Source organism: Vigna angularis, chromosome 1 (assembly GCF_016808095.1).
Source record: "Vigna angularis cultivar LongXiaoDou No.4 chromosome 1, ASM1680809v1, whole genome shotgun sequence".
NCBI classification, from domain to species: domain Eukaryota; kingdom Viridiplantae; phylum Streptophyta; class Magnoliopsida; order Fabales; family Fabaceae; genus Vigna; species Vigna angularis.
Genome location: NC_068970.1, coordinates 15,141,878 through 15,213,966, shown reverse-complemented (window position 1 = coordinate 15,213,966; position 72,089 = coordinate 15,141,878). Strand labels below are relative to the sequence as shown.

At 28.8% G+C, this 72,089-nt stretch overlaps 4 protein-coding genes across 7 annotated transcripts; all 4 read left to right on the top strand.

The window, feature by feature from the left end:
• Positions 1-14,933: 14,933 nt before the first annotated feature.
• LOC108336083 (probable trehalose-phosphate phosphatase F) lies at positions 14,934-20,872 on the top strand. 3 transcript variants are annotated; one of them, XM_017572405.2, is made up of 15 exons: positions 14,934-15,011; positions 15,099-15,162; positions 16,204-16,272; positions 17,719-17,794; positions 17,928-18,456; positions 18,743-18,883; positions 19,044-19,115; positions 19,211-19,336; positions 19,447-19,503; positions 19,588-19,689; positions 19,787-19,864; positions 20,027-20,096; positions 20,165-20,235; positions 20,331-20,423; positions 20,512-20,872. In XM_017572405.2, the coding sequence occupies exons 5-15, from the start codon at positions 18,157-18,159 to the stop codon at positions 20,575-20,577; spliced, it is 1,176 nt and encodes a 391-aa protein (XP_017427894.1). In that variant the 5' UTR covers positions 14,934-15,011; positions 15,099-15,162; positions 16,204-16,272; positions 17,719-17,794; positions 17,928-18,156; the 3' UTR covers positions 20,578-20,872. The 3 variants fall into 3 exon arrangements, with proteins under 3 accessions (XP_017427894.1, XP_017427909.1, XP_017427901.1); XM_017572412.2 differs by having other exon boundaries at positions 14,963-15,011; positions 15,110-15,162; XM_017572420.2 differs by lacking the exon at positions 16,204-16,272.
• A 6,763-nt stretch (positions 20,873-27,635) lies between these two features.
• LOC108329154 (uncharacterized) lies at positions 27,636-32,202 on the top strand. 2 transcript variants are annotated; one of them, XM_052875629.1, is made up of 13 exons: positions 27,636-27,951; positions 28,083-28,161; positions 28,254-28,329; positions 28,426-28,509; positions 28,619-28,723; positions 29,178-29,258; positions 29,350-29,414; positions 30,529-30,598; positions 30,683-30,760; positions 31,060-31,157; positions 31,260-31,395; positions 31,627-31,739; positions 31,904-32,041. In XM_052875629.1, the coding sequence occupies exons 1-12, from the start codon at positions 27,768-27,770 to the stop codon at positions 31,708-31,710; spliced, it is 1,140 nt and encodes a 379-aa protein (XP_052731589.1). In that variant the 5' UTR covers positions 27,636-27,767; the 3' UTR covers positions 31,711-31,739; positions 31,904-32,041. The 2 variants fall into 2 exon arrangements, with proteins under 2 accessions (XP_052731589.1, XP_052731587.1); XM_052875627.1 differs by lacking the exon at positions 31,627-31,739 and having other exon boundaries at positions 27,641-27,951; positions 31,904-32,202.
• Positions 32,203-44,864: 12,662 nt separating this feature from the next.
• On the top strand, positions 44,865-49,009 carry LOC108322525 (acid beta-fructofuranosidase). Its single transcript, XM_017554652.2, has 7 exons — positions 44,865-45,457; positions 46,063-46,071; positions 46,629-47,485; positions 47,740-47,901; positions 48,009-48,244; positions 48,342-48,429; positions 48,541-49,009. Exons 1-7 carry the CDS (start codon positions 45,070-45,072, stop codon positions 48,748-48,750), a joined length of 1,950 nt encoding a protein of 649 aa, XP_017410141.1. The 5' UTR covers positions 44,865-45,069; the 3' UTR covers positions 48,751-49,009.
• Positions 49,010-63,314: 14,305 nt separating this feature from the next.
• Positions 63,315-67,674, top strand: LOC108320689 (monocopper oxidase-like protein SKU5). The gene is made up of 9 exons (XM_017552208.2): positions 63,315-63,750; positions 63,988-64,097; positions 64,186-64,456; positions 64,588-64,726; positions 65,301-65,667; positions 65,948-66,313; positions 66,393-66,471; positions 66,981-67,180; positions 67,284-67,674. The coding sequence occupies exons 1-9, from the start codon at positions 63,610-63,612 to the stop codon at positions 67,384-67,386; spliced, it is 1,776 nt and encodes a 591-aa protein (XP_017407697.1). The 5' UTR covers positions 63,315-63,609; the 3' UTR covers positions 67,387-67,674.
• Positions 67,675-72,089: the final 4,415 nt, after the last annotated feature.

Genomic DNA, 72,089 nt, shown 5'->3' with positions numbered 1-72,089 from the left:
ATCTGCTACCCGCGGTTTGCGGGTAGTAAATATCCGCGGGTATCAACTATCCGTCGCGAATTTTATCTGCGGATATCTGCAGGCACGGATTTTTTTGTCATCCCTAATCTAAATGAATGAAAACGAGGTTATTTAGATTATGAAAAAGAAAGTATAAAATTAAGAGAAACATTTTTATAATAATTAATAATAAAAGTAAGTATCTATATTATTCTAAGAATATGTTATTATTAAATAAGATTAAATTGACTGCAAATTTTGAAAATCGAATAAAAGATATAAATATACCACATAAATATATGATATTAAAGAAATGTTCCAATATTTTGATTTTAGTACTGCAAAAAATACACCATTTGCATATCTTTTTCTGCTAGTATGAGTAAAGCAAAAAGGTTATACTACTTTGATAAATAACTTGTTTAATTATATTATTGATACACATTCTCTATAAATTTTTTAATAGTTAATTTTTATTAAAAAAAACTTTTAACAATGTTTAAGTTATATTTGATAGAATTATATATAAATTAGTTAATGGAGTCGAGGTGGCTTAGGTGATGTACAAAGTTGACTGGGACTGGCGAGGAAGAAGAAAGACGTCAGGGTTTTCACGATACCAAGGAGGTGAAATGTGAGATATTGGAGTCGTGAAAGTTTTTAAGTGATTAAGAGATTTTTGAAAGAGAAACAGACGTAAGAGAGGAAAAATAATTTTTACTTTTTATATTTAATAACTAATTTTCCAGATCTGTATGTAAAATCACTAAGTAAAATTTATTTTTACGTGGATTATAACATACGGATCTAGTCTTTTTTGCAAATTTTTCAGTCCTAACGTACCTAATTTATATATGAATTTTAAATACAAAAATAGGTAAAAATTTGTATGTTAAATGTGTGACTCACTTTTATAAATCCATATATAAATATTAATACTAATACGTAATTCACATTTTTCTGATAGGTAGTTAATCTAGGACAGCCTTTTCCTTTCTACACCTCCATAATTTATTTATGCACCTTTATTCACTTACAAATTATAAACGTACTCTCTATTTTTCATTTGATTTTTGAAATGCATGTTTTAAAATTCCACAATAAAAAAATTATATTTTGGATTCTACAATTTAAAACATAAAAATTATATTTCAAAATATATTATATGGAATATAAAATTTATATTTTGAATTACATTTAGAAATACAAAATAAAAAATGTATTTTTGAGTTATACATTTCATAATATAAAATATAAAATATTTTTCGAATTACACAATTTAAAATATTTTTTTATTTTACATCCTGAAATATACAATCTAAAATATTATTTTGAAAAAAAAAATAAAGAATGAGATGATGCACCAGTGAAGAAAGAAGAAGGTGATGAGTAGGGTGGCAATGGAGGTAGAGGATGGAGGAGGTGCTGGTGGAGATGGAGGAAGAAGGAAATGCCAAAAGAGATGGAGAAAGAAGATGGTCGATGGAGATAGAGGAAGAAGGAGATGGAGGAAAGATCGTCCGGAGCTGGAGGAAGAAAAACAAGTGGGCTTATACTGATTGGGCTGCCTACGGATCTTCTTATATAACCAACTATTTAGAATGATATGCAAATAACATTTAGAATGATATGAAAACATCACACATTTTATATTAATGAATATATCATAATAGGTAGAAATTACAAATTTTATATTAATGAATATATCATGTTTTCCCAGGAAAGTTGTGTTATAGTGTTAGCTAATCACAAATCTCAAATCAATATGTAAGTCAAACTCTGATATATTTTATTCAAAAATTAGTCATTTATAAAATATGGAACATTATGTATTACGTTTTAGTTTACTTGACTATATAGAACAGTTTTACAAGAGATAAGAGTAGTTTTTTAGATCGATCCTGTATCAAATTTTCCATTCCTTCCTTTTTAAAACAATTAAAAAATTAATGTTATTGGTGATTAAAAAGTGCACTTTTTTTTTATAAAAAGTAGATATTAAAATTATATTTAAATATATTATTTTAGACTTATCAAAATTCATGACTTATTTTAACAGAATAATTATTAGCAATATATTACTCTGAGTAGATTGAGGTACCATATTTATGAATAGAAAACCAATACTCCAAAAACAAGATTTGTAAAGACAAAGTCCAAGATCTGAAAACCCATTCCTTTCTGTCTCTTAATAGAATATAGGAAAATAAAGAAAGAAGAAAAGGTGGGGAAAAAAGGTTGATCTACTTCTAATGGAACAAAAATAATATATAAGTTTTGATGAAAACATAAAATTAGTAGCAAAACAGTTTCTGGCATCAATCAATAATCAATAATTGGCATGATTATCTTTTCCATATACACAATGCCTTGTCCAAGGACATCTTATCATAAGCTTAAATAGTACATATATATGGACTGATTGTTTTCAGTTTTCTTTTTATAATTATTCTCTACATTTAAACATAGTTTCCATCTTTCAGTTTTTATAAATTACATTTAATACTTTTATTTTGTGCGACTTAAACAATAAAAACTATAAGATATTGAAAGTAATATGAATATAAAAATAAAAGAAATTAAATAAAATTTATATAAACTAAAATGTTTAAATTTTTAAATATACAAAGAAAATAGATATATAAATTATATTACAAGAAATAAAAGAATAAGTAATTTTCCTTTCGACTGCGCGACATTCAGTTGAATCCGATAACTAACAGTTCATAAAAATATTGCAATATGTGGAAGTTTTTAATTTATGTTTATAATGATATACAAAATAGCTTTTCAATTTTATATACATAATTTAGATTTATATTTATTTTTAATTATATTTTAATATTATTATATTTGGAATCAAATAATAATCTTAAGGTTTAATTACTTTTTTCCTCTTCATTTTAGTTAAAAGTTGTAAGTAGATTTTTATTTTTTCTTTTTTATTAAGTCTACTTTTTTTTTTAAAAATAATATTTAATTAAGGTTTTTTCATTTCTATTAATACTTTACAAATAGCTTTAGTCCTTAGTTTATGAGTTGATCTTAATCTCCTTTAAAATCAAATTTTATTTTCTAGTCACATAAGAGCTTTTTTAAAAGTCTCACCCCAAATATGTTGAGACAAATTAGGATGAAGTTGATCTTAAAATTAAATTAGTTCATTTTAATATAATTTTAATTATTAATTTTATTTGCTTTACAACTGTTAAGCAATTTTTAATGATATTTTATTAATTTTATTTTTATTTTTTACTCCTCGTAATGTTGAATACTGAAGATAATTTTGAAAAAAACGAGTTCAAATAATTTTTTATAAGTCCAAATATTATTTATATTTGGATACAATTGTAAAACTGCATCTTCTTTTAATTTTTTCGTGTTTTTTGAAAGTTTTTATGAATTTATTTCGATAAAATATTTAAAAAATATTATATATAAATAAGTTTTTAACATATTTTTAATTTTGACATCTAAATATAATAAGTGAATTTTAGTTTAAAAATAAATGGTTTTTTTTTCAAAAGAATCATCTATAAAAAAATCAAATAAGTTATTGTTTTTTTATAAAATAATGTTAATATAATATAAACATCTTCGTATATTAAATTTGAATAAAAATACACACACTTTTATAAAATTAAGAGAAAAAAGAAACTAGATGTTAATACACTTGCATAATTTGATTTAAGAAAGTATGACTAGTGAATATGATTAAGTTACAACATCATATCAATATATTAACTTAATCACAAAAATTTTTGAATTTTTTTAGAATAAAATAATCAACATATTAAAAGAATACCCATGGACTAACCCTAGCCCATAAAGATTTTTGAATATTCGATCGTGTGAACTTTTTTAATAAAAGATTTTTTTAAATTTTGTGAATTTTTTTAATAAAAGATTTTTTTGGCCCCAACCCATATGGGTTAGGGTCAAGTCCTATGAAATAGACTAATTTGATAAGTTTGATTAAAAACAGGTCACATGTCACTTAATTGTTTGGGTTGTCTAAGTGCTAAGTCTTGTGATATGACATATGACACAATAAGTATAACGTGATAGAGTAATATCATGTGGTAGAAGAGTGTCACGTGTCAATGTTGATTGTCTTATATCAATTAAGTCCTTATATGTATTTTTTTTATTTAAATCAGTCTAATATTTTTATTAAAATGGAACAATATTGTTCATTTTTAAATTAAGATCAAATTTATAATTTGTGCAAATTTACAAATATTTTTATTAAAATTGAATTTTTAACATATTAAACTAAAATTAATTAAAGCAATTATTAAATTACTCTATTGTTATTATAAATATAATCATAATAATTAAAATTTAATTTGTAGATATTAATTATTTAAATTTTTTTATGTTTTTATTTTTTAATTATATAATATAAATTGAATTTTTAAATTATTTTCATTTTTAATTTTAATGTTTTTAAGAAAGATAAAACTTTATTTTATATTTTACTTTATTTTGAGTAAAAATACTTTGTTATTTATCGTATAAACATTATTATATTTATTATTTAAGTTTCATGTAAGTATTTAAAATCATTATATTATTAATTCATATTTTTTATAAGAATAAAACTAATTAATTTAAATAGAATTTATTAATTCTTTAAAGTTAGCTTAAAATTAATTCCCAAAAAATTTAATAAAAAATTTAATTCTAATATAAATATTAGCATCACATTTATACAAATATAATTTTTAATTTTACTTTGGGAGAGATGACATTGTTTCATATAAAAAAATGGGATTGAATTGAAAAGACAGGTAACACAAAGGTTGGTTAAGAATTTGGTTTTCTCAAATTCGTGAGCAGAGGCCTCAGCCTAGACATGTAACCATGAACGAAGCAGAGCTTGAGCTGTTGATGTGGGAGGAGTTCCCAAGTCGAAAGCTGCGTAAATATCAACCTCAAAAGAAAGTGCTCTCATATTATGAGATGAATATTGACCCACCAACCTGACCTCTTCAAGGAATGAGGAAAATGCTTCTTAACATACAAGAAAGCATTCTAACCGCCTGCTTTTCAATGGATGCTACTCTCGTATGTTTATCTACTCACTTCATGCTATCGAAGTACATGTCGGTCTAACCAGGTGGAGTACAATCTGCTGAAGGACCTAATAGTCAGAATTGTTATTGACTATAAGATGAATTTAAGAGCAGTGAGAAATCATCTGAAATCATCATCCAAGACTGACAGGATTGTCCTTCGAGCCTGATCAACAAGCGCTGAGACAAACTGCAGACACAATGTCAGGATGCTTTTCTATCTTTAAGGCGATGACGAGGGTTAAGAATTCTTATCAGCATCATAAACTGATAGGGAAGATAGAAGACTCTCAAGATCTGAATCAGTTAGGATCCATGCAATGACTTATAAATATAGGATCAGGACTAACAGTTAGGTACATTCTATTCATTCTCCACTACATTCTACTCAATACTCAATTATAATAGCTCTTCGCTAAACACTGAATATTCAATTATGAGCAGAAGCTCTTCCAACACACGCCTAACTTTAGCGTCGGAGTGCCTTTTGCAGGTACTCTCCCCCTCGGCTCGGACTTGAAGAACTTGGAGCAGGAGATTCAGAGGTCAGAAGAAGCAAAGTGAAGGTAAAAATGTGTGTTTCTCGACCCTACACAAATCCCCAGCAAAACATTATATATATATATATATATATATATATATATATGAACTTATTTGAATACAAACAATGACACTACTTACACTCACATATGGCACAATCTTGATAGTCTCACAGGTCATACCACATGACATATGACACGTGAACAACAAAATTTTTTGCAAAAAAAACATAAAAAAAATCACAAATGAACATGTAACATGCCTTTAACTTGTAAGGTAATAATGGAAAAGATCGAATTGAATCAATTTTACAAAAATTTAAGACTTGATAAAAAATAAAAGTGGGACTCTACTTGTAACTTTTAAAAAAGAAATAAGGACAAAATGATTAATTATGTCTAATATTAAGTATATATTTAAAAAGAAATAGAAGTAAAGATACTTGTGTTTCGACTACTCCTTAACATTGTACTTTTTATTTTACTTTTATAAATTTGTGTTATAGCCAAAAGATAGTAAGACTGATAAGCAAAATATTCAATGGTAATATATCATTTTTCTATTTCTTATAATCACTTTATACTTATCATTCTCTAACCTCTTGGTTTTCTTTCGATTTGTATTGTCCTCAAAATCCCATAGTTACTACAATATCATGTCTTTAATGTCTCCTCTTTATTATTCCATCATTAACCTTTTATCAATACAAAACCTCTTATGCATAGTCGTGGCGATAATTATTGACCAAATTGGTATTTGTCCTACCTAACATACAAATCGAAATTGGGCTTATTGACCCAATTTGTATGGGTCTTATCACACAACCCTCTTAGCCTGAGCATCACATATCGCAAGGCTAAAAATTCTATAGACAAAAATCAATTATAATCCTAATCAACATTGGACTCATTGCTCAATCGATATAGGACCTACCACCACAATTTATAATATATATTTTTCTCTTTAATGTTATATTTATTTAAATTATAAATTACAATGCCAGATATAGAAAATAATAATATAAATATTAATAAATTTATTAAATCTATAAATTACCATAAATACTTAATTTAATTCATTAAAATAAAATATACACATGGTGCATATATTATTGTAGTTTATAGTAAAACATGAGCCTTTGTTTTGCTGAATACAACAACATTTTAAAAAGTAGTTTCCATTTATTCGCAAAATGTAGCGTTCAGCAATTCGAAGATTACGCTCAGCGGTACTTATGCTGACGTGACAAGTTGTGCCTTATTTCTTTTAGTTTCTTGAGGGAAGTTCATTTATGGTTGTTGGAGACACGATTTTTCATCTTTAGAGAATTATGTGGTCTGTTAGGGCTTGTAAGAACCATCCTTTCTTCTTTTTTATATCTCTATCTTCTTCTATCTTTTATTTTGTAAGCTTGGGTTCTTCATGACAATGGAGAACTACACCCTTTTTTTTTTAGATAGATGTAACCACTAAACTCTCATATTTTTGCAAATACTTTGATTATATATATGTCTCTTCCATTAAATGTTAATATTCTTGTTTATATACTTAATGCTCACTTTGATGTGACCATTCATAGCTTGATGCTTAGCTTATTAGGTATTGGAAAATATCTTTTGAAACCTAGACTTGGAACAAGATACTAATGGAACTTGTATCTAGAAATGGAGTTTGGCTCATTGGTTGTCATAAACCCTAGTTTATAAAGCGGGTTTGTTTATCAGGGGTTGACTCTTAATAAGGAAACCTAGGCACATTCTGGATTAGAGTTTGAGTAGACTTGTGATTTGACATTAGTATATTAGTGGAGAAAATGTGAGTTTTTATATGCAAAAGAGTGAAGTCGATGCAATCTAATTCCAACAATATCAATCCATACTATTTCCAACATTTTTCAATTCCTAAGTGTCTTTAACTTTCAAAGTTTATCTTTAATTTACTTTGTTGCATATAATATGAAATTATGGTATTATTCCTTAGTCTAGATTAATTATTAATTGTATGATTATTTAGTATTTTGCAAGTCTCTTAGAAAACGATATCCAGTTTTACCAGTTACTATTTGAATGATTTGGTACGTTTGTTAAAGAATTAACAATTACACTTTGTTAATATTCATCATCATAACAAGAAAGAGTTTAAAATAAAGTAAATAAACCCCAATGTTGACAAATCATAAAATAAAACAAGTATCATATAGATTTTATGGTGGACCTTTATCACACATTATTGAAAGTAAAAGTTAAATAAATAAATATTGTCTCATAACTACCATAAGAAAGAAAAATTATAATATTGTGTCTGATGTTATTTACAAGTACAATCATATTTCATAGATATCGTCATTGGTGCTTTCACTCAAAATATGTTATCACTAATTATATATATGTCTTAACAAAAGGAACTTTTATTAGTGATCACAAATACTTATAAATTCATATGGAAGATAAGCAAAATAAATGATATAGAGTTGTCGAACACTATCAATATATTGCTTAAACTTTTTTATGCCTAAGCTACATAAGAAGATTGTTTGTTGTTCCTTAGCAAACTGGAAGAGTGTATTATCTTTGTCTTCATTGAAAGATGTTATCTCTTTGTCTAGTGAGAAAAGCCTTGTCATCTTTTAAATCACCTTATTTGTAAAACCCTTTTTATTTATAAGTGACTGTATTCCAAAAAAAATAACTCAAGTTTTAGTCCGGACTAGTTGTTGTCCCAAGAAATAATCTAGATTGTTAATCAAGAGTGTCTAAATGTTGAAATAATACTCAAAATGTCTAGTAAAAAATAGTTGAGTTTCAAACAATACTCTATTGTAGTTTCACAATATTAGTCTGTTTAGTAAAACTTGGTAAAATAATAAAAACTAATAATACTGTGCTTTTACAAAAATAACTACTATAACCATAAATGTTTCTTTTTCTTCTTAAATTGAGTTACATTGCATATTATTAAATCTGGTCTAAGAAAATAATGGAAACTTTTAAAATTTAAGTTCTTAAAAATATTTTAAAAGATAATATGTAAAGTTAAAAGGCTATATATCCAACTTATTTAAAACTACAAAAAAAAAAAATCAATACACAATGTAATTAATAATCCGTACTTATTTTGTTTTTTTTATAAATGCACTTTTATACAAAAAAAAATGGATTAAATAATAAGAAATCTTTTAATTTTATTATCGTTAAATTGTTTCTTTTGTTTCTAAAATAATTGTTTCTTTTAATACCAAAATGTAATAATCCTATTTTTCTAAACATTCTCATAGTAATTACAAATAATATTATAACTTCTTAGTAACATCAATAATTATAATTAAATGGAATTTCATTTACCATTCTTAATCTAAAAAATATTGTATCTCAAAACATGATCAACATAATTTCTAAGTACTTAAAAATATGAACAAATAGTTTAATACAGTCTTTCAAAAAGGCTAAAACATATCATATAACATGTTCTTATACTCTTTCTCTCAGAACTTGTAGTAGTTTCAATGTTATTATCGCGCTCAACTCTCATCTCTGCTCCCGTATTTAAAATACAATCATCACATAAAATAAATAAAATAAAAACACAAAAATTGTAAGGGAAACCTAATCATCACAAAGATAAACTCTAATTAAAAGATAATAAAAATTTCATAAAAATTGACAAAATAAATTCTTATAAAAATAAAATCAATTAACTAAATCAAAGCATAAAACTAAAGAATAATATCTAGGCTTAGCCTTTCGGAAAACTAGCGTATTGAATGGACTTGTGAGACTTTGGACTTGTCATACTTACCCTCCTTTCCTCCTTTTCTACAACAACAACACAAATGAAACATTGTATTTCTTATCTAATGTTGACATGGTTAACTTCACTAGCTCCTTGAGTATAATCCTCTTTCATATCATATTGTTTGCCTTGTGAAGCTTCATTAGACTCTCATAACCTAATTATCATCCTCTATGTGAGTTAGATAATGGTAAAGTCAGGATAGTCTCACACTAAGTCCATTTCAATACACTTGGACTCAATCTGATTATCATTTTTTCTTGAAAATAACTAATTTGACAATCCTAATAATAAAATCGCATACACATGCATTGTTCAATATATGGTAATATAACCATAATTATAATATGTAGCTTACAAGGAAAACTATTTAGAAAAATTTAAATCATTTATAGTATAGAAAAATGTCACAAAGTTATCACCCATCAATAACACAATAGACAAATTGTTTTTATACAATTTGAAAAATTCTCATATCCTAAAGTTTCCACTTCTAATCCACATATTATAACAATCACATACTACATTCTTAAAATGAAAACACCATGACACATTCAATATTACATAAAATCAATGCATTCTCCCATTTCTACTCTTTACACATTACAAGGATTAATAGTTTGACCAGATCCCCAATTAATTCATCAATCATTTAGATTCTGAAAATCTCAATATATTACAACATCAAAGACATATAATCCTTCAAATAAGCAATAACTTTACCATACCATCATCAAAGTCTCACCCATTCATCACTTTTCTTATATGCCAACTCTTCTATAATCCATTCATACTATTTTATATTAACAACATTTTCATTCTCAACTAATTTCTCCATTTCAACAATTTCCAAATATCACATATTTATATTTCCATAATTCTAATCAAATATATCTACTCAAATTTTCATAACCTTCTCAGTTTATAAACTCACACTTATCACATAGCTTCTTAACTTTAAGCAAACATGCAATCATAACACTAATACAAAAAATAAAATAAAATTAAACACTGAGACCTTAAATTTGTCAAAGAAATTAGCTTTGTGAGTTCGCCAAAACAAGCTAGCCTTTATACAACTTTTCTTTTATTTGTTCTTTTTATACAAGAGGGTCCAAAGATTAGAGTGTGATTCTAAGATTGGAATTAGATATAATATCATTTAGAAGGTAAAAAATAGAATATAATTGAAAGAAGGTACATACAAGGTGAAAAACGGATTGATTCAAAGAGTAGAAATAGAACTTAACGAAAAAAACTTATTAATTCTTGGAACTTCAATTTTTACATGATATTATTTGATTTTTGAAATAAATGAAAATGGAAGATCAGAGTGGAATAAAGAGATGGACGATGTTAAGAAAGGGAATGTTGAAGGAAAAAAAGATGAACACAATGCCCTTTGTTTTCTTTCTTTCTCTCTTTGATTTCTTATTATATTCATTTATTAATTATTTATTTGGGAACTTGGTATAGTTAAGAAAGGAGAAAAGGGTATTTGGTTGGAAACGGAGCTTACATTAATAAATGTAATAACTTTATAGTGTAATAAAATATTTATAGGATTCTTTATTTTATTATTTTTATTAATATATTACATATATATATATATATATATATATATATATATATATATATATATATAAGATTAGATAAAGAATGTGTCTGAGTAATAAAAAATAATTAATATTGTCTTAAATTTTAAAATAATAATTAAAGAAATAATAATCTTGTAAGTATACCAAATAGTTACAAGTAATACAGTGAATAAGTAAAGTATACTTCTTTCAAGAAAATTTGAGTCATGTTATTCTTTCAAGATTATTTATCAAAATCAATTACTGATAATAACATTTGATTTCAACTTTGGAAAATAGCATGAAATTAACAATGTAAAAATTTAAGATTTGTAAAATTGAAATAAAGATCACTGAAATTAGTCTTTGACATTATAGTAACATCCTGAACAAAATACATTTTCTATTCAAGCATTCACATAGCGTATCTTGATTTAATTCCTTAAATCAAGCTCTAAAATTATATATTAAATTATTAATTCCTTAATTAATTTAACATATAACTTTGCATTAATTTCAGATGTTGAGAATGACCAAAAGTACAGAAGTTATTCCTAGCGTAGTTACTTTTAAGTTGTTTTTCTTACATTTCTGTCCTAAAAATACTTTCCAGTACAAAAGAACGTTTAAAGATAATTATACTTTCGTATAATTATAAGCAAGTCAAGAAAAATACAAGAACAGTCACATATATTGCACAAGAAAATTACAATAATGTATTGTGATACAACCAATTCCAATGAACATAAAAATTAGCTCTTTACAACAATTCCTTGCATAAAGTGAAGTCTTGATGCCTTAAAGAGTCTCCTGAAGTTCTCCAAAATTTTTCGTACTTTGTTTTGTCAGAACATGGTTTTTGTCTTTCTGTCACGTCTTTTTAAGTCACTTAACTTCATTAATATGCGAATGTCCTCCTTTTGGCTGTGCGAGTTATGGCTTGCGCTTTGCAAGAATTAGTTGACAACAATCCACATAATGCACCCTTTTCAGTACAATGTTTAACATAACGTTCTTCTACCTATTACAATTTTTCAATGAGGAACAATATGAATAATTACAAGATTGAACTCATTTATAAGTGTAAAAACAACTATTTTTCACATTTTATCAATGTTTTCCAAAAATATTCAAATAGTCTAAAATCAAACCAAAGATGGACTATTTAATCAAGTTGGAACAGCTTGAAGGAATGGGTAATTATTGTTTTCCGTATGTATAATTATTTATTGAGGAGTCCATATCATATGATACAGTTGAATTTTATCAGTTAAGAAATATTATTTTTTTAACTAGTTTAGATTTGTATTTTTCTTTTTATTTTAGTGATTTTTACTATATTCTTTGTAGGAGTATTAAAGTTAACTCGAATCCATAAGTAAACTCTAATAATTATAGGTTTAAAATTTGAGTGAATTAAAAAAGATATAACTTTTTTTCTTTTAAATGTGGGTCAATTGAGCAATATTCACTTAATTCTTAAGTTAAAGTTGTTTTAGTCAAATTGATGGTGGGTTAAACCATAATCTATCAACATCAAATCTATAAATTCTTTTTATTATTTTTTATTATAATTATTTATTACTTTTAATAATGACATTTATACTTTTTTAATATTAATTGTTTAATAATATTTAAGTAATTTAATTGATTTATTTATTTATTTTGCTAATTACATAAGTTAACGTTTTGATATTTATTAACATTTTGAATTTTATTTACTATCTTTATAGTATCACTTTTAGTAATATTTAAGAAAATATATGAATATTTTATTTTACTTTTATAAAAAAAGTAAGTTAAGTTAATTTATTTTTAATGTTACTATTTAAAAAAAAAAACAAGTTAAAAAATAAAATATCAGTTAAATGAGTAAAGTCATATAATCCAAAGATAATTAAATTACAAAATTTACATCTTATTAAAAGTTAATAATAAGTCAAATTAAATTACAAAATTTATATAGTATAAAAAAGGTGAGACATGTTAGATTAACTCACCTTTAAACTCAGAGATAAATAGGAATGACAAAAATATTGGTATTTGTGGATATATGTAGAAGATAGTTGATATTCATGGATAACGGGTTTAATACTCGTTTATAAACGGATTGAGTACGAGTATCATACCCCTGCATCGTGAGTATATGTTATCTACAAAAATTTAAAATTAGAATTTAATTTATATTTTATTAAGTTAAATTTAATTAAAGTTAAAAATTTATTTTATATTTAATTTAATTTATATTTTATATTTTTTGTAATTTTATTTTAAAATTTTATGAAATATTCTTTTTAAATATTTACGGATATTGGATACTGATAATTTTTTAAAACTTGTAAATATCTTTTAAACGAGTAGCCGACGGATAACAAAATAGGTAATGGACGAATTTATTTGTTATAGATTAGATATCATATAGACAATATTTGTATTTGACTCAATCTAATATCATCCTAATGAGTCAATAGATTCAAATTACCTTAACTAATGAAAGTTTTAATATGTTTAAAATTTTCTTTTATCATTACGAGTGTAAATAATTTTCATATATAAAATATATTTTAAATAATAAGTGAAATTATTTTTTTAAGTATGATTGTTCTAAAAAATTTAAACTAATTTGGTGCATTTTAAATTTGTTGAAATAGTTTGTTTTGAGAAATCATGCAAAATTGTAAGTATGACTTAATTTACTTAGTAAATTATCTTGAGAAAATTTTATTTAGAAAACTAAAATTAATTTCAAATTTGATTAGACCAATTAATTTTATTAACAAATTTTAGTCCAATAATAATAAGATAATTTTATATTTAAATTCATTTAACACATTAGATCCTATTTATCGAATTTGCTTTGTTGTTTATCTAAGTTGTATTGATTTTTTTTAAGTTTATTCATATTATTTTCATAGGAATATAATTTATTCTTTTTTATTTTTAAAATGTGATTATAAAAATACAAAATACATACACTAAAAGAAAAAAATTCTTCTTATATATTATTACAAATTATAAAATACAAATAGAATCTATCTTCGAACCAACCAATTACTTAGTTCAAATAATAATAATTTATAAATGCCATTTTGAAATAGGAAATGAATTATGTTAGGAAATACTCATATTCAACATGCTTCAGCTGTGGATGAATAATACCGTCATAAAAATATACATTTTGAAAAGTGATTTTTCTATCTCTGTATATTAGATGTTAACTTTAATTAATTTGAATTTAAAATTTATAAATATATTTGAAAATAATAAAAGTAAAAAACAAACTCATTAAATATGACTAGGACTAGAAATCTTTCTCAATAAAGGTGAGATTAAATTTTAATATATTATGAGTTAAAAATAACTTATAAAAAATTTATATTGAATAGGTTAGTGAATATTAGTTTCCTAAAACAACACACATATATATTTTTACAATATCTATACCTATAAATATATTAATATATGGAGATTTTTTTAATGTTCATACTTGTTTTCTAAATTTATCTTGTAAATAATTTTCTTTTAAATTAAATCATTATTTTATTAATTTTATAATTTCTTTAAATTTATCTGTTTTTCTTAATTTAATATATTTTTTAAACTGTTTATTTTTTTATTATAAAACAATCTATAAAAGAAATAAAAATGTTTTACAATAAAACTATAAAGTTTATTTATATTTAATTTCATAATTATAATAATTATTATAAAAAAAATGGTGAACACTAGTATTTGATAAAAAAAATTATTTTTAGAATAGACAGAGTAAAATATTAGATTAAATCAAATTAAAAGCATATATTTGTAATTTGTTGTAAAAAAAAATGATTTCAAAATAGCCCTAATGGAAAGTAAATTAAATATGAAAGCCGAGAATAATGCCAACATCATAACGTGAAACAAACTAACTTGATAGGCAAGTCTCCTTATAGCCTCAAACATATAAATAGCTAAATCCACCTTCTTTCTTCTCCTTCGCCCTCTCTCTCCCATTTCTCCTTTTCTTTGTTTTCTAGTTTCATTCAAGGTGATTTTTCATTCCCTATTTTCTACCCTCGTGATCTCTTAAATCTCTTCTCCTTCCCCTTCTTCTTATTTTGTTCAATTGATTTAGATTTGTTTCAGGCCCCTTAACGCGATTTCTGCGCCGCTGGAAAGAGCGGTAACTGATAAATCAGGTACCTTCTCGATCCCCTCTCTCTCTGCCTATCGTGAGATGATCCCAATTTTTTTATGTCATTGTGTGATACGTGTTCCAAAGTCAAGAACGAAACCAATTTCACCTCATGTGTCCCAGTAATGGCCCTGTGGCAATGAATCATTGATCAAAGTGTCGTCTTTTTTTTCTTTTTTCCCTTCTGAAGCCGTTTTGTTTTGCATTTGCCTTATATGTGCAAAATGGCAGGGGTGTAATCAAAAGGTAATGCTTTTGGGCCAAAGGGACATAAAAAAAATTTAGCCGTAAGGGTCGTCGTTTTTTCGATTTGTTTTCTCCTGCTCCTGTTGGCCATTAATTGGTTTTTCATTTTTTTTTTCAATATCTCGGTCATTTACGACATTTAACACCATACATACATACGGACTTACATTTTATATTTGATTGAAAATGTTTAAAGCTTTTAACCATACCGATACCCCGAATAGTGCATGGTAATTGAGCAATGATTTGACTGCTCATGTGTCAAGAGCGGAGTGTTTCTCATCTACCATTTGCCTCTAAAAAATAATATGCTTCTCTAATCGTTTCTTATGGTTACAGAAAATGTTCAATTTTCGGAAGCATGCATATGGTTTACTAAAATAAAAGTACTATAATATTTTGCCTAGCCCACCTGCCCGATTTAGGTTAAAGTTTTTCACAGGGTAATGGTTTTTTGTCATCCACAATACTTTTTCAACATTGACCTTAACCTAGGTCTGATGGCTACCAATTATATAGTAACAATTGCATATTCTAAAAAGCAAATTTGATATGTGCCCTATAAAACAGGCAATATTGACGGAGGCTGAATAGGTTTTCTACAATTTCTCTCTCTCTCTCTTAATTTTTTTTACCATGCTTTTATTGTCTTTTTGTGGTGGGAGAGTTATTGGAGTATGGTTATGTCCTTAACTTTTATTCACGTTGGCTGTTGAAGTGTCTAGTCAATGAAGGGAAATTTGTTATGATCATATGAATATAGTTTTTTTTTATAATTTATATATATTGGAATGTGAAGGTCGTGCGTTGGATCTACAGCTACAAGTGACAGGCTGACAGCTACTTTTTTTCTCCATTTTTAGCTCGGGTAGGTCCATCACCGAAGTTTCAAGTTTCAAATGCATACCACAGATATAACTGCACGTACACATGACTCATACAATGCACTACGCTACACAACTCTGTATCAAGTGTTAATATTTTATGTCATTTCTTTCCCAAATGTTGCTTTAAACAATTACAACAATAATGATTTCTTCGTTAGAGCATTTCCGATGGTCTACCGAAATTTGTGCTTCTTAACTTGTTTAGTGACTCCTGTCTTATAATATTAGATATAAAATTTCAGCAGTTTTCCACTTACCGGTGTAATCATCTAAATTCTTAAAACACACCTCATGTAGTACTTAACAAAATGCAATTTTATTTTTGGAAACCATTTACCTGTTCTTTCGATTAGAAGCTTGTCAACCCCATCCACTTATGATCTTGAGTAAAATTGATTCTTAAATTGAAAAACTTCCCAGGAATTACTATCGGATATGCTCGTAGTGCATTTGAACATAAGGGACGATGCATATGCATAATGATTATAATAATGTTAAAGAAGGTCATGTGTCATTTGTAGATAAGTTCGAATAACTGACATAGTGACATGATAAACGTATAGTATAATGTATTGATAATCTGCCTTATCTTCTGTGCGCATCATTAGATCTATGCTTGTTTAGAACTCTGTTTATATATTTATTTATTCTACCCAAGAAATTGCCAAGTAATTTTGAACTTCACAAAAGTATCTATTATACATTGAGTTTTTCTCTATGGATTTGAAGTTATTGTCTTGTGAAAGTATTTTTGACTTTCATACTTGGGAGGGTTTATATACTTTTGAATCTGTTATAGACATCATTTGACAAGTATTAATGTTCTTCCACGGTGAAAGGTAAAACGGGTATAGAAATAAAATAAATTGTTGACGTGTAGTTTGGTAATGAAATAAGATTTTTTCCCTTCTTTTTATGTTATTTGTTTCGAAAGAAAACCTTTTGGGAGTAAAAGTTAGAGGCTAGAAATCTTAGTCTGTTTTAGTAGAATGTTCCATGTGAATGTTGATTATTTGAAAAACAGTAGAATCAGGTGCTCCTCTTAAGGTAATTGTAACTTTGCAAGCTTCCATTGTCATGCCAATTGCACCAACACTCAGAAGAACTGGAAGTTCCCCTGGTCACTGAATTATTATCGACCAAACTTATGGGACATCATTTTCATTGTTTGCTTTTTTTGACAACAATGTTTTCTAGTGTTTCCTCGACGTGTTTCGTTTTTTATATTCGTATTTCATATCATGTTCAGCAATTCCTACTTTTCATTGTACATTCCTGTTTAATCAATTAAACGTCTATTACTCTTACACTAATAGGCCTTTATCATGTGCACACACCACCATAGAAACAAATTATATATAGATGTAAATTTTGTATTCATTGATAATCTATAGCCAATATATAGCTTATGCTTTCCTCGGTTGCAGATTTTATAACAATCACCCTCTATTCAGAAGACCCACATATCAATATCATCACAAATGCAATGCGATATATGAGAAGGTATTTTGTTATAGTCGGTTTTCTTTTGTTTCATCTTCCTAACATTGTTATTTTCCCTTACATTTAATGACAAAACCCCGTTTGGTTGCTCTGTAACTATGGTTATTATTCTCCCAATTAATCAAACTTTCAGGGAAACCCGTGCTTGATGGACTGCTCACACAGTTGCAGTGACAAGAGAACATTAAAGCGGTGGTTTTTCATAGACAAAAGAGTTGGTTGAGCGAAGATAAAAAAGTCGAATAGGAAGCACATAAAATCAACCCTGTTTGTGACAAAGTCACCCGCTCATAATATCAAACTCAATCATTTATAGCTTTCTTTGATACGTTGGTGCCCCTCAAATAGTATAGCTTGGTTCAATGGATTTGAAGTCCTCTCATGTTTCTCCTGTTCTCACTGACCCTGTTCCCGTCAATAAGTCAAGGCTTGGAATGCATTCTAGTCTGCTAGCTTATTCCCAGCAAGATTCACCAGTCTCTCCGGGGAAGTACTCAAGAAGCAATTCAAGGAAAAGTACAGGGAGTGTCGATGATGTGAGGTCCAATGGTTGGTTGGATGCCATGAAGGCTTCTTCCCCTCCAAGGAAGAAGCTACTTAAAGGGTCCAGTTTTCAGATTGCTTCAATTGACTTTGAGATTGAAGATTATTGTACATGGATGGTAAAGTTGCTACGTAGTCATGATTTCGTCATCTAGTTCTTTGGTTGATTTATTGGGGATTACAATCGTGGTTTCTTCATGTTCCTTGATATTATGCAAAATTGTGCACTATACAGTTGATATAGTCATAATTGCGATTGCATTATCATTGCAGACACCAAAAAACCTTGATGTTGCTATCAACATCACAGTCGTAGACCGCATTCGGAAACCATGCATTGATCCATCTCACTTAAAGTTTTTTTTTTCCTTTCTAGACTGTCTTTGATTTAGTTTCTTTTACCAGCTTGAATATCCTTCAGCACTAGACTCTTTTGAGAAAATCGTTGACCTTGCTCAGAATAAGAAGATTGCTATGTTTCTAGACTATGACGGCACACTTTCACCGATTGTAGACGATCCGGATTGTGCCTTTATGTCCGAATCTGTAAGTAGTAGATACTGGATTGCCATCATATAAATATATATATATATATATATATATATATATATATATATATATATATCATATATAAGGTACAATTAAGTCAATTCTTCGTTAGTTTTTAATGTAAGTTCTCTCTTTTTCTTCTCAAAATTATGCTTAGATGCGAACAACTGTGAGAAGTGTGGCAACATATTTCCCCACAGCAATCATCAGTGGAAGAAGCCGTGACAAGGTATCCAGGGTGATTATTGTTTTATTATTAGTTCAGTGTTCATACTTTTCTTTATCAAATTTACTGTCATAAAAGCGTGTTACTTTAATTTTCAGGTTTTTGATCTTGTTAAACTAACAGAACTGTACTACGCTGGTAGTCATGGGATGGACATTATTGGCCCTGTCAGTGAGACTTTGTCCAAAAACCACCCTAATTGTGTAAAGTCTACAGACCATGAGGTGTGTAACAGTAGTGAAGCAATCGCGGATTGTTTCACCGTTTTATATACATTGAATATATGTCAAAGAATTCTGAAGTTCACCGTGTCTCTGTATTTGAATGTGTCTAGGGAAAGGAAACAACTCTCTTTCAACCTGCGAGAGAATTCCTGCCTATGGTTGATGAGGTGCGAGTTCTCTTTCGAATATTTAGCGAGAATCATTAGCTTTTTCATAAATTGCAAAACTAATGATGGGGTGATTTCATGCAGGTTTTTAGAACCCTCGTCGAGATTACTAAAGATATAGAAGGCGTAAAAGTTGAAAATCACAAATTTTGCGTTTCTGTACATTACCGTAATGTAGAGGAGAATGTAAGCATAGTTGCACCAACCATGAGGAGTTGATATCTTTTTCCCATCCTGATCATTCCATTATCTAATTCTTTTTTACTTTTTAAATGGACCACAGAATTGGACAATAGTTGGACAACGTGTCCATGATGTCTTGCAAAATTACCCTCGTTTATGTTCAGCTCATGGACGGAAGGTATTGTAATATTAGCCATTCTTAATTGGAAAATGGAAACTTTATTCTTTTGGACAATTTTTAAACATTTATGATAACTGGTGATTTAAAATTTTAGTAACTAGCTATTCATGTCTGTTCATATTCACTTTCCTGCAATATAAACCTCCTTTGGTGCGGTAGGTTTTAGAAGTTCGTCCTGTGATTGACTGGAATAAAGGAAAAGCTGTTGAGTTTTTACTTGAATCTCTAGGTAAGAACCTCTCTTCTGCCTTTGATTATTTATTGAATACAAACCAAGCTCAAAATGGTGTTTTGCAGGATTTAATGATAGTGATGGTGTGCTTCCCATCTACATTGGAGATGATAAAACTGATGAAGATGCATTCAAGGTATTGAATTAAAAAATTTCGGTATTTTCTTCAATCGGACATATTATTATGCTACAAATTTTAATGAGTGGAATGTGCATATGGTAAATATATAGGTGCTGCGAGAGAGCAATAGAGGTTATGGGATTTTGGTTTCGTCGGTGAGGAAAGAAAGCAATGCCTTCTACTCTCTTCGAGACCCCAATGAGGTACAAATCTCGGCAATCTGGGCTGTGCAATTATTTTGTCTGAGTCTTCTTTTTGTCAGAACTAAGATTATTGGTATAATACGTGCAGGTCATGAAATTTCTCCAACTCTTGGTGAACTGGAAAAGACAAGAAAGAAAGCATGGGAAGATGTAAAGGCCAAAGCCTCATTTTATTTTATACACCAATTATATAGATTTTCTAGAATTGATTATTTCTTCCTCCGCTTTCATGTCTATTAAGTTATTACGAATGGAAGCTACTGGATCCCTGCGGATTTGTGGTTATTATTGCTATACAGTATCACTTTTTTAATCTTCTCAGATATCAGCAGCTTCCGTCATTTATTTAGCATTTTGCTAAAGCTGGATCAGTAGTCATTCCTGTATTATGAACTGCTTCTTGGCAAGCAAAATGATATGAACAGTAATATTATTTATACATTTAATTTTAATAATAATTTAAGCATTTTTTTTATTTTCATTTTATCACACATAAACCCTTTTGTCACGTATTTCACTCTTTATAATCTTTTTTCTTTCTGCATAAATATGTTGTTTATCCTATGTGCATAGTGCATTACGGAATCAATGATGGAACTATTTTATATATGTTTTTTATTTTTATTTTTATGAAAGTATAATATTTAACCATACTTATTTGCATCTGCTTTATAATTTCTATGGAAAGTAAATGTAGGATGATTAGGACGTTAGAAAGAAAAGAAAGCAACGGAAAACAAGACACGACGGAAGCAGTTAGGAAATTGACTATCTATTTATTGTATGTATAGAGAAACAATTGATGGAGGAAAAAAAAGTACATACATTTAATTTACGATAAGGACGATGCTAGTGAAACATCATATTCTAATGCACATACATTTGCATTTATTTAATGAATAAACTTCAACTTTACCATAACACACTAAATTAAGCGCCATGTCTAAGCACATTTTTTTCGTGGAAGAAGAAAAAGTAAGAAAAGTAAAATAAAATATTTCATAAATTTAATTCATATAAAAGTTAAAAATCAGATTTTAGAAAAATTACTATAAATTAACTTATAAATAATTTATTTTTAATTTGTAACAAAATTCTTCCTACGTTTACTATCCCAATAATAGTGTATAAAAAATTATCTGAACAATTAAATAATCGATATAATATTCATAAAATTTGTTATTGAAGTGTAAAATATGGGTTAAGTACCTAGTAATAACGGCTCATTAACTATTAAAATATGTTTGAGTAATCATAAGTATTTCTGAAACTATTTACAGTTTTTATAATTAAAGAAATTATTTATTACCTTTTATACAGACAAATATTTCAAAATTTTATATAACTCTAAATTTAATTAAACGTCACATTTCTATACCTAAAAAGAAGTAAATGGTTGATACAACATTACAACTTTTAGAAAAAAGGTTACAACTTTTAGAAAAAAGAAGGTTATTTCACATCACTTACTATCATTTGAGAACCCTTTACAAAAGTGAAACGGTCCTAACAAAAGTGATTTTTTATATTTCCAAAAGAAAAAGATAGTGAATGATAGTAACAAATGAAAGTAAATTTTTTTATTTTGTCAAATTACCATTGTCCAAACTTTTATCTTTGCAAATAAAACAAGTTAGATTTTCCTTCTTTCATGTAAACTATTTTTTACAAAATATAAATAAAAATTAAAAAATTAAGATTTATTAAAAATAGAAAATAAATGTTTCAACTTCTTAGAAAAGTAAAAAAAAAAAAGGAAATATTCCTAAAAAGAATTATTAAAAAAAGTGAGCTTTTATAGAAAAAAAGTGGACATTTTATCTGTCAATATGATAGTCTTTCATGTATATAGTTAAATTAGTATGGGAGGTTAAGTTATGATATAAGATAGGTCATACAGTAGGTAGATATGAGGTAAATGAGTTTGTTATATTTTATTTATGGGTAGATGTTTGTTTATCTTAAATGAAGGAGTTAATTTGGAATTTTTCAATATGATATTTTAATGATTTTTTTTTTGGTATGTGTTTAGGTGTGACATAACGAAAGCGCGAAGATGTCATGGTTATTTTAAATTTTTAAAATTCTGTATCTATATTTTTATACTATTATATAAAGGAGATTTTTTTTTTGTGTTTACATTTGTTTTTCGTTTTCATCTTTCAAAGAACTATTTTTTTTTTAAATTTAACCGTATTTTTAAATTAAATAAAAAAATCATTTGTAAAATAATTAAAAACTATCTACAATAAAATTGTAAAACTTCTTTATATTTATTTTTATAATTTTTAATTCATTATTTTTTGTTATCATAAAAAAAATAACCCACATAACACGTGTTTTCATTAGCATATAACGAGGGTTTATGGAAATTAAATTAAATAGATTTTTAACCTTTTTTATGAAATACATTATTTAATGCTAATAAATAGTAAAATTTAAAATTAAATATGAGAAATAATAAAAAACTTATTAAGATTTTTTTTTACTTTCTTTCACTTTTGATTTATTTATCTTATTTTTTACTCTATCATATGTTCTTTTTTATGAAGAAAAAAAAAAGAAATTAAACACAAACTCATTTTTTTTTCTCTAATTTCTTACATGTTTTCTTTCGTAGAAAATAGGATATCTCTTTCCTCACTAAAATATTAGTTTCATATTTTTTTTATCACATGAGTATTTTGTACAGTAATTTTTATGAATATAAAAGATAAAACTAATTATTATGTATTTTTTCATTTCCTCATATATGTCTTGATTATTATACATTTTTCTTTTAATAATTACATCATTCAATAATTAATTAGATTTTGATATTTTATATTTTAGTTTGTTTTTTTCTAAAATACGTATACTTATGAAAAATGAAAGAATAGATTCATTTAAAAAGGTGATAAAAGAAAACTACATGTGAAGATGAAAACAACACAATCAATTTCTTCACCTATTCTGAAATATGATGTTAATGACTCAATTATTTATTTTTATTTTATTAATAATAATAATTGAATATATTTTGGCTCCTCAAAATTATTGATCAAGATTCTTCATTGGATACATAAAGTGTTTATTCTAAATCTTTTTGCAACTAATATGTCTCTCATAGTGAGAATCATAAAGATAATGACTAAAGATCACAATGCTACATAACAATATCAAACTAGTTTGCATCACTTGGATATTGTTAGGATGACAACAAAGACAATCCAAATTATGTCAACATTCTTCTTTTAGTTTGGGGGAGTTCATGAGACATATATAGTCATATGTTCAATTGAAAAGTAAATTATGATTAAGGTTTGAGATATATGTTAATGGAAAGGGGTAAGTGCACAAATCGCACATAAAAAGCAAATGTGGTTCTTTTTATAGAGATTTGTGCAACACATGACAACTCTAACAATTCACAACTTAATTATACAATAAAATTCACAAAAACACTAAGAAACTCTTTTTGGTATTTTAACAAACAATTGGTGTGCAACAAAAATTTAACATAAAGTATATACAATTGTCAATACTATATTTCATTCACTTCATTATCATGCATTCATAAACATCTCAATTTCATATTCAAGTCAAAATCAATTCACCAATATACTGAAATCTTATCCCTAGTGACTTTTAGCCTATGATAACTCATCAAATTCTAATTTCTTGAATCCTCAACAAGTAAAATCATGCATTAAGTTCAAGAGTCTTAAAATTAATAATGAATTATGTTCTATCTCTTTATATAAGATTAATTAGGTATTCAATTTCAGTTATAGATTCAAAAGACATTTTTCAACACTTCAAGAACCAACAATCAAGTCATGGGTGATCAAGTCACAACAAGCATTAAGCATAAAAAATTAAATACTAATATTGAAATGAAAAAACTTATGTATTAACATTGCAAAATACACAAGATTTAGTTTATTACATCCAATCTCAACAAAAAAGGTTAGCTCTCCATGGTGGATAACATAAGGTTTACAAATATAAGAGATAAGAAAGAAATTGAAATTAAGGAGAAATGCACGCCCTTTTCCCAAGATTAATAGTAATTTCTTCATACTTCAATCGTACCTCCCATTTACATCAACACCTCAAATTTGTAAATCTTCTCCCTCATCAAACACTAAAGGAGAATAACACCATGGATGACGATTGAAGACGCAAGAAGGAGTTGGAGAGCTTCTTAGCACTCCAAACAACCTTCAAGGACCTCTCTCAGTCGCTTTAGGTGAAGAGAAATTGTGGGAGGAAGAGAATGACCCAAAACCTCGTGGCATACACGAATAAATAACTCATTTTGACATGTTAGCGATGCCATCGCTCAACACCATTGAATAAAATGCAAAACAGTAGCTCTTTGTCAAGCTGCCGCTCAATGCCAGTTTAGCACTACTCAACGCTAGCTCTACAGGACCTAGTGACGCTTATTGCTACTTTTGTGGTGCTCAATACCATGCTTCTTTGAGTTTTATCTTGTTTTCCTCCACCACAAATGCTTCCTATTCACTTATTTAACCCACTTAAAAGGATATATTAGAGGTAAAACAAACATAAAGTAACTGAAACCTAACAAATAACAAAACCAAGACAAACTTGAGGATTAAACAAGATAATGGAAAAGTTTATTTTATTCATAAAACAAACACACTAAAATAGGTAAAAATAAACCTTATCAATATAGAATGAATGTTTGAACTTACACAATATCTAAAGACAAAAAAAAACAATCATTTGACATCTATATTTTTATAGAGGAAACCAAATTTTATTGGTTTGAGATGAAACACATGATGGAAGATAAAAGAGAAATCATCACTTAAAGAGAATTTTAAGGGTATATTTTTGGAAAAGTATGTCTCCAATAGTGTTGGATGTTTGAAGACAATTGATTTCTTTCAGCTAGTGTAAGGAAGCTTGTTTGTGACTAAGTACGCTGCTAAGTTTAAATAACTAGTGGGATTTATTAAAGTATTGAAATTTAAGACTAACTCATACATAAAACTAGCTTAGTAATGCAAAGTTTCCATATACTTATATATAATTATTTGACTTTTTTTTTAGTTGATGTGGGATCTCCAACACATCCTATCATGTTAAGAACATCGAACATAAGAATTGAAGGGGGTCCAATAGCTTATGGTAGGATAGTTTAAACTAATCTCACTTAGATAAACTTTCAATGGTTTTGATACTATATTAGAAATGACTTGGATATCTTATTAAAGTAGTAAAATTTTAACCAAACTCAACGCTTCAAAAATAGTTTAGGGTTTGTCGTTACTTATATATAAATATGACAATAGATTAAGTCGAATACGAGTAAAATCAAATGATTATCCATTTTGTTTAAAATTATTTACCTCATTACTCCTACGATTACCTCTCCCGTATCTATGAAAAATATTAGTAGTAAACGTAAACACCAACAAATATTTTTATATTTTTATATTTTACTTTTTTAAATTATAAATAAACTTATTTGAAAATACATATTTAAAATATAAACTTAGATAAAAACAATTAATTTGAAAGTACAATACAAACCAATTTAGTCTTAAAAAAATAGTTTCACATAAACATAAATTTTAAAAAATTGATTTTTTTAAAGACAACCTCAATTTCATATTTTAACTAAAAAAATAAAAATATCTAAATTCAAATAATAATTTTTTTAATAATTAATATTTATTTTACTAATAATATTATTTTCATTATTTTTTTAATAAAATTTTAAATAAAATTAATTAATAATTATTAGCACTTATGCATTATAGATACCATAATATTTGTATTTAAGTTATTTTTTTTTAAATAGGAAGCAACGTGTTAAAGTTCTACGGACTTGAAAACTTTAAAAAACTGTCGCTCGAGACTAACTATAACATTTGATAAAGTTTACACCGCTTTTTTCATGACAAAGAAAGACCAAAGGGAGCAAGTCAAACCTTGAACATGTTTATTTTTAACACGAAAACACTTAAACTCAACCGACTAACATACAAGTTTTAAATTCAACTAAGGTTTGAACTCTTTCAAATAAAAAAAAACCAAACATGTCATAAATGTTTCAATAGCAAGAGAATCATTAGTGTATTACATTTTTCAACACTAATGTAGGAGACATTTATTTTTGCATTCGACTAAGCTATTATATTTATAACTTTATAGTTCTTTTAAATGTTATATAAAATAAAAAAATTATCTTATATATTTTATTTATTTATTATATGACATAAAATGTACTTTACAAAAAAAATATATTATATTAGATAACAATTGCATTTTTTTAAGGCTGGAAGGTTACATCTCTCACCGAATGTCGTATTCTTTTAGAAAAATACTAATAAATACTCTAAAGACATTTCTTAAAATATAATTAAAATAATATAAATTTATATAACAGACTTTTCAAAGACAAAAATACTCTTCTTTTTATAATTAATAATAATTTTTTTGACAGATTTTTTCTATTTTTATTTATAATTAATAATTTCATATATTAAAATATTATTTAATTTTTTAATACAGAATTTTTTTTAAATTAATTATGATTTTTTGTAAAGTTTAATATTTGTTAATTATTCTTAGTACACTTTGGAGTCATTCTTTTATACCAATTTGAGTGAGAAAATGGTAAATTTTGCTATAAGATTAATTTAGTAATTTAAAAATAAGGTTATTTTAACCATATCTTTTCTATTCATTTCTTTAAATTGGAAGACTATCCTTGAAGTTAATATTATTTAAATTACTGGCTTGTTAGTAAATAAAGGTAGATTTATTTGAATGTATTGAAATATAATATATATCTATATAATCTAATTTGAGTTTAAATAAAAAAATTAAGAAAAAGCTCGAGTTTAAATGATTGGTATCTATTTGAAATACATAAAGAAATAGAAACAGAAATAAGAAATGAAAGATAATATAATATAACGACAATTACGTTGCACTGTCTTATTCTGTTAAACATTTAATAACGTGAGAGTGTTTGAAAAACAAAGGAAAATTGTGCGAGATAATTATCTGAACAATTATATTTTGCAATTAGGAAAGTAGTTGAAAAATAATACAAAACAAAATTAAACATGGGTTTAATTAAAGTTAACTTGTAATTTCATTAAACTAAATAGAAGTGATTGGAGGAATTGCTTAAAATGGGAGGTATTGCTTAAAAACTGTTACAAAGATAGGTAGCAGAGAAAAAAAAAATATAAATCTGACACGATTGGTGCCAAAATTAGAGAGGTGAATGTGTTTTGGATGTGGATCTGGCCTATTACTTTCAGTTATTAATTCAGAAGTGGTAACGGAGCTTACCGTCTTAATCTCAATCTCAAAATGTCACTCACTTTGCAAACTCCGTCCTCGACGACGCTCTCTTCTGCATCTTCCATTCACTCGACAACAAGAAGATCGACTTCTTACTTCTCGATTCGTTCCACGCTTTCCCCAAAAACTATCCATTGCAATTCCCGCAGGTCCTACCCTCAAACTCTCGCTTCTGCTTCCTCTATCAATATCGGTAACTCATAATTTCATCACATTATATAATATATATATATATATATATATATATATATATATATATATATTCATATTCGTTCCTTCATTTCGAGCTTTCCTTTTTCTCTCATTTCGCAATTTCTGTTTCAGCTTCCACCACTGAACTCGATGCTGTGTCCGCCTTCAGCGAGATCGTCCCCGACACCGTCGTTTTCGATGATTTCGAGAAGTAATGTTGTTTTATTCTTTTTGTTTCATTCGTATGGAATTTGAATGAGTTCTGATCTGATTGTTAATCAAAGAGAGAATACGCTGCTGCAGATTTCCTCCAACTGCTGCTACTGTCAGTTCATCGCTTCTCTTGGGAATATGTGGCCTTCCAGATACCATTTTTAGGGTAACATGTGCATTTCAATCTTTGGAAAACCTAACTAGTGCATTTCGGTCCGAGTCTGACTTAACGAGTTACGCGTTTTTTTTATTATTATTATAGAATGCTGTGGAAATGGCTTTGGCTGATTCTGAGTGTTATGGAATTGAAAATCCTAATGCACGAGTGTCTTGTTTTGTCAACAAGGTATTTGTTTCTGTTTTTCATTTTAATTTTGATTTATTGATAACTTGTGATGCTCATTTGAGTCTAATCTATCTGTTGTTGTTTTACGAATTTGTTCCTGAAACTGTAGGCTTTCGCGAATGTGGGTAGTGACTTGGCAAAGCTTGTCCCTGGCCGTGTTTCCACAGAGGTGGATGCGCGGCTTGCTTATGACACGCACGCCATTATCAGGAAGGTATTTGACATGTTTCATGACAACTTATTATGTTCAAATTCTACTGCCTTGTTGAATTATACACTAGTAGTTCCATCGCTTCTTTCTCAGGTTCCAATCACAGGTCTTGTAATTTCTCAGGATTATATAGTTCTTATTAAGTTATCTATACTAGTCATGAGTAAGAGCTACAGTTTCGATTTTGGCTCCAGATGTAGGAAACCAATTGTTTTAGTTGATTGCACATCATTCTCATATAGGCAATGCCCAAACTGAGGAGATAGGTGTTTCTCTCTGACTCTCTTTTCCTTTTCGCTTTTTCTCTCTGTAAATTCTAAGCTGTGAGTGACTGCTTGACCGTTTAGAAACAAGCTTCACGTTTTGTGAGTCCTTGTCGCTCTGTACAGTACAATGACAAAATACATATGTGTTGTGAGTTGGTGAAATCTAATGCTACTGTTATCAAATTTTACAGGTGCATGACTTGTTAAAGTTGTACAATGATAGCAATGTACCTCCTGAACGTCTGTTGTTTAAAATTCCTTCAACTTGGCAAGTGAGTAATCTGAAAAATAGAATTGTAGTGCTAGCTGAATCCAGATATACTGATGCTTGATTCATGTACTGAAGCGCTTACTTTTATTTAGGGAATAGAGGCTGCAAGGTTGCTGGAATCTGAAGGCATACAAACACATTTGACCTTTGTCTATAGGTAGTTTTGTTAAATATTTTTAAAATGCACTCGAGGCAGTATAAGTGCGAAGCCATATTAGTATACTGCTTAAAAGGCTTGGATCTTTTTTATTATGTGTAGTACACCGATTTTTCTGTTTTGAATGCTCTTAATACAGTGCAATGTTATCTCTAAACCTCATGAATCTTACGAAAGTATATTTTATTATAAGAGAAAAAAATTCAGCAATCTTGGTAAGCTATATCCATAACGAGTTTTATTCAACTGATATGCATGCTCACTATTCTCAAGGGCATAGTTTCACTGTTGTTTTTATTAATCTCAAAATGGTTTCATCTGAGCTTGAATGAACTGATGTTTCTTTTATTCAGCAGAATCTCTTATCTTATATATCTTTATTCCGTAGCAATGATAAATTTGCTAGTATGCAGTAGGTTGATGTTGCGCATATTAGCTTCGAATCTAGGTGTATGTGGACATCTCAATCATCTCACAATAAATGAAACACTATCCGTGTAACAGAACTTATAGAATATATAAATTAATGCAAAGTTCTGGTCATATTCCCATAAATAGAAAAATAAAAGCCATCTTTCCCCTGAACACAGATATTTTATGTATTGGAAAAAATAATACTGAAGCTTTATTACTACGATTTCTTGATGTTAAATTTAAGTTGCTTAAAATATTAGCAAGTCTGTTTATGATTTTTTTTCTTGACCGTTATCTTTTAACATTTTATGTGAGTGTGGCAAAACTATCCTTAAAAACATGGTCAATTGAAGTCATTGTTTGTTAGAAGTACAATCGTTACACTTTTTTGACTCTGGACCACCAATTTGAATATCATATGGCTAATGCTATGAAGCATGGAATCATGCTCTCTTACTAGAAATTTTTTGAAATGGTATGCGTATTGTTACGTCAAAAGGAAAAAGGAATTATTTCCTTTAATGAAAATTACATGTTTGGATAATGACTACTGATATGAAAAAATTTCCCAGTTTGTTATTAGAATTCAAAGATCTAAGTTTGTGTAACCTTGCATCTAGTGTTATGAGTTATTCCGTTTGATTTATTTTTTTATTTTTATTTTTTTTTAATCCTTCTATGGATGGTTCTATTTCGGCAGTTTTGCTCAAGTCGCTGCTGCAGCTCAAGCTGGTGCATCTGTTATTCAAATTTTTGTTGGTCGTATAAGGGTAATTTCTTTCGTTATTTGTGTCATAAGAGTGTTTAACAGGTTAAGTTTTAGGGTATTCTTTTTAAACTTCGTAATTTTTCAGGATTGGGCACGTAATCATTCTGGTGACGCAGAGATAGAATCTGCCCAGCTAAGAGGAGAGGATCCAGGGTTGGCATTAGTATGTTCTTCAATAATACTCTTTTGTTAATTGCCTATTGCTCTATTCTTAGAATTGAAATTTGTTTATTTTTGTGAATACTAACTTATAGAGCTTTTGATCAAATAAAAATTAACTTATAAAACTCCTGGTGAAAATGTAGATATAGAGGTAATTTATTTTTTCACAGTTTAAGTCAGTAATACTGGTATATGATTTGTGGAAAACAGCTTGGCTATTGCAAGAATCAAATCTTTACTAAAAATAGTTATGATGATCACCAACAAAACCTTTGCTTGAAATCATTATTATTGTTTCAGGTGACAAAAGCTTACAATTATATTCACAAATATCGACATAAGTCAAAGTTGATGGCAGCCGCTGTTCGCAACAAACAGGATCTATTTAGTCTTCTGGGGTATTCGAAGACTTCCTTTCAGTCAGATCCAATTTAATACCTGATCGAAGTTTTATTTGTATGATATACTATCAATTTATTTTCTTTTTCCTCCTTGTCTAGGGTTGACTATATCATCGCTCCATTAAAGGTATTGCAGTCTCTCAAAGAGTCTGTTGCTTCTCCTGATGAGAAGTACTCTTTTGTTAGGAGGTTATCCCCTCAGTCTGCTGCAACGTACCAATTTCGTGAGGAAGAGGTATGGTTTCAGCTTCTGATTTCATTTGCTTTTCACCTTTACAAAGTAGAAATTTAGTTGAAACTGCAAAATTAAGTTGGCGTCGATATATGTCCGCCCACCTCATAATTTCAAAAACATGGTGGCATGCCCATTGCTCCTTTTACTCAAATGGAAAATAAAAAACCAATTACACGAAGAGCAACTTCAAACTGCATGTTGTCTGTTCTCTAATGTTGTTATTTCAACAAGGTGTTAAGTCTCCCATCAAGAGGCTCAGGAAAATCGAAATCAACCGACCCTAACTTCGGTCACTTTATTGGCTTGAAAGTTTGATTTCTATCAGTGCCAATGTAATACGAAATGTGAGCGTACTGCCATCCACAATAACGTTATTTCCAGTTTCCTTTCTCACCTCAATCATCAGCCGGGATAGTTTAAATAAAATCTCGTTTTTGTTCTGAAGTTTGTCATATTTGCTAATTAATCGGACAGCTTTACTAATAATTTTTCATTCTTTTATATTCAGCTTGTTCAATGGGACCATGATAGCATGGTAAATGCCATGGGGCCTGCAGCTGTGCAGCTTTTGGCTGCTGGACTGGATGGCCATGCTGATCAAGCAAAGCGGGTGGAAGATCTATTTGAGAAAATTTGGCCACCACCAAATGTATGATTTGACGTCTGTCTTTTTGTCGAAAGAGTGTTTTTCCTGATGGAATAAACGTAGTAGCGAACAGATGAAGGGGATATTCCGTTTTTCTCTTTCCCTCTGACCTTTGAACCCTTAAACAATTTCCTTAATATATAAAGCACGCGATTCCTAAATGCACTTCTGGTTATCTTTTCAGTTTTGTTGCAGTTGCATATGACTTGTTTTATTTCAAGATAGATATTTTTATACTGTTTATCTTTCGTGTACCATTCACTTAAATTTCCGGAACTTCAATTCAGTTTTAACTTGAAATAAAACCGGATACTCCTATAAAGTAAGGTGCAAGAACCCACCCTCCAAGGGTGCCAAGATCTGACTTCTTGAACTTCGAAAATTTCTTAGACTACATTTTATTCATTCAGAAATGAGTTTCTCACAATGTAAAACATTCTGAAAATTTACTTTTAAGTGAACGGGAGGTAATCAAGAAAATTATGGGGTGTAGGAAGAAACACCTGTTGCTTAGTAACCACGCTTGAGCCACAGCAAATTGGGCCACATTTAAGCTGCCTTTGTTGAATCATATAAAAATGTTGAGTGTTTTATCCTACACCTCCAACATATCATCCTGCACATCCAAAAATTTTATTTTTAATCTTCTGACATCTCAATCTACACCTTCAACCTTTTCAAAAGATTTATTTTTTAATTTTAATAAAAATATTTTTATTTCCTTCTCTTTCTTATTAAAGACACCTTAATAAATATCTTTTTATTTTCTTTTCTTTCTTACCAAAGCCACTCTACACCACCTTAATAATAATTTAATTTAATTTAAAATTTAAATATTATTTAATATAATTTTATATTTTAATAATTATCAAAATATGATTTATATTATAATAATAGTTATATTAAAAAATAAAAATAAAATAATTAAAATAAAAAATAAAAAATAAAAAAGTGAAATAATAATAATAATAATATAAAATTTGATTTGATATGTTAAAATATATTAAAATAAATTAAACAACTTTTAAATTTTAAATAGAAAAAAAAATATTCTAACGATCATTCAATTGAATATGCTTTAGACACTTATTAGTTCAACAACACTTCTATATTCTTAAACAATCATTCAATTGAATATGTGTTAATATAAACTTTTCTTTCTCGAAGGTAGCATGCCTATTAATAAATTTCTCTTTTGATTATGCAACAGGGTTTCTTTTTCAACTATTGAATCTTACAATAGTAGCATCTTCTATTTAGAAAAAAATCAAAAATAAAAAGAATAAAATACAAAATCAATAATTTGATTGATTAGATTTAATCATCCCTTCGTTACCTTTTCAAATATGTAATGTTACTACGCAACAATATTTTAATTATTTTATAAAATTAAGAAAATAAAAAAGAAATAGAGTCTCTAATGAGATGTAACTCTTTAATGAAATAAAAAACAAACATTTATATTTTATTTATGAATAATTTATTATTTATCCATTCAAATAAAGCTGAAATAGTAGTGTTGTATATTTAAAATTTGCAGTCAGTCATCTTCTTGAACGGTTCGATATTAATCAAATTCATCCATTTTTTTTAAATGTTGTGAACATACTAAATTATAAAATTTGACATCTAATATTAATTATTTTTATTTTCACTTATGTATAATTAAAGTATCATACTTACCCTTTTTTCTTTCAAATTTATTTTAATTTTTTCAAGAATAAATTTTTAATCTTTAATCATCGCGTGCATAAGTAACCTTTTATGTTATTTTAGATGTATCAACTACTTTTTTGAAAGGAAGACTTATAACAGATGATTGATTTGTGAAGCTTTGAATTTTAATTCAGCTCTTAAATTTTGAATTTTCAGCAACTTTCAACAATTTGTTTCATTATTATCGACTAGTTTATTGAGCAGCAAGTCCAAAAACTGTGATTCTATGTAACACTCATGATGATGTAAATTCTAAAAAAATAAAATCATGATTTCTATTAAATGTTAATTAGTTGGCACTCTGAATCATCCCATGTTGATGTTGGTTCAGTGTGGTGGCCATGCATTGTTAATTTAATTGACACCAGTGTCCCTTAGTGAACATTATCTGTATATATACTGAAACACAAACAAAAGGTTATGTTATGTGCTTAGAAATTGTCGTGATTAGCTTGCCCTAGGACAGGTTCATATGATCAAAATTAATTAGTAATTCACTCATTGGTGGCATCAAACATTATTGAATAAATGTAATCATACCAAATAGTAATTCCCGAGAGGCATGTGGAAGCTGCAACACCACCCATTTGCTCCACGTGGATTGTGGAAACATGCAACAAAATTTATGTCAAAGTATAACTGGGTTGGTTGGTAGGGCATATCAATTACATCATTAATTGTAACGCAGGGAGAGCCAAACCTTAAGATCTGCCTCTGCTTTTGTCTGCTTAATTTCTTTGGTGGCTTCGTGAATAATGAAAATTATTGTTGACCATGATAACGAGAAACATTATTTGAGGGGAAAAGAATGTCAGCCACAAGCAGAAAATACAAGAAAGAGAAAATGAAAGAATAATGTGAATGTGGATTAATCAGGAGCTAATTGATGATCCTTCACATATGGCCTAGTCACCAAAATGTTTGGTAAATAGAAAAGCCACGGTAATGTGTGTTGACAGTTGCATTATTGATGGACCATCTGACTCAGCAATGACTCACACTTGTCATTCAGCTATTAATCACAATCATAGGGAAAACTCTTTTTCAACCTCAGATTATGAATCAATATATAGTTTTTGGTTGTTGTTTAGTGATGCAAATTATTGGTAAACTCCAAACTTCAACCCACCTCTCTCACTGAACTGTAATAATGCATTTAATTAAATTTGTTAAGCTTAACTTTCTGATTACAAAAAAATTAACTCTTCTTGTACAACATTAACTCATCATTTAATGCTTGTTTATTTACATTATTAAAATATGTTTCAATCAAAATCAACTCTTATATGCAAGACCAAGTAATAAAAACTATGATCTTGAATGCCTCAATCCAAATAAAACTGATTCATCTGTTAAATAAGATATCGAGGTTTTTGCAATAATTAAGTGGTATAAACACACTATGTTATAGTAATAGTATCATGCCTATATACAAGATCAAACTCAAACTTTTAGTTAAAGAAAAGTGTTGGACAAGATATGAAGTTTGAATATTTCATACAAGTAAAATGAAGTTAAAAATGAAATAAAATAAATTATTTAATAAAGATTATTGTTGACAAATTTATAAGTATTACATCATTTTATTTATATAATTATAAAAATATACTTCTCATATGTGCTGATGAAGCTTAATAAAATCACAGGTAAATATGAATATAGCATTTTTAAAATTTTAATTCAAGTTTAATATAAATCTAAATAATTGGATTGAAAAGAAATTTAAGTTATCTTAAAAACACTTTGTTGTTAGCATAAAGCTAAAGAGCAGAAATTTTATTGTTATTGCAGGAAGATCTTCATGAAAACTTGTTTTTATATTAAAGTTCTTATAGTTCACGTGGTTTATATTTGATTCTATGTATTGTTTGTCTTATGTTGCGTTAAAATTTATTTTGAATCAGAAAACCTCATTTTATAGTTGTTTACCGTTGTGTATTCATTAAATGCATAATTAATTACCATAATTGGATAATTGATTATCACACGTTAATTAGTTGACAACGGATTTTTAGAGGTATCCTTGAGTGAGATCTCTATAAATCAGATTGGGACTTTCGTTCTAAAATACGAAATACAAAATACGAAATAAGTGTATTTTGAAAAATCTTATCTGCAGTATGCGGTGATAAGTGTTATAGGGTTTATTGAACCCTTGTGTTGTGGCTTTGAGACTTGGTGTGTTGGCATAGAGTGAGAACTTTCACAGGGAGTGTGATTGATTGTTGTTGATGTTGCTGAGTTAAAAGCCTATCATCCTTTGTGAAGCATTCGGAGGAGGTGTTCATCCTTTGTGAAGATTCAGAGGAGGTGTTCATCCCTTGTGGGTTATAGGGGAAGTGACTTTCATCTCTTGGGGTAACAAGAGAGGTGGTTTCTAAACTTTTACAAATTGCTTCTTTGTGATTGTAATTTGTAATTGTTTTGTGAGTAGTGAAATTGTTTATCTTGATTTGAGATAAGCGACTGAATGTAGGATTGGTAAGATCCGAACCAGGATAAAATCATTTTGTGCAAATTTCTCTCAACCTTACTCTCTTTATTTGTTATTTTTATTTGCTTGGTAAGTTTAATTGAGTAGAAATTAAAAGGCACACGTTCGTATTAAAAACCCTTTTGGTTTGTTATTTCACGCTAACCATTCCGCTGCAGCCGCTCTGACAATTAGCATCAGAGCTTGATTTGATAGTTATTCAAATGGCAGTATCATATCAAAGCCGCTCTGACAATTAACATCAGAGCTTGATTTGATAGTTATTCAAATGGCAGTATCATATCAAACTTTTGCAGAGGGTGCTTCTATCAATAGACCACCTTTATTCACAGGTGAAAATTATGCATTCTGGAAGGTAAAAATGTAAATATTTATTGAGTCTATTGATTGTGATATTTGGGAAGTTATTGCATTTGGTCCGTTTATTCCTACTGACAATATGCAGGAACCAAAGCCCCGTGTTCAGTGGATTGCTGAAGAAAAGAAAAGGTTTCAAAATGATGTGAAAGCTCGAAACATTATTTCATCTGCTTTAACCGTTGACGAGTTTTACAGGATCTCTGTTTGTAAGACCGCTCAAGAGATGTGGGAAGTGCTGAGAGTGACCCACGAAGGTACAGATGACGTAAAGAGAGTGAGAAAGAATACCTTAATCCAAGAATACGAAATGTTCAGGATGAAGCAAGGAGAAACAATCTCAGACGTTCAGAAACGCTTCACCAACATCGTTAAGCATCTCATTGGACTAGGTAAGTCTTTCGAAAATGATGAGCTTAACATAAAAATATTGAAATCTTTAGACAGGTCGTGGCAACCAAAAGTGACTGCAATTTCTGAGTCACAAAATCTCAACACAATGACTATGGTGGTATTATTTGGGAAATTGAGAGAGCATAAACTTGACCTTGGAAGACTAGATGAAGAAGAAGCAAAAACTAAGGAAAAAATGACTCTAGCCTTAAAATCTGAGGTAGGAAGGAGCAAGAACAAAATAGAAAATGAAGACTCAGATGAGGAAGAAAATTTGAGACTCATGATAAAAAGGCTCAACAGGTTCATGAAATCAAAAGACAAAGGAAGATTCAAATACGGAAAGATAGAAAATCAAAGATCTTCCTCAAACTATAGATTCTATGGTTGCGGAGAAAGGGGGCATTTAAAAGCTGACTGCCCAAATCAAAGTAAGGGTGAAGAAAAGAAAGAAAAGAAAAACTTCAAAAAGAAGGCCTACATTGCATGTGAGGATGACAATGAAACAATTTCTGATCTGAGCGAATCTGATGAAGAAGCAAACATTTGTTTGATGGCAGACGACGACATTGTCGAAAATCAAGTAAGTACATCTAGCGATTCTGATAATTATAGTCAATATAGTGAAGATGAATTGCATGAAACTTATGCTGCTTTAATAGTAGAATCTGAAAAGTTAGATAAAGCTCATAAGAAATTGAAAAAGGATTTCAAAAATTTAAAATTAAATTTTGAAAATATTTTTGAAGAAAATAAAAATTTAAAATTAAATTTTGAAAATATTTTTGAAGAAAATAAAAATTTAAAATTAAACTTTGAAAATATTTTTGAAGAAAATAAAGATTTAAAAAATAAAATTTTCTATTTAGAAAATGATTTTTTTTTAGTAATGATGAATGTATATCTTGCATAAATATGAATAAATTACAAGAAACAACTCATGCTAAAAGTAAAAATAATTCAAATGTTAAAACGGTTGATAAAAATGTTCCTAAATACAATTATAATTACTATGATTATGATTATGATTATGGTAATAAAATTGAAAATGTTCCTAAATATAATTATAATGATTATAATTATAAAAATAAAATCAAGCATGTTCCAAACTATAATCGAAATTATTATGATTATAATTATAAAAATAGAAATTATACGAACCCAAATGATGTTACTTGTTTTTATTGCATGAAAAATGGTCATACATCAAATAAATGTAGAATAAAACATTATGGTGTTCCAAATGGAATATATGCATGGATTCCAATTATAAAATAATCTTTCTCTAACTTTAAAGGACCCAAATAAGTATTTTTGGGTACCAAACTATTATTTTTTCTATTTTGCAGGTTATTTCAAAATTAAGGAAGAAGTCTTTGGGTGTGCACCAAAACTTGGTAAAGTGTGGTTTGTCAAATTAAGGGGGAGTTTTTAACTTGAAAAGAAAATTTTGATAATTTTTTTTAACTACTTTTGTTTCTTCCTTAAAGAATCGAATGCAATTTAATTCTGTTTAAGTTACTCAATAAAGAGGAGTATTTCTTTATCTTGTTTTTATTTATTTATTATGATTTCTAAATTTTTTGTATTTTCTATGTTTTGAATTATGTCTTATATTTAAGGGGAGAAATATGTTTAAGGGCTTAATTATATTTATCTTTTGTCTACTAATCCCTCTTCTTTATGTTATGTATGAGTTACAGATCAGTTCAGGTTACAAAAAACTTTAAATTAAAATATTTTTTATCATCATTAAAAAGATGAGATTGTTAGGATAAAGCTAAGAAATTTTGATGATGTCTCAAAGTCAAGTCTCAAGTGCTCTTATTGCAGAAAGATCTTTGAGAAGACTTGTTTTTATATTAAAGCTTTTATAGTTTAGTATATTTATGTATAGGATGTGGTTTATATTTGATTCTATCTATTGTTTGCCTTATGTTGAGTTAAAATTTATTTTGAATCACAAAACCTCATTTTATACTCAAGTTGATTATCAATTTATAATAATCGATTATCAATAATCAATTATGACAGTCATAATTGATTATAACGAGCAATTATAAGTCATAATTGATTATAACGAGCAATTATAAGAATTTTTAAGCAAGTTTATTTTTACCGATGTGTATTCATTAGTTGACAACGGATTTTTAGAGGTATCCTCGAGTGAGATCTCTATAAATCAGACTGGGACTCTCATTATAAAATACTAAATACAAAATACGAAATAAGTGTATTATGAAAAATTTTATCTGTATTGTGCGGTGATAAGTGTTATAGGGTTTGTTGAACCCTTGTGATGTGGCTTTGAGAACTTGGTGTGTTGACATAGAGCGAGAACTTTCACAGGAAGTGTGATTGAGTGTTGTTGTTGTTGCTGAGTTAAAAGTCTGTCATCCTTCGTGAAACATTCGGAGGAGGTGTTCATCCTTTGTGAAGATTCAAAGAAGGTGTTCATCCCTTGTGGGTTATATCCCTTGTGGGTTATAAGAGAAGTGACTTTCATCTCTTAGGGTAACAAGAGATGTGATTTCTAAACTTTTACAAATTGTTTCCGAACCAGTATAAAATTATCTGTGCAAATTTCTCTCAACCTTACTCTCTTTATTTGTTATTTTTATTTGCTTGGTAAGTTTAATTGAGTAAAAATTAGAAGGGACACGTTCATATTAAAAACTTTCTTGGTTTGGTTTGGTTTGTTATTCTACACTAATCATTCCCTGCAGCCACATTTGTAATTGAAATTTAAATATTTATATTAAATTTTAAATTTAATTTCATATTTTCTAAAAGAAATGAGTTTTGATAGATATAAATCAACATAATATCAATTTATAAGTGGGATTTAATATAAAATGATTTAAAATTCGCAAACTTTTTTTACCAAAACTTTTGAAATTAAAAAATTGTTGGAATCTCTATATTTAAAAAATGTGCAATTATTCATAATTTTAAAAAATAAACCAATTTGTGATATTTAGTATATGCTTAGGGTAGAGGTATAATGTTTCTATATATGTCTTGAATGTAATTGCATGTCATTTACTAGCAGCAACAAATGTCAGCGTAACTTAAAAATTAGTGTATCTGTTCAAATCTAAGATATTTTTTAAAATTAAAGACATTTATAGTTGGAAAGGCTAACATAGGTTTTCCTTTTATAAGAAATGGTATGCATTTATTAAGAGTTGACAAACAAAAGGACGTGAAATATAATGTAGTAAATCAAATAAATATTATATAATAGTTAGTTAAGTTGAGCGTACTACTTAATGCTATACACTTCTAGGTATGCACTTTTATCTTTAGACTATTAAAAACTATGAAATTGAATTATGTAAAATATATATGATTAAAATAAATTATACATTGTGTCAAACTATATTTTATATTTTAATTAATGTTTATTCATCTATGCATGTATCTATCTCTACATATAAAAATGATATCTCTTTCTTGTTGTGTAAACAAATTTTATTATCATTTTACTTTTTATGATATAATTATTAACCGATTTTTTAAAAAATATAATTATTAATTGATTTTTTTAGAAATAATTGTTAATTTGAAATGTTCTCTATAAAACTATCATATTTTTCTTCTCTTTTATTTCTTTATTGTAATTCATATTTAGTTATTTCTTACTTTCGTTATTATTGTTTTTTCTTATAACTTAATCAATTTACATATATTATTAACCTATAATATAATATGAATATTTTTAAAATGTGGATACAAAACATCTATATTTACGCTAGTTTCATATAAAAAGATTAGATACTAAATATATATTTTTATTTATAGTATTACTTATTATTATGTTGAATAGAAATTGCAATCCACTAAAACTTGAAAGTAATTTTCACATCATGTGATGTGTAATATCTCAATATATATTTGTTATCTATGATTTTAAATTATTTGGGATTTAAAATCTATTTTAAAATTGATATAGAAACTTATTTACAAATATAAAATTATTTTATTTTTAAAAAGTGAGAATTTCACTTTCAACCCAATTATTTTGGTTTAGAATAATTCAAGTTGATTTTTTTTAGAAAATTCAATTAATTGGGTCCATAATTATTATGAGTGGAATAAACACCAAGAAAGTTAAAAGAAAAAAAAATCTGAAAAAGAAAAAAAAAAGGTGAGACTCAATTATTTCATAAGCATATTGATGTGAAAGTATTAAGATTAGATACCTAAACTATATATTGACAAAAGGAAGACAATGTGGAAGTTTATTTAAAACATCGGATAGTAGTTATATGTTTAAATGAAAATTATCCATCGAGATAAACATTATGCATCACAGTGGAGGTTATTATTTGAAACTCTACAAGGAGAATGTTGAAAAAGTAATATAAGTATATCTTATCATAATATCTTAAACTCTTATTTAAAAAAAAAAGACAGTTAAGTTAAATAAGTTTATTTACGTTTATTATATTGAAGCAGAGTAGATCTAAAGTTTTTCTAGTCATATAGAAGATCATGCCTTCATATACATTAAAACACACCTACGCCCCTCCAATAAACTATTGCTAGTTCAAATATTCTTATATGTAGATTTGGAATGCTCATCACACTTTTGCTTAGTTTCTCACGTCTTCTTTTCTTTTCATAATTATGTTTAAAATAATCTGACGGTGCATTTTCTGGAATTTAATATAACATTTATATAAAATGTTAAAATAGATACCTCTTATATATATAATATTAGTTATGGATCTAGACGTTGGAGTATGTATATAACTAAAGTATATATTTATTATATTTTGAAAAAGAAAAGTATGATTGTGCATTCGTAATATAAGTATATTATTAATTAAAGAGTTAAATATATTTTTAAGTCTTACATATACTTTTAGCTCTTAAACTTAAACATAGAAATAAACCTCAGTGTATTTGTTTTGAATTTTGATATGTTTTGAAAATGAAAAATATAATCATTTAATTTAATTGTGTTAGAAAAATTTATATGAGTTATCACGTTTAAGATAATGTAGAACACTATTTAAGAAATAAAAAAAAATATTGAACTAAAATAACTACATTTATTTATATTTAAAGTTTAAAATTAAAATGTACCATTGTGTTTAAATTTAAAAACTAAAATAATATTTAATGGTTGATTAAATCTTACAAACAAACAGCTAATATAATAATAAGAAAAGAGAAAGGAAAGAAGAAAAAAACTGTTGGTTTTTGACAAAACTAAAACTTGAGATAGACTAATTCTTATTGAATGATTTGGTTAGATTTCAATTCCAACACTGTTAACACGTAATCCTGTTATCTTTCTTTTTCAGTTCTTTATACCTATTATTTCTTAGTACTTTTTCATTGCCTTAATTGTCTCAGCCACCTTTCCATAAACAACATAATTTGGATTCGTGATTCGGTGAGATTTAGCATTGAAGAAAAAATATTATTGAAAAACAAGTTAGATTTTTTTAAACTGTTAAATAAATTATTTTACTTTTTCAAAATTAAGTTTTTAGTCAATTTTTTTTTTCATGTCAAAATTTAATAAGATTTTTTACTCATAAGTTGTAAACTTTTATGTATTTGCAAGGAGATTTTATAAATCTTTCAACAATCATTAAACTTTGTTTGATCTATATGTTCACTCGTCAACTGATGAATATAATGATAATTTTTTTTATTCAATTTAATATATGAATATTTATTAATTTTTATGAGTTTCAAGATTTGTTGAGAATGGCTTTTCTGAGATCAAAAGTAAAGGCAATTATAATAAGACGAAATCAGTTGATTCTTTGATTATTTCAAAAGCACTAATAAAACTGAATTCAATTTTACTAGTATATGAGTTATGTTTACTCTTACATTATTAAAAGTTACATATAAAATTGTCTATTTAGTTTATTCAATCAACCAATTATAATCCTATATTATATAGATTATTCGTATTAGATATTATTATTATAAAAAATATTCTTATTTCTGAGCATTTTAAGAAAAATAGATATTATAGACTTATTATAGATTTTAATATCAATAGAAAATTTCGGAATAAAATTATGCAAGAAAATATATTAATTAACTAAAAATATAAACAAATTATATCAGTTTAAATCTATCCTTCCACCTCATATAACTTCACATATTTCCAAACAAAACTCTAAAAGCTTTCAAGTTTTATTAGATATCAACTGAATGTCTTAAGTTTTTCCCTCGAATGATTATTTAATTAGTTTACTTTTATTATTTTATTCCTCTAAATAAAGTCTTTTACTAATATGATTAATTTTATTTTTTAAATTTAATTGAATTTTGGTCTTTCCATTTAAGGAACGTTTGATGGAAGAAAATATTTTAGTTTTTCCACAATCAAAATTCAGAAGAAGAAAAAACACGTTTATCTTGTTTATTTATAGAAAATGACATTTGCATTAAAAATAACATTTAAGTTACTTTTTAAAAAATATTTGTATGTTTTTCAGTTGTAATAAAAGTTTCATTAGAAAAATGTTATTCCTGGTAAATTATATCTTATAGAAAATTAAATATTTTAGTAGAAATGATATTTTGTTATTTTTGTTTATAGAAAGACTTATACAAACAATTCGGTAATAGTTTTTATCAATTAACTATTTTTAGCGGTTATAACTCTCATGATACACGTTGTACATGTGAAAAAATTTAATTGTCCCAAATAATTTCTTACATTTTTGGTATTAAGCTGACAGCAAGAAAGTGTCAAATTTGGGATGAGAGGATGGACTATAATTTGAAGAGGTCTAGCTGATTTCAATTTTTTTTAATTTCTGCTCTATTATGATATTTATTTAGCACATACATATAATATATTGTAAATCACTTATAATATTCCATTATAGGTGTTTATTATTATTATTATTATTATTATTATTATTTAAAATTGATAATTTAAAAGCTAAAAAATATTAATAAAAAGAGCATTTCACTTTCTAATTATTTTTAATCTTTGACATTTAATTAAGTAATTTTATTTCTCTTTCTTGTATTTTATTCTCTCTCACGTTTTTCCGTCCATAGAAGCAAATATTTAGTGTGAAGATAATTTTAATAATATAGTTTTAATTAATCAATTTTGGTAAAAAAAAAGTTAACAAATTTAGCATTGTAGAAACATCTCTGCGATATTATTATTTACCTTTTACAAATTCTATCATGTAAATATTAATTTATGAAATGTCTTGAAAGAAAAATAAAATAACGAAAAATCAGCTCTTAACTACCAATCTTGAATAAAGTCCTTTTATCTTTTATCGTTTGTTTTTACACATCAGTTTATCTTTTTCTTTCGTTAATCAAAATGTAAGAGACGAGTACAATGTAGGTATATAATTAAACTCTTAAACAAAAAAGATACTCCTATTAAAACAATTACCACCTAAATATGAATCCAAATGCAGAAAGTTTTCGAAACACATTAACCAAACCAAAGTGTACCAAAATTTGCCGAATTACCATCCTTAACCACAGCCTTAATTTTCAACTAAGAACGAAACAAAAGACAATGAAGAATTATTGCGTTGGAAAATTGTAGGACCTTGAACTCCAATTATGCATGTGATGTCCCCGACATAGATGTCTGAGTCCGAACCTCCACCTGGGGGCCCCATCCCATCCACCTCATCCACTCATCACAATTCATCTGTTTCATGTCACAGACATTCTGAGAAAATACTTTTTCAAATTATAAGAAACCAAAATTTTATAAAAACATACATTTTTCTGATTAAAAAAATGTTTTGAAATTATTTTTTTTAGTGTTCAAATCTGTCTTTGATATCCCTATCAGTGCTGGTTTTCTTCAGACTCTGGGATCCGAGTCCTATAAAATGTTGCAATGTGAGGAAAAGCCTCTCTCATCCCATTCACTTCTGAACCCACCTTCTGCACACTTCCAACCCAAACCAATCCCCACACACATGCATGCTGTCTCTCCCAACAACTCATAACACACCATACCCGATTACTCCTTCTCTCTTTCTTTCTTTTCTTTCTTTCATTCACAGCCACTTCCTCTGTCCCTCATCTTTTCTTTCTCACCATGGAACATCATAAACCGTTGTTACCTACTTCCTCTCACGCCGCTCCAACCCCAACCACTCGCAAGGACCTTCTTTTCATCGTTTGCGGCTTGCTCTTCCTCTCTTCCCTCGTCGCCTATGGGGGTTACAGGGCCTCCGGCGTGCCTCATACTCACGTTTCATCACCTACATCCAACCATCAACAAGATCACCAAAGTCCCACATCGCTGCTTTCTTCCCAATGGTACCCTGTTTCAAGGGGTGTTTCTTCCGGGGTGTCGGAGAAGTCATCGAACTTGTTATTCGCCAGTGAAGGAGGAGCTTCCGAAGCATTTCCTTGGGACAATAGCATGTTGTCTTGGCAGAGAACTTCTTTTCATTTCCAGCCAGAGAAAAACTGGATGAACGGTAATTCTTTTGGTTTTCTTGCTTCGTCTCTAACCCAACTAAAATTCTACGATTTGAAATCAACACGTTTTTCTTGTCTTCAACTTCTACCTAACCAATATCCAGGTGACACTTTATTGTATTTTATTAAGATGGAACGTTTTGATTATGTGTGATATTGGATTAGCCTGAATAGTTTTCTCGTATCGTGTAATAATTTGTCTCTACAGTAGAAATTATTTACGATCGAAACGTCTGTTTTGTTTTATGTTATTCACTTTTTAGAGATACCATTTTGTGGTTAAACGAAAAGGGAATATGAATTAGGATTCCGTGGGTCTTTCTACTTGGAAAAAGGTCATGTCAAAAGTGAGAAGGACAATAATTAATCAAGGTTTAGCCAATAAAGAGTCATCTTTTTTTTCAAAAAAGAGTTGTTGATGGGGTCAAATCCCGTTTTGTCGGAATGTTTTCTTTGAATAAAAAAAAATTGTGAATACTGGTGTGAATGTTTGTACCATTTGTATATGTATTTTATCTCATGCTAACTATTGTCCCTGTTATTTTATCTTTTTTTGTTGGATGACTGTGGCTTGGACTGGGGAACCTGATTTGCTCTGCTTCAGATCCTAATGGTAAGAACTCTTCCACCTTGCAAAGTTTGCGTAATTCGATTTAATTCGTTGCTAATTTTTTTTTCTGATTTGAATATTTTGCGTTGAATTGTCACCATTTTCATTTATAAAGAATTGTCTCCTTGAACGGAACGCACTGATTAATAGCAGCCACATAAATACTGGGACCGAGTTAAAGTTTAGCGGGGTCTAGGGAGTTCAATTGGATTTTGACATCCTATTGTAATGGTTTAACAATCAGTCTCACAAAATTATCCATTACTACTAAATATAGAAGCAATTAACTTTCCAAACGCAACACAACGTGGCAAATTGGCATTGCCAGAGGGCCCACATAAGGTTGAATATATGACATGGAGTTAAATAACATAAAATGAAATAAGATGACGTGAGATTTATAAAAAAAATGGAAATAAAATAAAATCATTAGTTTAAAATATTTATAATAAAATAAATAAATAAAACCTCGTGCCTTTTTATTTTAGGAGAAGTAAAAGTATATTTAAAAAAGAAATCTAATTTGACTTGGTTTTATTCCTCCCCTGAATTCATCTCAGGTCCTATGTACTACAAGGGATGGTATCACTTTTTCTACCAATACAATCCGAACGGTGCAGTTTGGGGTGACATAGTTTGGGGACACGCGGTGTCAAGGGACATGATCCATTGGCTTCACCTTCCATTGGCAATGGTGGCTGATCAATGGTATGACAAGCAAGGCGTGTGGACAGGCTCAGCCACCATCTTACCAAATGGTGAAATCATCATGTTATACACAGGTTCCACCAATGAGTCAGTGCAAGTTCAAAACCTGGCATACCCTGCTGACCCCTCTGACCCTCTGCTTCTGGATTGGATCAAACACACCGGCAACCCGGTTTTGGTCCCACCACCAGGCATTGGTGCCAAGGACTTTCGTGACCCTACAACTGCATGGCTCACCTCTGAAGGAAAGTGGCGCATAACCATAGGATCCAAGCTTAATAAAACTGGCATTGCTTTGGTTTATGACACTGAGGACTTCAAGACCTTTGAGCTTAAGGAGGGGCTGCTTCGAGCTGTCCCTGGCACTGGCATGTGGGAGTGTGTCGACTTCTTCCCTGTGTCCAAGAAAAATGGAAATGGATTGGATACCTCTGTTAATGGGGCTGAGGTCAAGCATGTCATGAAGGTCAGCTTGGATGATGATAGACATGATTACTACGCCATAGGGACTTACGATGATAACAAAGTTCTGTTCACACCAGATGATGTTAAGAATGATGTTGGTGTTGGTTTAAGGTATGACTATGGAATATTCTATGCATCCAAGACATTTTTTGATCAGAACAAGAACAGGAGAATTTTGTGGGGTTGGATTGGAGAATCTGACAGTGAATATGCAGATGTTACCAAAGGCTGGGCTTCAGTTCAGGTACATTTATATATGATATAAAAGTTTAATTTTTATATAATACACCTAAGAATTTCCGATTATTGATCAATATAAAATCATAAGTATGGTTTTTAGGATAAATATTGTAAAAACGAGTTAACTTATCGTATATGATAGTTTGTTACTGAACTTTTACTCATTTAAAAAACTGTGTTATTTTAGTTCAATGTGTACATGTGTTTTTTAACTTTATAATTAGTTGGTAATAGCATTGTTAAATTTTGATTGTACAGAGTATTCCAAGAACTGTGAGGCTTGATACGAAGACTGGCAGCAACTTACTTCAGTGGCCTGTTGCTGAGGTGGAGAGTTTGAGATTGAGAAGTGATGAATTCAAAAGTTTGAAGGCAAAACCAGGGTCAGTGGTGTCACTAGATATTGAAACAGCCACACAGGTTTGTGTTCATGATATATAACAAGTTTCTAAAGCTGTCGAATTTTTAGCTATACATGAACAAAGTTGAATCTGAGTTAAGTGACATTGTGTGTACCAATGCAACAGTTGGACGTTGTTGCGGAGTTTGAGATAGACACGGAATCCCTACAGAAAACAGCTGAATCCAATGAGGAGTTCACATGCAGTAGCAGCGGTGGAGCTGCACAACGTGGTGCCTTGGGACCTTTTGGTCTTCTGGTTTTGGCTGATGAGGGGCTTTCTGAGTATACTCCTGTGTATTTCTATGTCATTAAAGGAAGAAATGGAAATCTTAGGACTTCCTTTTGCTCTGATCAATCAAGGTATTAGACTACTATCTGTTAATTCTGAACTTGAAAGTTATCCATACTAGACTGTCAAAAAATCAATATTGAAGAATCTGGTACATTGTTTTGGTAGGTCTTCTCAGGCAAATGACGTTCGCAAGCAAATCTTTGGGAGCGTTGTTCCAGTACTTAAAGGCGAAAAGTTTTCCATACGGATGCTGGTAATTGAGTTATTCCTTTTAAGTTTTCTGTTGTTTTCTTGCTCAAAAAAGCTCATAGCTTATGCATGTTAACCGGATTAACTAATGAATCGGCGTTATATTATAATTTAGGTGGACCATTCTATTGTTGAAAGCTTTGCTCAAGGTGGAAGAACGTGTGTAACATCTCGGGTTTATCCAACAAAGGCAATCTATGGAGCTGCTAGATTGTTCTTGTTCAACAATGCTACTGAGGCCACTGTGACAGCCTCACTCAAAGTTTGGCAAATGAATTCTGCATTTATACGCCCATTCCCATTCAAACCAGATCAGAAGAGCTAAAGTTCAATTTGGAGATGAAAGATTTATAGTCACAAAGGATTGGAAAACATCTTGGGTTGGCAATATGTGCTTATCAACAACTGTAATGACCTTCCCTTAAACCCAGATAAAGTTATGGGTTCTTCTTCAACGCCGATTCTTTCATTTTTGCCCAGTTATATTCATCACATGTTTATTGTAATTTGATCTCTTATCATATGCAATTTTAGCTTACTTGAGAATATGTTCCTCAAAGAAATATGATGTTAATGTTCTCCAATTCTCTGTAAATTCTTTTTCACCTTATTTTTTTTGAGTTTTGAGACCAGGTATAGTAACAATTATTTATTGTATTTTCTTAAAGGTAAAATCATACTTTTGGTCATTCACCTTATTCTTTTTTATTTAATCTGGTTTTAATTTTTTAAACTTTTTTATCTGTTGAATATGATTGAAGTGACCCTTCTTTTCGTTTCAATATTATTTTCCTCATTCTATACATATTATAGGCTGCATTTAGTTAAATTAAAAATATCTTTTACAACTAATTATATATGAAATAAAATATATGAATAAATATATATCAGATTTTCTATTTAAACAATAAAATGACTGCTTACGCATAAATATCAAAATTGTTTTCATAACAATATTTATATTTTATTTTATGTGTAAAAGTTAAAATAACTTTTATGTAATTAATATATTTTAATTACTTATAAAATATTTAAGTCAAAGTTAGTTTTTTAAAATTAATGTCTAGAAATAATTTTAGAAAATAATTATATATTTCTCGCTGTTGATTACAAATAATTTAATATTTTATTTTACAAAATTAAATTTTGGTCAGCGTCATTTTAAATGAATATATTAAAATTAAAATTATATAATATGTACATTATAATTTTCTTATAAAACTTAGAAAATATGATGAACCACATTGATTTCTAAAAAAATACAAATGATTTTGCTGTTAAAAGTTATAAATAAAAATGGATTAACTATTGATAAAAAAATACATTTTTTTTCTAAAAGCAGTAATTGTTGAAAATCAAGATTATATTTTTGAATAATTAGAATTTTTAAATATTATGTTGTAAATTTTTAGTCCATTCAAATTACACAACTACTATTGCAAACTACACTCTAATGTGTGTATACAGAGGTTGTTGCTAAATTTATTTTAAATCTGTGAAATTTATTTTTTATTTATTAAAATAAAATACTTTATTAATTATTCTCAAAATATATTGTTGTCAGATTCCATTAAAACACACCCAAAACCTCAAGTAGTGGGATCCATGTGCCAAGAAGAGAGTGAGTGTCTCAGTTAGTGGAAAACAGGTGACTGCAGGAGAGTGGTCGTTCGTTTTGGATGATGGCAGTATTTAAAGCCAAATTTCAAATGACGTGCCACTTCTCTGCATGCCTTCCTTCTTCCTCACACTGCTGAAACCATTTTCTCCTCCTTCTCTCTAAGAAAACCTCACAATTTCCTCTTCCGATCACCTCTCAGGCACCGTCTGAACACTCCCAGCGACAAGAGCTTTCGTTTAAACCGATCAGTTTAAGATTCTGAGTCGGTGAGTTTCTTTCTCTCTAGTACGTTCGTTTAAGTCTTGCATGCAACCCTCTATTTCTGGTCGCCTAAGTAGATAATATAATTCTGAGTGTTTCTGGTTTTTCTGTTTGGTCTAGTGCTCCTAAAACGGGAGTGTCGAACGTTAGTTCTTTGGTAGAAGGGAGCTCTATTATGCTTCGTTGAGCGTTCGGTTACGTATAAAGGTAAGGGAAGCTTATATAATTTGATTAATATTCTTGTTTGAACGTTGGTATGTTTGCATGATATGTTGTTTGGATTATTGGATGAGTATGAAATATGTACATAATGCTTATTTGGATGTTTGTATGGATGACTGATATATGTTGTGAATTGAGTTGAGATAGGACTTGATATTCAAACTGTGGTATTCTGAGTAAAGGTGGTAGTATGGTCGAGAGTGGTTAACGAGCGTTCGGTTCTTCTTGGGAGTACATGGTCTTACCTGAGTTCTCATGTTTTGGGGATAGAGTCTAAGAGTCTTCCTGTAATACTATATAGGATTAGTTAAACTTTGACCGAGAGTTCGTATTAACCATTTCGTTCCCCTTTGAGCGTCCGTCTATATTAAGTTCTTCTTCTACAAGGAATTTTCGTTAGTGGAGATCGTGTTATAATAATAGATATGTATAATGAGTGTTCGGCCTAAGTGTAGTCCTTCTTTAGGTTTCATAAACAGTTTAGTTCATGTATTATATACTACTTAAGGTCGTGGACGTTATCGTTCTTTTTCAGTAAGACTAAGTGTGGAGTAATATTTTATATATATATATATATATATATATATATATATATATATATATATATATATATATATATATATATTCATTCTTTCTATGTAAATTATCAGTGATCGGTCTTGGACCAAGCGTTCAGTATCAGTAACGCTCGTTCCTGATAAGTACTTGGTCTTAGGTCATTGCTCGTTTTATAGCGTTCGGTTCTACAGGGCTCGGTCTTAAACCAAGCGCTGGGTCTTGTTTTCTGTAATATACATTATTACCGTTCTTAGAATGAGAGTCTTCATTCAAACTCAATAGTGTCCGTTACTTCATAGTTTCTCATCAGTATTAGTATTGTGTGTCAAACAGTGTTTGTCTTTAAAAGGTGGTTAGCCTAGGCTTCGTGACGTCCGTTTTGAACTCTTAGTGGTATGTTTATTTAAGTTAATAAGTAACGCTCAGTCATGTTAGTTTCTAAGAAGTGTTATTCCAGTCGAATTTATGCTATGATGAGAGAGTGCGATTGTATTTCAGTTGAATGTATTAAAGATGAAGTGTAAGGGAATTTGAAATGTGATGTGAATGAAATAGTGTGATTATGAACGAGTATTCCAGGGAGGAATATCTCAAGAAGTGGTTATTGATTGATAAAGTATGAATGTGGGTAAAGCTTAGCGGGCGTTCATCCTAATATTCCATGATTACTCGTTCTCATGTAGAGAGGAGTAAGTCACGTGTGGAATGGCAGGAGGTCCTAGTCCATAAGGTTAACTTGGACGGAACGGATCAACCTCGGGTGGCAGCTGTTGAGGGTATCCCAATTACTACATCACCCGGGTGCACGAACGTCGTAGCTACACAGGATTCATACAGTCCGGACAGTCAGAGTCAAGTGGTCGTCCTTTGCATGCCTTGATGAATTAAGTGTTGTTAATTTAATTATGATTGTTATATGTTGTTATGGAATGAATTAAATTACATAAGCTTACCCTGTTTATCAATTTTGTTTTTGTTGTGCGTCCTGTCGTTGTCCTGTTGCAATGATCATCCGTGTGGATGTGGCAGAAGGAGAAGAGCTTCTGGAAGAAGTATTGGAAGACGAGGAGGAAATGAAGGTCGAACCTTAGGGACGTCCGGTCTGATATTAGCTTTATATTTTGTAAGACCGCTCGGTATGAGTTTCTTTTGTAGAACGTTCGGTCTAGTGGCAGTTAGAGTAGTGGTTTTAAATTCTCTAATGTTATGTAAGGCCGTTCGGTCGTAATCGTATATAGCTGAGCGTTGAACTCATCTGTGGTATTGTTAACATGTGATTATTCTCTATATGGTTTTACACTGTATTTTTGGGATGTTACAATTATTATTCGAATTTTTTATTTGGTAACATTCGGCATATTATGTTTTTTTTAAATAATCATATGATTAAAAAAAATTTAAAAAAAATTAAGAAGAGTCACCTAACATACATTATTTATTACTAATTAAGTATTTAAACGAATGTTAAGGAAAAAAATAAACAAAATTAATAAAATTTAAAACTTTATTAATAATATATATATATATATATATATATATATATATATATTTATATATGGGATTTGTTAACTTGTGTACCAAGTTATCCAATTTGTTTCTCTCTCTTATCTTCATCCTTTCCTTCTTTCCCTCGTCCACACATAGTAACTTGTGATACCACAGTTTGTTGCTCTTACTCTACTTGTTCATTTGTTTTTTACTTTAATAACAAAATGATTGATAATGTTGATGTTTACAATAATTTCAAAACTAAAAAAAAAAAACAAGAAACCCCCACTAAAAGACGTTAGCATCAACCGATAATAATTGCAAAACATTTAGTTTTTTAATATCAATTTTGATAAAATCATAGAATGAAAGGAGTAAGTTAAACTATGAGTGTGATGGTAACATATTTATTAAGTGCATTTTGTTTTTCTTGATTTCACTTTTGCGACAAATGATAAATCACAACATCATGTTTATATTGACCAAACAAGTTGGAGATTTGAATTGTTTAAAATAAACTTACATGATGTAATTTAATTTAGAAAGTAATTTTCTCGTCATGTTTATTATGACTAGTTTACTCATTTCTGGTTGATTTTTAATTAGTTGGTATACCAATGTAGTTTTTCTTGAAAACTACTCAATATTCTGCAATCTGCTCAAAACTAGAAGATGTGTAATTTGTTAGAATATTTTTATTCTTTTTACAAAAATGAAATGAAAATATGCTTATCAATATGAAACATTCCAAAGGGAACGAGCAATGGTCTCTGTTCTGAATAAGGGGACAAAGTCAACAACAACAATTTTCTTTGTTCATAAACTCTCTTCAATAATTAGTTCCTGATAAATCATTTAGTACGATGGGTAGGAGCTTCATTTTTTTGTTGTGTTTTGACGTTGGTTATATGAAGGAAAATGAAAAGTATATTTCGAAATATTATTTTTCGTGGAAAATATGTTTTTAGAATTATTTATAAGAGTTGACTTTAGAAATTCATTTTTTGGACAATAACTTACTCTTTCCGGAATCCCCTTTTCACATAACGATTTTTCTCTTCTAAAAAATATTTCCAGACAACTTAATAGTCAAAATATCAAATCTCTCTAAAGATAAACTACTAATTCTAAAATTTAAAAACGAAATTTAATAACAATCGGAAGGAAAAAGATATAACACAACACTCGAATCAAAAATCAACATCAACATCATCAATTATTTTGTTATTAAAGTGGAAAACAAATGAACGAACAAAGTAAGAACAACAAATTGCGGTGTCGCGGGTTATCGTGTGTGGGTGAGAGAGTATGGAGATGAGAGAGAAACAAATTGGATAAGTGAGAAATGAGGTTAGGCGAGTGACAGAGAAAATGTTTGAGTGAGAGAAATGAAAGAGAAATGGTTGAGAGGAATGAGGGATGTGAGTAAGGGTTTGGAGGTTTCTTGTTTTTTTGTTTTCAGAATGAAAATTATTCAAATACCATTAACCTTAAAACTTAAAATCCATAATATAAGAATATTTTTGTCTACTAAAACCCAGTACACATTGCTAAAATGTACGAACTGAAAAAAAAGTGTGTGCAAGTTAACAAACTCATATATATATATATATATATATATATATATATATATATATATATATATATATATTAAAACAAAATTGAGAAAACCAAACCAAGACTAAATTTGTATTGTAATCTTAGTAAAACAAACAAAATTATGTTGACATCTTAATTCTCATGCAATTGGCTTTAGACAAACTTCTCTTAAGATTCTTTGTCAATCCTCTTTCAATTCTATCTCGTACAATGGTTGTTTGTCATTAATTACATTATGTAATAACTGCACTTATGTTTCCAATTTATTTACTACAATATAAACATGATTAACACAATTTGACACATAAAAGTGAACGAACAATGTGTATTTAGTGCATCCTTCTGTATATTATACTAAGTGGAAACGCTAATAACAAAAACAATCTAGTTAGGATATAATCATATATATATATATATATATATATATATATATATATATATATATATATATAAAAGTATTTTGTATGTACATTATGAAAATTCAATTTCGTTACATTCATATAAATGTCTCTTTTTTAAATAAATGTGTCACCATATTACGTTAAGAAAGATTTACTTGTTTTTAGTTTATTAGTATGCAAATTTTAATCAACATTTCTTATATTTAATGTATTTTGAATTGGTATTTAGGTGACAAATAAAAGTGGAGATATGAAGTCGTCCATAATTAAATATGCATAAAAAGTCATACAATCAATAGAAATTTCATTAAATATATAAAATTTTAATTAAAATATATATACTAATGATTAGTCATCCCAAAATACTTAATTGATCAGTTGAAGATTCAATTCAAGAAGTGTAACTATTTTTTCATTTTGCTTTTATAGAAAACAAATAATTGGAGTAATTCAAAATGAATGTAATACTTACATTTTATATTAAATTTGAAAGGAAAAACAAATACTTGAGAAAATTATTATTTATGCATAATCATAAAATCCAGAACTTGGTTCTCGTATTACTTGTAAGCATTTTTTATAATTTCAATTAAATGAAAATATGTATCTTGAATTTCATATTTCTCTGTAAAACTTACCTGTATATATTGTATAATTATTTCCTATCAATTGTTCTTTTTTTTCTTACTCATCTTTAATGCTTTCTTGATGATATAAAAATTGTTTTTTTTCTGTCAAAGTCATAATTTCTTTTTCTTTACGAGTACGTTACTTTTTCTCTTCCACTTTTCATATACTTAATGTGTAAATAGAAGTAAAAATATATTGCCAAGTTTAAAAATTATGATTTTTATTATTTTGAAGGGGAACAAAGAGGGGAAATAATGATAGACCGAATCCGAATAAACAAAAATGACATTGTAATAACTCAAATGTGCAATCATTGTCGGTAAGCAAGAAGGTAAGAAAAGAAAGAAACCCTACAAAATGAAATCTAAGCGAAAAGGGCTTTCGATGTTATGCGGATTGGTGTTGGTCCTGATTAGTGCATTTAGCAAAGGGAAAAGGGTATGTTGGGAAGAAAGGTGTGGAAGCATTGGTGGTAGGTGTGGTGGAAAGTAGGTAGTTTGGGTTTGAAGGTGAAGGTGAAGGTGAAGAAAATGAACGTGAAAAAGAGTTGGATTCAAGAGGTAGAAAGGGATGTGACTACCTTCTAATATTGTTAGTATTAATTTAATAAAGAAAGACCACATTGACTTATTTACAAAATATAAAATAAATAATCATAAACCTAAATATATGATCAAATTATTAATTAAACATAAAAAAGAGTTTGTAAAGTGGTAAAGAAAAGATTAATAGCACATAAATGCAAAATTGTATCAATAAGAAGATATACGATAATAATTCTATGACTAATTGTTGTTGTAGGTTAATATAACAACAATTTTATAAGAAATTGTAATTTATTTTCCCTTTCAACTATAATTACAAGACAATTATTATAAAAAAGTTAACATTAACTATAATATTGTTATTACCTTTCGGTAACAATCACCAAATAATCGTTGTCAAGTGTTATTAATGATCTATTTTACACTAACATCAACTTGATTAAAAATATTACATTTAATTATAAATTGATTAAAACATGAAATGACATTTATTAAACAATTTAAAAATAATTTTAATTCCGAATATCAAAGTTAATACCTACTTATCTTTATTTTAATGCTCTTAAACTAAAAGCGTGATTTTCTTAATAATTAAATATTAATTTTTAAATTCCAAAGTATGTGATTAACTAGGAAGATGATAATATGCATATAAAGTTTAACAGTCAAGTCTCAAACCATCAAAGCTCGGGAAACTTGGATCCATAAAAGAATTTTGCAAATTCCGTAGGCATGTTAGACTTGAGTTTGGTTAGTAGAGACATAAGTTCTTCATTTTAAAGTCCCAATGGATCATGTACCGTAGAATACCTGAGTCCACTAAACGGTTGACAAATAACCCAACCGACCGTCCACTAGGCCTTCTTATGTTCGTATCACTTACAGTTTGATGTCGACTACTTGGTGATCGACAATTAAACAGTAATATAGTCTACTAAACGATCGACACATAACCCAACCGACCATTTTCTGGGTTTTCTTATGTTCGTATCATTTAGAGTTTGACGTCGACCACTTGGTGATCGACAACTAAACAGTGATGTCGTGACAAAATGCTCGCATGACAGTTCGCATAGTTACATCAGTACATAAGGCGCTCGACATATAATGAGCGATATCTTAAACTTAAAAGGTGTAGCGGTTAGAAGTTACCAATTACGAATATCTGTCAATGCTATAAATCACGGAAATAACTGACCCAGTATCAGACACGATCTGGCAGTTATAACTTCCAGATAGTAAACTTCGGTAACCATCCGGACTTTCAGATAAACGGTTTATTTTACTGTTTTAAATACACAAAGCACACCAGAAAAAAGGTACGTTTTTCCCTTTAGAGAAATTAAGAGAGAGAAATTATTCTTCTTCTTGATCACTTTGAACTAAAAAGATTCAGGACATCCCTTTTCTGACTTGAGCGTCGGAGTGTCTTTGCAGGTACCCAGCCCGTTTTCCCCTCGGAGAGCACAACACTGAAGGAAAGATAGCACAGTAACAACATCATTGAAAGAAGTAGTTCAGAGTTGTTAGGTTTGTATCTCGGTCTCCACATCCCTACTGAAACAGATCATAACATTAATTGATTAGCAGAAAAATTACAAACTTATGTCTAAGACATTTGACTAACATCTTCAATTACTTGCAACTGTGCTTATTTATTTGGCTTCATTATTTCTAGTTAGACATTGTTCGATGACTTTTTGTTATTGCCCTCCTTTGAGAATATCCACGGAAGACAAGTAATACATTAAATATAAACTTAAATTAAGAAGATTTTATATGTAAAAAATAAAATTAAAAAAAGTATTATACGATCGTCTAATTAACTTATGACTAGACCGTTTACACAATAAAATATATTCATTAAATCATTTAGAAATTAAGAGACTGTATCCTATAAACTAAACAATTATTTTTAAACAACAATTAAGTTTTATGGAGATTAGCTTACACCAAAATATGATTAATATCAGTTGGACCATTATTAGACTATTTGTAATTTGAAACACATCCCAAGATCTATAAACACAAATTTGATGTAATAAAGTGGATAATTTTATTTATTATGCATTAACGGTTGAAGTAGCATAATATTTACTTACTTTAACATCAAAGAGTACTTTCACATAATATTTTCTACAAGTATCATCTTAATTTAATCAAATTGTACGAAAAATAAATGATAATAAAGACGAACATGAAGACACTCAAAACTTAATGAATATATAACCTTAACCCATAAATAAAAGAATATCAAAACATAAAAATGAAAAGAATCTTAATTATTTATATAAAAAACAATTAGGTTTTTGACTTAGGAATTTAACTAAGAATTGGTGAGACATAGGTGATTAAATTATAATATATTTTAAGGTTGATATAACGAAGAGTCCTTGAGGATTGGGTAAGTGTCCTTGAATGATGAGTAGAATAACATTATAATTTCTCCAACCACCACCTTTACAGTCTGTTGTCCCATCTCAATGCGCTTTTAATAGCATTTCAATCCCATGACCCTTCAGTTGCCATGCTGGTGTTTCAAAACTTGTACGCAATTTCCTTTCATTTATTTATTTTACTCCAAAATAACTTACTCATTTTATTTTAATCTTCAAATAATAATTCCTTTCTTTTACTTTTTTGGCGTGCTTAATTCTCCAAAGGACACAACATGGAATCATCCTAATCCATTACTAATTATTTTCCTTCCCTCTTCACACCCACCTGCCTAGGAAAAGCATAAGCAAAATTATGCCACACCTCACCATCAATTACTTACCTTCCCGCAATAACAACTCTAATTTTTTTTATCAATAATTTGAGTTATTTTTCGACAAAATCTTCTTACTTTTTTTAACGAACAGTTGAAACCTCTAAAGTTTCTCACACAGTATTAATCAGATTTATATTTATTTCCTTTTAGTGTCTCAATTCTAATTTTTGCATCATTTTAATGTTAATGTTTATAATTGAATCGAGTCCATTTTTTTTTCTTTTTAATGTTTATATGTTAGAATAAACGTTGAGTTCCTGAACATTTTAAACCGATGTTATCGTTTTATTAAACAACAAAAAATTAAATACTTTATCTTAAAAAAACGATAGAACACATTATTTATAATAACTACGAAACTTATTAATAAAAAAATAGAATAAAGTTTTTTATTTATTTTGCAAACAACCTTTACTGAAAATTGAAAAAAAAAATGCAAATTAGGTTTTGAAGAGCGAAACTTTGGCCCGAAAAATATAATAATATCTCGATTAGTGCAATTCGAAAGGGAAAGGGGTTTTTGAAAAGTTTTATGCTTTAACACTTTATTTAAATAAAACAATAATTGAAGGATTTTAGGTAAAGACAAATGATAAGAAAAAACTAGATTCTAACAATTAAAAAGAAAAAAAAAGGATTTAATTCAGTTATAAACATTGTGTGCATATTCTAACCTTTCATTTTAACAGTATTCAACTATTTAAAAGAACATGTAACTAAAAAATATATATACATAATGTAGTGTTATTATAATTAACTCAAATATAATTATAACACACACCAAAATATATGCAAGGGTCATATACGATTAAAATTAATATTACGCAGGTTTAAAAAGTATAATAGAATTTAACAAAAATTAACATAATTGGAAACAAACATCCTAAATCTATGCTTTAGCACCACTCGTGTCCTGGATCTACGAAAACATCCACCTTTGCTTATCCTATTAAGATGATCATTACAAACAAAAAGAACATAGACAAACACACACACAAAATATTAACACATGAATTCAAATCAACAAATCCTAAAACCTAGAATAATTCATTCTAGACTTGACCATCCAGATACATGTATTAATATTAGACTCTAGCGAGTTATGAACATGTGGTGGCCTCTACTGCTCTATAAAGTTATTGTCGATGGGTTTCATCCTACCACACTCAAAGTTAGTTTGTTAATGCCTTTGACAAAGGTAAAGTTCCTATACTAAGACCTTCCACTCATCTCTCCACATACCTCATCCTTCTCACTTGAGATTGAATGGTTATTAAAGTGTCAGGATAACTCTCAATATAGAATCCATATATAAATACACATATTACTTTAACCACTAGTAATTGTCCTTGGATTAGTACTAATCATTCACATATCATATTATAAACTAAACCTTGTTTTAACATTCACATAATCACACATATTAAACACATCATAAGATATATATGCAAAGTAAGTTAAAATTATGATATTTTCACTCAACCATCAGACCTACTCGCTCAGCGAGTAGTGCCTGATATCACACTCGCTCAACCACTAGATCTGCTCGTTCAACAAGTAGTTATTAACAGCACACTCGTCCAATGATCAAATAGTTCACTTAGTGAATAATTCCTGACAACACACTCGTATAGTGACCAAATAGCTCACTCAACAAGAATAACACTAAAACTTACAAATTTAAATTCTTCCAAAAGTCACCCAACGAGCATATTCTCGCCCAGTGACTGTCAAGTTAATGAATTCTCTAACTTTAGTCTCGTCTAGCGAGATTTTTCTCACCCAATGAGTACCAAGTTAGTAGTTCTCTGACTTTGACTTTGTGCAACGAATTTATGCTCACCCAACGAGTCTGAATAATTCTGCATAACAGAATTATTCAAATTTATGTCATTTTATTTCTACAAAATCAGTCTAACACTAACCACAAATGCTAAATCAATCAACCATCATATTATACACAATTCAATTACTCAATTCACCTCAAATGCGATCTCAACCATACAACATTTCAACATATGATCACTAAAGACAATTCAAAACTCCTAACTCAACTCAACAAGTCATATTTCATCAAACAACTCAATCACACAGACCAACTATCATACAAACATACAATAAGTAATTATAAGTTACCTATCAATTAAAATCAATGTAATTAGTTTTCCTTAACCGACAGATAATCAAACCACTATAATGATCTATAATAGCTCCAAAAGCACAAGAAGTTCTATCTACTCCTACGAATAACATAAACACAATCAGGATATACTGTTAAAACCAGTTATCAGTAAAAAGTCCTATAGAAGACTCATACCCAACATGCAAGCTAGAACCATCTACATGCACAAAAAAAAAAACACATACTAAGAAAAATAGTAAAAACCAATTTACCCTTTTGTAGAAACTAATTAGATAAAGTTGAAAATCTCGTCTCAAGGATTAGACTAACAATCTCCAATCTTTAGATAAATAAACAAATGGTTAGAAAGTTTTGAAAAAAGATAAAGAATTCTAGAGAATGAAGTTTGTAGAGATATTATATGATTTAGAATAATAAAACTAGTTTATAAAAATTCTATTTATATATTAAATTTTTATTATAAATAATCGAGTTTTAATATTCTAAATATACTGTCAATTCTAAAACATGATGTTTTAAACTCCTACACATATAACATAAAACATGATGTTTTAAACTCCTACACATATAACATAAAACATGATGTTTTAAACTCCTACATATATAACATAAAACATGATGTTTTAAACTCCTACATATATAACATATATAATGATACAATATTCAAACATTCAGATTGATTTTGTTGGAGAAATCACATAAATAAACTAAATATAATGTGTATTTAAAATTTATAAATAAGTGTAAAATTTCAATCCTATAAATTGATTTTATAAAATTAAATTAGACTTAATATTATAATCATACAAAATCTATCTAAATAAAATATTTAATTTTATAAAATTGATTTAAATTTAATATTAAAACTATTTAAAATTTATCCTTACTAAATATTTCATTTTATAGTATTAAATTAGATTGATTTTATATAATTAAATTAGATTTGAAGTTACTTTTTAGAAGATTTTAACGAAAAGACAAACACAAAATCTTTTACCAGCTTTGCAATACAAAGTTTATTTTATTTATGTTTGGTGGATGCACCAGTTCATAAATTCAGGCTAATTTTCCTGAATTATTGTCAGTCAGATTTATTCTTCTCAAATTGTTTTTGCTAAATGTCCCTGATTAGGGTAGACAAGTGACAGTGTTGGTTGAAATGTCACCTTTATCACTAAAATTAAATCGAATCATATGAATCATGGTGGCTTGCTTATTCTTTATAATACTTGTACGTTTGTGTTTTTGGACAAGTAACTCAAGATTTCCAGACTTCGCATTTTTGCGTGTATCAATAATGTTTAACTCCGTCAGATGTTACTAGAAAAAAGATAAGGCCACGTCAGGTAATCATCATGTTATATATATCACATGAAAATAAATTTATTCGAATTGAAGAAATATTTTTTTAAAATATTTACTATCTATTAAATTAAAACAATTTTACGGGAATTGATTCACAAAGTTCATACATTTTTATTTTCATTTTGGAAATTTATTTTCAATTTTTTATATCTATTGAATTCTGACACATTTTCCAAACCTTTATTTATCACTTTCGGAGCACAGAATCACCGTTTTTGTTTCATCATCCAAAAAAGACAGTTGGATTGTGCAAGCTTAAACTTGTGTGATAAAATTTGTGCCGACTAATTAAAACAATAATATATATGGTGATATATTTTTACGTTTATTTATTTGACATAGTATAAAAATAAAATAATTATAAACAAAGAAAATTATGTTTTTTTAAAAAATAAAAGTGTTAAAATGAATATAAGAATGTATATCAAATTATTAATTTTTCGATGAGTTAAATTTGTTGTAATAACGGGTGAATTATAATGTGATAAATTTGAGTGAAGAAGTGTAAAATACTGGTTTTAAGGAGAATTTGAATCAATAAATCTGGAACCAGTGAATGACAGAAAAGATATTATTACTTTTACTTGTAATACCGGTATTCTTTGCTGCAAAACCGTTTTCAGCTTTAACTAATTAACTGACATAAGAAGAATAAGAGTTGTAATGTGGTGAAAATAAAAATCTGTATTAAGAAAAGGAAATGGTTGAGAGGGATAGAGGTGTGATTGAACACTTTACATGGCTGGACTCACGTGGTCTGCATCATGATGATGATCAGGGACCGTTGTAGTAAGTCAAAACGAGAAAGCGAGGATTAAACGGTAATTACGCTGAACAGAGTGTTGGCCCCACTCCCCTCGAGTAGTGGGCCCACTAGAAGAATGGCTCCCGGCTGGCAAGCATGTGGCGCTTTTTGCAGAGATCCGACCGTTGCAACGCAATTTACGGCGTTGCCACTAGCAAACCAAAACGGAAAGTGACCCCTCCATCAAACACCAAAATTAATTAATTATTATTTAATTCATAATCGAATAAAACAAATTGCCGATACATATATACTGTGTCTCTTTCTTAATTTATAGAAAAACAACACATCACAAAGAACGCTACGGTCCCAACAACGGCTAAATGCACAATTTTATTATATGCCTTTTGTATGTTTTTGTTAAATAATTCAAATTCTCATATTTTGCAAATATATTATTTTATATTAAATAAAAGGTTTATGATGATTAAGTTAAAATTGAAATTGTAAAATAAAGTTTTGTACAGTGAAGAAAGAAATTGAGAAGGTGTGAACTGGCTACTGGTTGTCATATTAGGTTGAGGTTGATCGGGTGTATGTCTGCTACGTACTTACCCTTTTTCACACCACACCTCACAGTGCTGCTGGATTAGAGTCCTTCTTCTTCTCCCACTACCCTCTTATTTCTTCTCTGTCTCTACTCTCTACCACTCTCAAACTCTTCTTTCTAAGTTCCTTTTGATAATGTAAAATCAGAGGAAAGGAAAAAGCTACGCTGCTAACTTGCCTCTAAATCCTTTTTGAGGGAAAGAAAACCCTGAAAGTTCCACACAATGTCTTCTTCTACGGCTTTCTTCTTCTTTCTCGTCAACGTCTCCTTACTTTTCACCCTCTCTTCCGCTGCGGATCCATTTGTTTCCTACAATTTTGAGGTCTCTTACATCACTGCCTCTCCACTTGGAGTTCCTCAGCAGGTTCTCTTCTCTCTCTTGCTCTATGTTTAAAATCTCCAGCTTTACTTCCAGATCTGCTTCATGGGACGCTTCTAGATAGTAATGTCGTACTTTAATACTTTGCTTAGTGAAGGGTTGTTGTTATGCGAGTGCGGTTACCAGGTGTTTGTTTGTTTGACTCAGTCACAGTTTGGTAGGTGGGTGGAGCTACGGGATTTTGGTGCTGCCTCTCATGTCTTGTCTGCATTGTTTTTGCAGGTCATTGCTATCAACAACAAATTCCCGGGTCCTACTATCAATGTGACCACAAACAACAATGTTGCCGTCAATGTTCGGAACAAATTGGATGAAAGCCTCCTCATTCATTGGTATGTTGACTTCTTGTTCAGCTTCAAATCTTCATAAGGAGCTTAGATTTGTTTACTGAGCTCAACTTTATGGAACTTTCTCGAGCAGGTCTGGGATTCAGCAGAGGAGGAGTTCGTGGCAAGATGGTGTTCTTGGCACGAATTGTCCCATTCCTTCTAAGTGGAATTGGACTTACCAGTTTCAGGTCAAGGATCAAATTGGAAGCTTTTTCTACTTCCCTTCCCTTCATCTTCAGAGGGCTGCTGGTGGATTTGGGGGTTTCATTATAAACAACCGACCCATCATTTCTCTTCCTTTTGATACCCCATATGGGGACATTGTCCTTTTTATTGGAGATTGGTACACCCGCAACCATACGGTTAGTGTGATAGTTGAATTTTTTTTGGAAACTCCTATTTTTACGAACATTACTATAATTCAGTTCATACTGGTCAAGTAAATCATAACACGGGTTAAACTGTTTGTTACTGGTTCTGCGTTGGAATGTAGGACATGAGGAAGGCCCTAGACGATGGAAAAGATCTTGGCATGCCGGATGGTGTACTCATCAATGGGAAAGGCCCATACCGATATAACGATACACTTGTTCCTGATGGCATCGATTATGAAACAATTGAAGTCCATCCTGGTAGGTTCTTAGAAAATTTAAATTTAAATCTGTTTTGTAGTTTCTCTAATGTTATGCTTCTTTAGGAGTATAAACGAGGAATCCTTGACTAATACGCATGTCTGCTTTGTGAGAAAAACAATGGGCAGAAAATTAGGAAAAAGCAAGCAAAGTCTGTCTTATTATAGTGGCGTATATAAGTTTTGTTTGGATAAATTTTTCTACAATAAAAGAAAAATGTAAAATGAATGGAGTTTTTCTCATAAGCTACAATAAACTCACACACTCAACTTTTCCAGACACTTCTCTAACTTTCCAAAAGATGAAATGTACAAGTTAATTTTAGCTTATAAGAGAAACATTTTATTTTACTTGCTTTTTCTTTTTCTTAAGAAGTGCATAGGAAGAAGTTTATCCAACGCAACTTGGTACGTTGATTATATCTGTTGTGTGTATGTTTATGATATTTGAAAGGAAAGGTTCTTGTGGTTGTCACCGCTCTAGCCATTATAATTTGTTTCCTTGGATGACTTTGGCTCCAGTGTTATGTCATTTTTTATAATGATTTTGATGGTCATCACATGATGCACAACAGGAAAAACTTACCGACTTCGTGTACATAATGTTGGAGTATCAACAAGTCTGAATTTCAGGATCCAGAGTCATAACTTACTTCTAGCAGAGACAGAGGGGTCTTACACAGTGCAACAGAACTACACTAGCTTAGATATTCATGTTGGGCAATCTTATTCTTTTCTGGTAACCACGGACCAAAATGCAAGTTCAGATTACTACATTGTAGCAAGTGCCAGGTTTGTGAATGAATCACGTTGGCAAAAAGTTACTGGAGTTGCTATCTTGCGGTATACAAATTCCAAGGGGAAGGCGCATGGTCCTCTTCCACCGGCTCCTGATGATCAATTTGACAAAACTTACTCAATGAACCAAGCAAGATCCATCAGGTCTGTGCTGCAATTTTATGTACTCGTTTGTTTGTGCTTCAAACTTCAATCTTTAGGAATACTGTCAAATGAAAAATCAATTATTCTTGGTATTAAGTTTTTCTTTCTCTATTGTTTTTGGAAGTTTAAGTGGTTAAGAAATTTTCAGACGTGTTGAGCCTCAAAATATTGAATGCTTTGTAAATGAAAATATGAGACTTTCATATATTATTATTAGTGAATGATTCCACTAGAACATATGTAGATTAGATTCTGAAATTTCTTTTTGTTAACTGTGCAGATGGAATGTATCAGCAAGTGGTGCTCGTCCTAACCCACAAGGGTCTTTCAGATATGGTTCCATCAATGTGACTGAGATTTATGTATTAAAAAATAAGCTACCTGAGAAAATTAATGGGAAGAGGCGAGCAACTGTCAGTGGAATATCTTTTGTCAATCCTTCGACTCCAATCAGGCTTGCTGACCAGTACAAATTGAAGGGAGTATACAATCTAAATTTCCCCACCAAGCCTATTACTGGATCACCTCGTGCAGAAACATCAATCATTAATGGAACCTATAGAGGATTTATGGAAGTTATATTGCAGAACAATGATACCAAGATGCATACCTATCACATGAGTGGATATGCATTTTTTGTAGTCGGGTACAAACTAATTCCATATCTTTTAAGTTCGATTCCATGTTTCAGGAACCAATAACGCAACTCAATTTGTTGCTTGCAGGATGGATTTTGGTGATTGGTCTGAGAATAGCAGGGGCACATATAACAAGTGGGATGGAATAGCTCGCACTACAGCTCAGGTATAGTTTTATCTTAGATTGTGTGTCTGACTCCTCCTGAACACTAAAATCATTGAAACTTTCATATTTTCAAAAGCTGTCAAATGCTTCACTAGAACTTCTGTGCTGTTCATACCACGAGTTCATAGTTAGTAGTTTCACATTCTCACTCAGGCTCCTGGAGAAGTCTTTGATTCATGGAATTTGAAAAATTGGAACTTTTTGCTGCAACTGTAAACTTAATAACTCTTGTTTATCCTGTAGCTAACTGACGTACTAGTTTGGTCATGCAGAACTCATAACCTAGGATGAAATGTAGAATTGAATTGTGCCATTAATATATGTAATCTGTGTTCTCTACCATTAAAATTTCAGAACTGATGTCTTTATCGTAGCTTCCACAATTGGTTGTATTTTCAAAGTTTGTTTTTCACATACGTACCTTAAAATTAACTGGTGCTATCATTCAGCATCATGATTCGTAAAAGTTATAATCTAACATTTGTTTGTTTCCAATGTCTCTCATTCAGGTTTACCCTGGAGCATGGACTGCAATTTTGGTTTCCCTTGACAACGTAGGAGTATGGAATCTCAGAACAGAAAACCTTGATTCATGGTACCTTGGTCAGGAAACATATGTCAGGGTTGTCAACCCAGAGGTTACCAACAAGACTGAGCTGCCCATTCCAGATAACGCCCTCTTCTGTGGCGCCTTAAGTAAATTGCAGAAGTATGTTACAAATCCTTCTCCTCCAACTACCACCATTAACTTTGATTATGAATGGTTCTAATTTTGAGTCCAACTGCTTTGTTTTTGTTTTGTTTTCTTTTAGGCCTCAAGTTATTGCTTCTGCGGCATCACCAATCAATGGGAATACGCTGAAGCTGTTTTTCACCTGGCTGATTGTATGCGCCTGGATCCATGTATTCCAGTAAAGAAGCACATTCCGGGTCATCCTCTCTTAGTTGCTTGCCGGTGGACCTTTTGGCTTGTTGGTGAGGTTTGTGGTTGAGTTCTTAGTTTTGTAAGTCTTGTTTATATTATTGATCTTGCAGTGGTTTTGACTTGTATTCTTCCTATTAGCTTTTAATGCTTGTGGTTCCGAGTTTAATTTATTGGGACTTGTGATTCTTTTAATGCCTATAGTTGATGTAGTAATGACAATTAATCACACTCTCTCCATACATGTAACTTACCTGCCGACGAGATTTCCATCGTGGTCACTCCTCCTTTCATCTTTATGTTTGTGTAATTTTGTAGCCATGCAAGGGTCAAAGATGCATGGACCCAACGGAAGATTCTTCTCTAGTTGTTTTACAGATATGATCTAGCTAGCATTTCTTTAAAAAACAGAAGCGAAAAGGGAAACAACAAATTGACATAATGACACGACCAAACCGAACATTTTTCTCTTGTACGTTTGCATGGACATTTAGCTGGATTTTAGCCTTACTGAGCTTGGTAGATGCTATATTTTTGCCTTACTGACCTTGGTAGATGCTATATTTTAGCTTTGAAATTATTGTCCTGCACTCTTCTCCATATTCTTCATTTTTGTTATGACTATTTTTAGTCCATGAGTGGCCGTTACAACTTGTTATCTTGCCCCCAGGTTGAAAGTGACAGTCCATAAATTTTCAATCACAATTTCATCTGTCCACAGATAAAGCTTAAAAAGTCCATGACTTTTCTCAAGGGAAAAAAAAAGTGAAAGAAAAAGCCCGTGCTTGACATGCATGAAAATTAACTAAAATGTGCACAATATTTGCGGATCTTGTAAGCAGTACAGTAATACAATAAATCACATGGTCCAATATGCACATTTACTTTCTTACTTGAATATGAAAGTTTTTAAGATTTGGAAACATTTTTGTTTAGAATGTAAATAATGTTGAAAACATATTTTCTATTACTTTAACATTTATTATTTAGTTAGTTGCTTGTAGACCTTTATTGTTAAGAAATAATATTCAAAATATAATTTTTTAATCAAATTATAGTTAAAAATCACATATAATGAAACAATTAATTAATTTGTGATAATTTATAATTTTACTATTCTTAAATTTTGAAGAGAGTAATTTCTCTAAAATATTGCGAATTTTAAACCCAACTCATTCTACCCATCATCATATATATATATATATATATATATATATATATATATATATATATATATATATATATATATATATATATATATGATATATAAATCCTTCCAGATAATTCCTGAAATCTTACTTGACAATTTTAGAAATAAAAATAAAATATACAGAATTTAAACCCAATATATACTTAATTATTATCAATAAGAATATCTTGACACTATCAATGTGTTTTTCTTTCTCAGCTTGGATGTAACTGTTTTAAAGTTTATTGTCACTTGAATATTATTTTTGCTTACTTGAGTAACATATATTGTCACTAATTTTTGGAACCATTGGATTCTATAACCATGTTATGATTTTGAATTTAAGATTATATTCACAGGTTAGTTGTATAGAATTGAGTTAAATTTAAAGTTTACTTTTTAATATGGTATCAAAATCATGAATTTGATGAATATTTAAAATTATTGTCGGTTCGTTATTAAATCATCCTTTAATATCTAGTCTTATGCTCAATATATATATTTTGACATGAGAATGTGTCCTAGAGATTTTACATTAACTAAAGATAAGACAAATTTATAATATACAAAATAGATGCATATCTCATCTTTTAGTTTAATTTTATAAGATTGAGTTAGATTTAATATTTACTTCTTAATATAATTCATGTCATATTGATTACTCTTTCAGTAAATAATAACAAATAACAGTGAACAATATTTTGCTAACGTTATTCTCAATAATATATAACACTATTAATTACTGAAGTATAAACATGTTTAATATATCAAGAAGTTCTAACATTATTTTACAAAATTTTAATGAGAGTCCTAAACTAAAAGAATTATTACTGTATATTTGATTTTTCAATATTTTTATTATTATTGCCTTTCTAGATTATGTAAAGTTGTCCGAATTTTTATTTATTTCAAGTTACCATAAACTGATTCCAGGAAACAAGTACACATATTGCATAATTGTAAGGACTGAATTACAACTTTTTTTTTAGTTCAGCTAATTTTTTTAAAAATTAAAGTAGCTGCTGATGTTAATCCTTAGGTGTTAGTTTGACTGTCAATGTAAATCTAGAATAATTGTATAAATTAAAACCATTACTATTTGATTGTTAACAATTTTACTAAAAGAAAAAATATCCTACTATTCACTATGCCTTATTTCTAAATAGAAGTATTTATGGACTTTTGAAATGCGTTCATAAGATCAAAATTATTTTAACAGCTATTAATATGATAGATGAAAACATAAAAATATAATTAACATTTCTTTAGTTATATTAAATAAATGTTTTGTCGATTATGGTAAAAAAAGAGAGTATATTTGTTTTCTTGAAACTATAATAATTTTTTTTATCACCCTAAATTACTATTTTCATTAACATTATTATTATTATTATTATTATTATCACTTCAATGTTCATTTTAGAAAATATATTTTGAAATAAGTAGAATATATTTTTAAATGTTTTATTTGAATTAAAGAAGAAAATAATTTTTAGAAATCTTATTCTTAAGAGCCTCGTTTAAAAAAAGAAAACAGTTTAAAAGGAAAAGAAATATCTCATACGCGAAGATTTGGAGAAAGCGTCCCATATGTGAACAAATACTGCTCCGAATATCAACACGTTACATCCTTAGCTCCCAACATTTTAAACTATTTTTTCAACTTATCAAACAACAAACCAAAACGTCAAAACCACATCATATACATACACTATCATTATCTTAAATATTCTTCTCAAATAAACCAATTTGATAGATTTTTTATTTTTAAAAGAAAAGTTTTTAGGTTTTAATTAAATTTCTTATTTACTTTTTATTAATCAGATGATGTAATTTTAATTGTGCTTATTATTGAAAATACTTAAATACCTTTATATATATATATATATATATATATATATATATATATATATATATATATATATATATATATATATATATATATATATATATATATATATATATATATATATATTGAAATTGAGGTATGTCTTTATCAAATCTTTCAAGTTAATAATAATAAATGTGTCTTTTATTATTTATTTCTTTGTCATATTTATTTATTTATTGATTTCATTTGATATAGTACTTATTAAAATTAAAAATTTATTGTTATAATAAACATTGTAATAATTTTAATTTTAATTATAATTATTTTTTATAAGATGATTGAAGATAGAAATCATTAATTAATCCAGATAGACTCAAAAGAAAATTCATGAGATTAATTGTTTATTAGTACAATTGTTCATTGTTTCCAATTTTTAATTTTAGAAAAGTAATACACCTCAGCACGAGGCATGATGTTTATTTAAGAAAGGCTGATTATAGATTAGCATCTCCATTTAAAAATAACAACTCTTTTATTTCTTGATATAATAATAAATATAAATAATTTTGTATTGTTAATATTTTAATAAACGGGGTCGTAACATGATTAAGTTTTTTAAAGAGAGTCTCAATATATATATTACAATCTTGGAAAAAGAGCATTAAGTATTTAGGAAAATCTTGTAATTTAAAATCGAGGATTTGAAAAAAAAAAGTTTTGATTGTGATTCCAAATTCTACGTTCAATATATATATATATATATATATATATATATATATATATATATATATATATATATATATATATTTTCTAACAAATTTATATTTTGAATACGAGGTGATAAAATAAGATTTAACTCGTTAATTAGTCAAAATGTTGGATTAAAATTTTCAATTTCTCAATTCATTTTGACTATCACCCAGTCGTCAAATTAGTGAATAAAAAATGGAACGAGTAAATTGATATAACAGTTCATTATTTTTTAAATTAAATATTAAATTTTATATTATTTTATTTAAAAGATGTATAATATAATTTAAATAACACAGTATAATTTAATTTTTAATTGTAAGAACCTAGAAAATAGAGTATTAGAGTTGATAGATGTATTAAAATAATGAGACTAAATATTTTAGGTTTAATGTCTCCGTAGGTCCCTATTTTGGTCATGAATTTCAAATAGGTCCTCTTCATTTTCGGCGTATCAATTGAGTCCTTGTTTTTGTAAAATTGAATCAAATACAGGCCTGCCGTTAAATTGGACAAACAGCCGTTACAGTATTGATTACGTGGCATTTAAAACGATTTTTGTATTAAATAATTGGTGTGCACAGCTGTATATTCAGTTTTGGGTAAGGGCAAAGTAGGAAATTTGAACATCAAATTGAATCCCAACTACACCTCAATCTTCATCCATTTCCTCTTCGACATCTAACGCCCACGGCCTCCAACACCCATCATCTTCATTCGCTCATTTTTTTTTTCCAAGCCTCTGCCCACTGTAACCATAAAAAACCCTCAACCTTTGACTACTCTCCACCCCTCGTAATTCCTCACCAAACCAGACTCAACCTCCAGAATCACTGCCCATTCAAATTTATCTGCATCAACATCAGCTTTATCCTCCCGCCATCGACTGCCTTCATTCCAGGGGAATCAGCAACCACTTCTTCATC

Excerpts from the sequence above, each read along its gene's own strand:
- LOC108336083 (XM_017572420.2), top strand. The coding sequence starts at position 18,157 with ATGGATTTGAAGTCCTCTCATGTTTCTCCTGTTCTCACTGACCCTGTT. Across the intron at positions 19,116-19,210 it reads GTGGAAGAAGCCGTGACAAG|GTTTTTGATCTTGTTAAACT; the intron begins GTATCCAGGGTG and ends TTTAATTTTCAG. Across the intron at positions 19,504-19,587 it reads TCCTGCCTATGGTTGATGAG|GTTTTTAGAACCCTCGTCGA; the intron begins GTGCGAGTTCTC and ends GATTTCATGCAG.
- LOC108329154 (XM_052875627.1), top strand. The coding sequence starts at position 27,768 with ATGTCACTCACTTTGCAAACTCCGTCCTCGACGACGCTCTCTTCTGCA. Across the intron at positions 28,162-28,253 it reads GTTTTCGATGATTTCGAGAA|ATTTCCTCCAACTGCTGCTA; the intron begins GTAATGTTGTTT and ends ACGCTGCTGCAG. Across the intron at positions 29,259-29,349 it reads AAATTCCTTCAACTTGGCAA|GGAATAGAGGCTGCAAGGTT; the intron begins GTGAGTAATCTG and ends ACTTTTATTTAG.
- LOC108322525 (XM_017554652.2), top strand. The coding sequence starts at position 45,070 with ATGGAACATCATAAACCGTTGTTACCTACTTCCTCTCACGCCGCTCCA. Across the intron at positions 47,486-47,739 it reads AAGGCTGGGCTTCAGTTCAG|AGTATTCCAAGAACTGTGAG; the intron begins GTACATTTATAT and ends TTGATTGTACAG. Across the intron at positions 48,245-48,341 it reads TTTTGCTCTGATCAATCAAG|GTCTTCTCAGGCAAATGACG; the intron begins GTATTAGACTAC and ends TTGTTTTGGTAG.
- LOC108320689 (XM_017552208.2), top strand. The coding sequence starts at position 63,610 with ATGTCTTCTTCTACGGCTTTCTTCTTCTTTCTCGTCAACGTCTCCTTA. Across the intron at positions 64,727-65,300 it reads AACAATTGAAGTCCATCCTG|GAAAAACTTACCGACTTCGT; the intron begins GTAGGTTCTTAG and ends GATGCACAACAG. Across the intron at positions 67,181-67,283 it reads GCCTTAAGTAAATTGCAGAA|GCCTCAAGTTATTGCTTCTG; the intron begins GTATGTTACAAA and ends GTTTTCTTTTAG.